The sequence below is a fragment of the Oryza sativa genome, chromosome 1 (genome assembly GCF_034140825.1).
Source record: "Oryza sativa Japonica Group chromosome 1, ASM3414082v1".
NCBI classification, from domain to species: Eukaryota; Viridiplantae; Streptophyta; class Magnoliopsida; order Poales; family Poaceae; genus Oryza; species Oryza sativa.
Window position 1 is genome coordinate 23,391,802 of NC_089035.1, and position 70,456 is coordinate 23,462,257.

Below are 70,456 nucleotides of genomic sequence, written 5' to 3' on the forward strand. Positions count from 1 at the left end.
TGGCACCTACACCTCCCTTCAGCAGATTATAGGCACATTTTGATCGTGCATTTGTGGTTATGGTGGTAGGTTTTGGTAGTAATTATATAGGTTTCAAATTCTTTTTTATTTTTTTTCTGAAAAAAAACATACATTATACACAGTGTTAAGAATCAACTGAGCGCCTTGTTTGTATCATAATTTGGCTTTTAGTTAGTCCATTTATGCAAGCCAAATTATTTAGAAAAGTGTTGAGTGGTTTGCTCGAGAGTCAGTTAAATAAATATATATGTGCAGAGAAGAGAAGTATCGGTTATTTGCAAGTTACTAGCAAAGAACTATAGCATGCAGTTCGGTATATTTCTGTATCTGATCAGATTTTGGGCTAAGTGCTGTAAAAGGTGCAGATGGTACAGCTGATGAGATTATCGTGTTCTTTGATGGTTTTGGATGGACAACATCAAGGAGGCACAGTGAATAGCTTGACAACATGAAGACATGATATGGATTCTTGTATTTTTCATTGCTGTCAAAGCCTTATGGTGTTAATCTAGAAAAAAGCATAAGCAGGAGCCAGGTCTGTGCTGGTGTTAAGGGAGGTGACCGAGATGAATTTGGATTGTATCTCGTCTATACATACTGATTGGTCACGTGAAGTGAGATTTGGTGTTGGTTTGCATGTGCTGAGGACGATTAGCGCATGCAGTGGCCAGCCAGCTGAGGATTGAGATATATTTTTATCACTTTGTTTCCTTCTAAGATCAGAGAATAGCATTATACGCATACATATCCATGGTACTACTTTATGTGCCATATCCTGCTATGGATATTAAGCACTATTATTAGTACAATATATGGGCTGTTGCACTTGCCCTTTGGCTCTGTTTGTGCATGTCTTGTTTTTTATTCCTCTATGATACAAGAGATTCTCTTTTTATTGGGTGTTTTATTTTTTAAGTGGTTTATTTATACTTCATGAAGGGTTAAATTGAACCATATTATCTAAAAAAATCCTCACTAGAGCATTAATCATTGGAATAATCAATAAATTACTTGAGCCACAATTGATGGATAAAATATTCTTAACCACTACTTCTTGCTATTGCCCAAAATTTGATATTGGCAAAGAACAAAACAGATCCTACATCTGTGAACTGAGCAACCGGGGTGGCATCACTAGCACGTTGCGCACGTACTTACACTTGCACAGTTTTATCTTCCACAACAAGAGTGAATAGCCAATGCGGTCTCTTAATTTTTTTTATGTTAGTTTAATCCCTGATTTTATATTGTCCAAACTCCAAATAAACCTCTTAATTTATCATGTGACTTGATATAGTCTCTAATCCACCGAAACCGTTATACAGACATGCCACGTCATCCTAGCATACATAGTTAAAATCAAAATATTCATTCTACCTTGTATATACCATAGAAAATAAGAAAGAAGAAAGGAAACGACAAAACATAATGATTATCATATCTTTGTGTCTTTATTTACTACATTTTTATTTGTCCTTTTTCTCTCCTTTCCTCTTTATTTCTCTTTTTCTTAAAAAAAATGGCATAGGTGAGGATAAAATCAAAGTTGGATGGAAGTAAGTCAATGGATCTCAATCCGAGGAAGGCACATAATCTCATTTTGTTATAACGTCACACAAATATAACTTTGGATAAAAGCATATCTAACACCCTAACCTAAACGCTTCAACTTACTACATAATATTGTTCATATAACTTCTAAGGTTGTTTTGAACATGCTGATTTCCGTATACAGATACTAAATAAGGTTTTGGTTAACAAAGATGACAAATTTCAGGACTAATCCTCGATTATTGTGATTGTATCGATCCTCAGTTATTGGTGTAAAAAAGAGTGCATGGGAGAATTTGACATATATCTTGAATATATCTACTCCTCAGTCCGAAGATAACTTCATTTCTAACATGAACAGTTTATTCTAAAATAAGTTCATTTCTAGCCTATTATAAATTGTATTTCTTTTATACCTTTTATTCTAAAACACTCGTAATACTATTTCTTTATGAAAAATAAGTTCACTTTTATCCTGTTATAAGTTTTATTCCTTCAATACCTTTATCTATCTACCTACTCATCAATACTATTTTAAGGATTATTCCTTCAATGTCCTTTATCTATCTATCCATTCATCAGAATGGAATGCTATTTTTTTTTTCTTTTGATAAGGAGACTTTGGTCTTTTCTCTCAACCTTAGTTTGAAGTTTGAACACCAAAGACTAAAAATAGAGTTATTTTTGAATAGCGGGAGTGTGGCGTCACTAAAATCATCTATTGTACATGTAAAATTAGATAAAACCGAATAAAATAATTAGATAAAAAGCACTTTAGCGGTTATACGAACAGTATTATGAAGTTGATAGAGTTGGTTATCCGACTTCAAAGTATGAGGTGTTAGATGGACTTTTACTGAGGGTATATTGACTTCTCCCTATATAGTAATTTAGTAACACCAAGCAAACTACATTAAGAGACCATGGAGCAACAGCATCACTCTTGTTCTACACACTTTCACTGCAGCAACACCACAAATTAAACCTGAATACATCAGAGTTGCTACTGCTCCCTAATTCAGTCTGTTATTTTGGTGTTCGCGTTACAGAAAAAGGCTCAACTTGTGTCCACAGAACCTGCACCTTTCTCCTCAAGCTTATCCATGGCTGATGCCAAATAGTTGTCACAGTAACCAGGTGGCTCATAGATAAAGCAAGAGATCACGTCTCGCAGTGTCACGACACCAACAACCTCGAAGTCACCGTCCACGACGTATATCCGGTGGGTTATTCTTGATGCAATGCTGTCAATCACGCTGCCAAGAGAAGCGTCAGGCGAACAGGTGAGAGGTGGCTTCACCAGGCCGTTCCCTGAATCAGAAACGGTGGAACCTATGGTCTTCATGAACTCCATGACAGTAAGTTGCCTGTATGGAAGATTTATCATTAGGAACATGGAAATGCAAAATTTTGAAAATGACTCACGCGGTAACAAATAGCCGGATGGTTTGATACCTGAAATTCGAAAACAAGTCAGGCCTAAGTAACAAAAAGCGAATATCCCTTATGCTCACACTGCCAACAAGTTTTTTGTTGGGACCTTCTACTACAGGCACACCACCAATTTTGTTGTCCTTCATGCACTTAAAAGCTTCCAAGATTAGATCACCACTGTTAACAGTGATAACCTGAAGAAAGCACAAAATTGTTCAACTACCAGTTTATTGCAAAGTGAAGAGAAAAAAAATTACATTGTAGCATGTTTCAGCTTGAGATATAACTTTTATCTTGATAATGTAGGCAGACATGATTTCTCATTAGTAAAGAATTGGATTAGGGAGACACAATTACCTCATCAAGTGACATAAATGGAAGTCCCAAGTCCGAGAGAGGGAGCGCTGAAATATAATCAAACCAATCCCTTCCTTTGCACTGCTGAAGTCCTTTAACAACACCAGTCTGAGTAATGAAGTTCTTAATAATTGGCTTATCAGGCTCAATCACTGGGACATTCCTTAACCTGTACTTGGATAGCAACAGTAATACAGTAAGCATTGAAGTGTCCAGTGTAATGGGGACAAAAGGAGACCAGCGGTAGGATTCTACAATTGATCGAACCTATAATAATGAGAAAAAAATATGAAGGTTAGCAGGATTTACATCAGAAGATCATCATGCAATATTCAAATGAGGCAAAGAGGACAGATATCCAAACTATTATTAGCAACAATAAGTTGCAGCTAAGAAATCACAGGAAGTTTTCAATCACGCCAAGCTGCGGCATATATTGTAACTAGGATAGCCAAACTTCGGTGTAGCCACACAGCAGAACAGTGGTTCAAGGTAAAATATATACCAAATAATTTGAGACTGACTGGACTCTATAAATGATCGACATTTAACAAAAAGGAAAAAAAAATCCAAATATGCATAATAATTCATCATAGAGTAAAATGCATACTGTAGTTGATTTGAAAGGTTCTTGCTGAAGCAGAACTTTGTAGAAATCTTCTCCTAAATGATCAGCAGCAGTTAGTCCATCCTTTGCCACACCCTTTTCTGCTGTTAACCCACCAGCAACAGCAGCCCCTACTGCAGCGGCAGTCAAGCCAGCAACAGCTGCAGGACCAGTTGCACCCAATGCTGCCACTCCCACTGCACCGACAGCACCCATTCCAACTCCTGCTGCGGTTGCTGACCCAGCTGATAGAGCAACGGCGGCAATCTCAGCATTTTCTAGAACCCAGAGGATGATAGCCGAGTAATCAATGATGCCAAGGTACCTCCCTTTCCAATCAGCCGGAGCTCCACATTCCGGATTTAGCACTGGCGCTGCCCTAATGTTGTGTTTGGAGAGAATTCTCACAGCGTCAAGAACGGAAGTGTCTCCTGGAATTTCAATCACTGCAATGCAATGTGAGGGATCAAAAAAATACATGGCGCGGACAACTAGTTAGTTAATTTTGTCTTGCAGACGTGTGTACCTCGGCCATTAGGAACATCAGGAAAAGACGAGACAGGAATCTGAGCAAAGGCAGCAGTGAGCGATTCTTGCAAAGAGAGGGGCAGCTTCTTCTTGGACTGTATAGTGTCAAAATACGCATCACAGCTTGGGAATTTCACGGTTTCATCAGGTCGATCCATTTCTACACAAAAAACAAAAAAAACAAAACTCACTCAAACATTAATCCCAGTAGATGGCAGCAATCTGGACACGCATCTAATCTAATCATGGCACAGTAGATACTCATAACTAACCCAATCACGACAAGCCACTTTGGCATATATTAGCAAAGTTCATCACAAGTTCAACGGAGGTACACTATTAATCTACTCCTGTCAACTAATCAGGGGCTAACACTCCCAATCCAATCCTAACAAACTGCTACTCTTACTCTGGTTAGGTCCAATTCAAGAAAATTGCTTGCGGATCTGGAAGAGAAGCTAAGGCTAACGAAATCCGAGAAGAAAAAAGAAAAGGGGGTTAGGCGTAGTGGGTAGTAAAGACCGCAAAGAGAGATGAGGAAGAGGATGAGCGTGAGTACGGATGCTTCACCGGGCGAAGTGGCGGAAGCAGCTGGGACTTCCGCCGGCGTCGGTTGCTCGCGGGAGGGGAAGGGGATCGATCGGGGCGCTGCTCCGCTCGGCGGCGGCGGCGCGAACCGCGGCGATTGCTGGAAACCGTGGGCGGCGGCGGCAATCCAGGAGGAGGAGGAGGAGGGAGATGGATTCGATTGCTAGCTAGTACTAGTACTACGGTGCCTCGCGGCCATGGGGGCGCGGTGCCACGTATGCGCTTGGGTGGGGCCACGTCGCGCGAGGGGTGGCGTTTTCGTTATTATATTATATTATATTACTATCTCCGTTTTTTAATAGATGACGCCGTTAACTTTTTATTACACGTTTGACCATTCGTCTTATTCAAAAAATTTACGTAATTATAATTTATTTTGTTGTGAGTTGTTTTATCACTCAAAGTATTTTAAGCATGATTTATATCTATACATTTACATAAAATTTTTTGAATAAGATGATGATCAAACGTACATTTAAAAATCAAAGGCGTCATCTATTAAAAAACAGAGAGAGTATATAATTTTATTCTTTTTTACTAGGCCGCCTACATAATATGGCCCACGGTTGAAATAGTCCGCCACATATACCAGGACACATATAAAAGTGGAATATATTTATTGGAGTTCCCTTAACTTTACACCAAATCTGATTTTCATCCTTAAACCAAAAACTAGATATCATCGGTCCCTGAACGGTCAAAACTGGTACAAACGAGGTCCCTCGGCGGTTTTGGCTGACGTGGCTGGTTTGACTTGATCTTCGTCTCATGTGGCATTTGACGTGGCGCTTACGTGGCAATTTTATCCCAAAAAATAATAAAAGCCAGGCCCCACATGTTAGCTACACACAAAAAATAATTAAAAATAGTGGGGCCCCCACGGGTCCCACATGTCAGCCTCACCTCCCTTCTTCCCTCTCTCTTCTTTCTCATCCTCACTCCTTTTCTTCTCTCTCCCTCTCTTCTTTCCTCTCCCCTCTCTTCATCTTCTCTTCCCGCGGGCGAGCCAGGCAGGCAGCGGGCGGCGACCTCGGCGAGACGGTGCCCTCGGCGACCTTGGCGAGGTGACGACCTCGCGTGCCACTATTGCACTCCACCTCCAAGCCACCGCCTTCCTCTCCCCTCCTCCCCCCGCCCTCGCCGCCACCGATCCCGGGGGTTCAAGGGTAAACGTGTGAGAAATGAACGAGTAAACGTGTTTTTATGCGGGTAGTGAGATAGGCCACTTACATCACTACATAAAAGTAGGTCAACCGCTTTGCAGTGTAAAATACATCAGAGCTTCAGAAAAAAAATGATGAAAGGCTAAAGTTTGCAAATTTAACTTAACAAATTTAACCAATTCAACATAATTTGTTTAACCTAGTTACAAATAATAAATTGAATTTACATAAGAAGTTGAGCCAATCTGCTCATCTGGATTCGAGTCTAAGACTTAAAAAAACAAACAAACAAATGGAATGTCGTTATTCTTGTATGTCAATGTCAGCAATTGGAATTTGGATCAAAACTAAGGACTGGTATGATTTGTGACCTAAATTGGTCTTACCAATTTTTAAAATGCCAAATTTTGGTAAGTTTTGACATGACTAATTTTGGGAAGGTAAAGTTGTGTTTGGATTAAAGGTAAAATAGTCTAAGTTAACTATTGAAATGACATATTTTCTTAGGCATGCCAAAATTTGGTTTCAAACCAAATAGACACTAAACACTATTGAAATTGTCAAATATTGGTAAGCCAAATTTAACCCACGAACCAAACCAGCCCTAAAAATTTTTTTGTTGTTTACCACCTGTGCATTAGTGGTAGATAATTTGTATATTTATGGATGCTAGTACAGGGTGTTTGTCACTCGTCAGCATGGAGGAGCCAAGTTGAAGAGCTCTCCGGCACCCTTCCCACCGGCAACGCGCGCGCTCTGCTCACGGTCACGGACGTAGCTCGCGACGGCGGCCGCCACCGTCGCCTGGAACTTGGGGTCCCAGATCGCCTTCGCCACGACATCTGCCTGAATAGGGTAGTTTCTCTGGCTCCATGACGACTGCGCCGCCGGCATCGCGCGCTGAAGCTCCGACCACGTCGAAGACGACGAGGAGGAGGCGAGCATGGCTACCGCCGCCGATGAGGAGGACGACGACGACGGAGGGAGCGCGGCGGCGTAGGGCGTGATGGGGTGGTTGTGGACGCCATCGTAGGTGGTGACGAGGACGGAGGTGTCGTGGTTGCAGCGCTGCACCTGCTTCTTCACGGGGCACCCCGGCGCGCCGGTGCACCGGTAGTAGCCCCGCGGCCACGGGTTGCCCTTCGCCGTCTTCTGCCCGTACTTGCGCCATTGACAACCGTCCTTCACCTGTGAGATAAAATTCAAAAATAAATCAGCTCATCTATACCATTGTACTCCCTCCTTCTCTAAATGTCTGACGCCGTTGACTTTTTTAAACATATTTGACCGTTCGTCTTATTCAAAAACTTTTATGAAATGTGTAAAACTATATGTATACATAAAAATATATTTAAGAATAAATCAAATGATAGGAAAAAAATAATAATTACTTAAAATTTTTGAATAAGACGAACGGTCAAACATTTTTAAAAAAGTCAACGGCGTCAAACATTTTGGGATGGAGGGAGTATTTGCATAATTTTTTTTACATAAGGCTGTATATTATGTCTCAAGTTAATGGTGACGTATGTATTTCTTTTTTTAAAAAAAAGAGGGAATATACAATAATGAAGCGTGCATATATGTCTCAACTTATACAATACTTCTTTCATTTTATATTATAAGTCGTTTGATTTTTTTCTTAGTCAAAGTTCTTTAAGTTTGACTAAGTTTATAGAAAAATATATTAACATTTTCAATACAAAATAAGAATATCATCAAAATATATGCAATGTTAAATTTAATGAAACTAACTTGGTGTTGTAAATTTTACTAATTTTCTCTATAAATTTAATTTGTTCAAACAGAAAAACTTTGACTGAGAAAACTTATAATATGAAATATATTAATTGGTCACTATCTATATGCGTGTGCTACGTGCGTACCGTGGGTGCGCTGCATCGTGTTCTGAGTACGACCCGGCCAGGCCGATTCGCCGTCGACGCAGCCGTGATCATGCAAGACCGGTCGTCGTCGTCGTGGCCCGCCGGCACGGCGGCGGCGGCGGCGCCGCCCCCGTATTCGCCGCAGATGCTGCTGCTACTGCTGCTGTTGGTGGTGGCCCTCTGCCTCTTGGGATGCACCATTGGCTCGCCGGCGGCGGGGGCGCAACGCAGCGCGAGGGCGAGGTACCCGTCGCCGCCGCCGTTGCCGGCGTCCGCTTCGTCTTTCTTGCTGGCGTGGCACTGGCACGCATCAGGAGACGATCCGAGGCTAAGCCCAAGTGACAGGAATAACCCGGCCTCGTCGTCGTTCGCGTGATGCCGATGAACCTACAGCAAAATCAGCAATCGATTAACCTCCAGAGATGTTTAAAGCTACTAAACAGCATGTAACTGTAATAGGTTGACATAATTATCATCATATCATGCATGCATATGGGCGTTCTCTCGGTCTTAAATCCACCAAATCAATGTAAGTATGTAACTGATGCTTTTCAGAATAGTTTGTTCATTAGTTTCTGGTATATATTGATTACAGAGATCTTTGTCAAGGTAACATTCAAACATTCATGCATGCTACCAATTAAATGTAAAATACACATGTAAGAGCATAAACAAAATTTCACAAAAAGATGTTCTTCTAATAATTATTGGTCAAATTAATCTGAAACTATAGGGGGCATATCCTGTGAAAATATGGCGAACAGTAATAGCTCATTATCTTTTATCCTTCAAAACTCGTTGTTGGAGTTTGATCTTCAGACAATACATAGACAGTAAAAGTGTACGATATATGCCTTTCCGGCAACATGTTGAAAATGGAATTTGCACAAGAAGTGCAGAGGTGTGTCACAGAGTCACTGGACATGTTAATCTCCCTAGTAGCAACCGATTTGCAGTAAAACATGTAGTCCCAACAAAAGAATTATATCATCTTAATTTCTGAAGCTCTGAAGCATAGAAAAAATCATCTCTGAATCAATGAAATAATTACTGCATATATATACCTTCTCTGAAGCTTTCTGCACCTCATCCCTGAAAAGTGTAAAAGTGTTCATCTCGATCAATCTCTGAATTCAGACAGAATCCAAAACCCTTTCTTTCTCCCACTCCCTAGTTTTTGCTCCTTTCTGCAATAAGCCAATAACTAAGCATATCCCTGCAGCGAGTTCTATCTGAATATATAGAGGGAGCAGCACCTGAAAATGTCAAAAGCTGACCAAAATATCCAACGAACTGCCGAATTCAATCTCTGACAGAGCCGCCAAGATGCCGAGGGCAAGCAACACATGCGTCAAAAACGAGAATAAACTCGGTTGAATTTCGTTTAGAATTCGAGACGTGACCGCTTTGGTCATTTCAATTTGACGGTTTCTCGCTTTGCCGCACATCCACTCCCACGCCGGAAAGATGTAAATTCGATCTAATCCTCGTGAATTCCATGTGCACGTGCGTGTCCGGCCGTGGTCTCGTCAAAATTCGGTCAGAATTCTGAACTAAATTAAACTGGTTGGTCGGGTGTTTTTTCTTAGCCACAAGCTGGGAGGATTATCCCTCGTGATGGCTACTTGTTAACGATAAATCCCGTGTGATTATTTTGTAGTTTTATCTTTTATATGCTGGTTTGGTTAGAAAAGGAGACAAATTTGAGACATTTCGAAGAAGAGTATTCGCTGTACCGTGTTCAAAGGGAGGAAGTAGGTTTGAGAATAATTCTCGGATTGTTGTGACATCAGTCAGCTGCACGCGTAATTAAGGGCTTTTGTTTAGAGGCTTTCACGTTATCAACTCATCATCGTCTGACATAAAGACGGCATAGAAAACTCTTCGGAAGGCACGAGACAGACGGAACAGCATAGAAAGAGTTTTCTACTAGTATGAATTAATTCAGATTGACTAGGCCCATATACAAATACAAAGGATTATTAGTTCGACAAGACTATTGAGTCTTGTTTTTTTCGCACCATGGTTATCTCCATTGAGAGAAGACAGGTTGTTTTTTTTTCTTTTTCTATATATCCTCTATATCATGAGAGGCATGTCGTGGTGCTAATAAAGATAATATATACTCTTTACATATAAGTCGTTTTGATTTTTTAGTCAATATTGTTTAAGTTTGACTAAATTTATAAAAAAAATAGTAACATCTAAAATACCAAATTAGTTTTATTGAATATATTTTGATAATATGTTTATTTTGTGTTGAAAATATTACTATATTTTTTTCTATAAACTTGATCAAACTTAAAGCGTTTTTTCTTTTTGCGGGGAAACTTAAAAGAAGTTTGACTAGAAAAAAGTCAAAACAATTTATAATATAAAATGGAGGGAATATCTATCTATCTATCTATCTATCTATCTGTGTGTATATCTATCAATTTAGCAATCTTCTATACTAACTGGGTACTTTGATGGACCTCCTATGTTAAAGAAAAATATAGATGTTGATTAGATCGAGTGCACAATTATGTTGTACCGCAGATTGTATTTAGAATGTGTCAATTTAAACATAAAACTATTGTGGACTCTTCAAATTTACTTAACATATTAGATAAAACCAGACTTTCTATCTATTACAAAATAATAATTATTAATTATGTAATTATTATAACATATAAAAGACTAATTATATATCATATAAAGTCTAAACGTAGTACAACTTTATTTAATAAGAGCGGATTGTATTTTTGGGCTCCATTTTATAAATTTTACTTTGGACCACCATTTAGCTAATATTTTCAATTGAATAAATTGTGCTTTGAGTTATTTTTTATTATCAAAGTATCACTTTTAGATCACCCTTTATCTTATCCTTTTACTTTGGACTAAATAATTGTCTTTGTTGCAATTTAAACCACCCCCAAACCTTCTTTTTTTTTCAAGTATACCACTGCAGGGGAAGTCCCTACAGCATCACCCCAGACCATTTTCTTCAGTACATAAAAAACCTTGAGCACATTGACTACAACTCACCGATAAACTCCCTCATCCATACGCAAGATATATCTTTGTTGGAGGAGCGGTTAGTCATAGCTGGAGAAAATACTTGGGGTTGATCCAAAGTGCAAAAAAAAAAGAGTAAAGTTAACTAGTCCTAAGTGAAAAAGAAAAATATAGTCAAAAGGTAGTCTAAAGTGAAACCTTGATAATAAAAGGTTAGCCTAAAGCACAATTCACTCTTCCACTTAACTTGGTTATTTTGCTTATGTTGCACTTTGGAACATCCCAACTCTCTGCTCGAGCACATCAATTACTTCATGCACATCGGTGCCCACACATTAGGGATCTTCCCCACTTGCGTGTATGCCACCCTTTGTTGGAGGAGAGGCTAATGTGGCTAAAAAAGAGAGTTATAATGGTCTACAACAAATGCAAATTTGCGTAGTCCAAAGTGAAAAAATTAAATAAAATATGGTCCAAAGTGAAACTTAGATAATAAAACATGACGTAGATTGCAATTCATTCAAAAATAAATAAATTTGCTATGAACATGACCTAAGTTATGAAGCATACTAAATTTAAACTTTAACACAAATACAATTAAACACTAATTAATTCAAAAATATTTAAATAAAACATAAAACAATAGAAGATACATTAGGTTGGATTTCGAATTCAGTATTTTATTCAATTCTAAAAATTTAAAATTAATAATTAGCAAGTAATAATTGATGTGAACTATTATTTTAATCTAATCATCTATAATTTGAAAATTTTAATTATTGTATTCGACATATGATTAAATTTTAATATTGATATTACTAACACTAATATATAACTCATGCAGCACATTAGTTGACAATCACTTATTGTATAGGCCTATTGTATATACCCTAAGAAAGACACATAAGAGCATGTGTAGTGCGGAACACCAACCCGTCTCCCCAGAACCTGCCGTCCTATCGCCGTGAGTTTTTCCTTAGGAGGGAGAGATATAAAGTTCTTTTTTCTATTTCTATGGCCATTATTTGGTCCAACATTATAGTGTTGAAGCTTGTTTCATTTTGCCAATCTATAATGTTCAATTTTTCATAAAAGCAACCATCCAGTTATTTCTCAAGCTAACATTTATTTTAACATCAAAGTGAATGAAATGGTTGACTTCAAGCAATTGAAGGATGCACGTGCATATTTGTGATAAACTGGCTGAGTAATGAACCCTGTGACATGAGAGTACTCTTGGTTTCTATTTGTTACCTTTAATAAGTTGACAAATGTAGAATGAACCAGAGAACAGAGGGGCTGGATTGATTAGCATTTAATTAAGCTAGGGATTTGTTTGCTATAAACAAAACAAATGATAATTTGGTATCGACCACGTGAAAATTGCATCATTGGTCCATTGGACATATACATGAATGGCTGGTCCTTTTCGCAAGGTAGCAGTAGTGTATTAGAAAAACATACTATAGATAATGCGCATTCAATTTAAACTGTTTAGTCACCAAGCTTTGGCCCTTCCTTAAAATAAAATCAAACCAGAACTGTTTCGATATATGAGATGACACATCTGCAACGGTAGCTTGCGTACACTCAACTATATAGTAATAGAGTAAATTAAATGTCAAAAAAGTCGTCTGGTATTAGTTCTCTCGGTGCAAAGACACATATAATATTCTTTGATGCGTACCTTTATGTGTTCCTGTTGGTTATCTCTCACCTTGAAGGAATTAATTTATTGAATCTTGTAGACCATGGATTTTTTTCCTTAATTAATTTATACATAGTATATATGTTTTATATTGTACTAGCTGAAAACACATTGTAACATCCTCAAATTTTAAACTAAAATTTGACTGCATCATGCTGGCTTTTGATTAAATTTGTTTGGTTCAAAAATCTATTTGATTTTTATTTAAAATTGGTTCAAGTATTAGAGCCCAACCAATTTACTCTAACTTATTCCCTTTATTCTAAACCCTAGTGAATTTGAGCAAATTCTCTCAAATTCAAACCATAGATTATTTCTTTAGCTTATTCTAATATTAGTGGAGATTTGCTATACTCTAAACCCTAGTAAAACCTTTCCAAACTCCTAGTTTGAATTCAAATCTTTTCTAGGGAAATATTCAAAAATTTTGATTTTTCCTGTTCATTGCACACAAGCTGCTCGATAAAATGCTTAGCCCAACTAGAGCAGCCCACCTTCAACTTAATCTTGCACAAAGTCTAGGTTTGGTCCTAGGGGACCACATCCCACTCAAAACCGTGGCTTTCTTTGCCTCTTACTCCCCTTCATGCGCGCCGCCCGGGCATCCAACTTTGCCGCGCGCCGTGTCGCTGCGCGTCGGCCTCGGGGCCTCTTGCGCATGCCCGACCGCCTTGGCGCGCCATCACCCGTCCGACGCCCTCCGCCCACCGCCGCCGCACCAATCTCGACGACGACAAAGCCGGGACGACGACCGCCGCACGAAATCACCGCTCGACGCCGTGCGCTCCCATCCAAGCCACCGCCGAATGTGATTTTGCTTCTACCCGGGGTGAATCGCGCCAATTCTTGCCGCACGGTTGGATTGAAGATAGACGGTGGTATCCCCTCTCACAATTCAAACCATTCACCCCCTAGCCGGCCGTTTTCACCCTCGCCGCCGCCGCGCGTCGCGCCCAGATTGGCGCCAACACGTCGCCAGCCGATTCCAACCGCGGTCAAGTCAATCCTTCGCCGGTAAGTATTCGAACGTGGCCTCCCGCCACTCAAATAGATCTTGCCCGCCCTCTCTCAGCCTCTGCCACCTTTGCCTCATCCAAATCTCGAGCTCCTCCATGGCGATGACGGTGCCCGAGCTCATCCGCTCCTCCTAGCCCTATAAATAGGACCCCAATCCCTTCCTTGTCCATCATCGATCATCAACAACCATAGCCCCACAACCCCGAAGCTCTGCTTCACCAATCCATCTCATCAACCACCCTCGCCTGTCGGTCGAACACCTTGTGCGCGATCGACTCCACCCCTCTCCATCCATCTTCCGCCCTAAATAACCCTTAGAACACCTATATTCTACCATGTTCTAGCGTATTAGGCCCTAACCGAAGCTCTGCGTCGAGTTTTACCTCGCCGCACCAAGCCAAGCACCGCCGCCCCTGCGCTACTCTGTTCTTCTCCGCCGCGAAGTTTTTCCGGCCGCAATCCGTCGTTTCAATCGATCTCGGTGAGTTCTTCCGTTTCAACCATCTACATACTACCTAGAGTCCATTTTTGCAATCGGTTTGCACTATCTTGCCACCCTCTGAGCTGCCGACGTGAGCACGGCCGCCGCCTATGGAGGCGCTAGTCGGCAACTATGCTCCGCGCCTTGCCAAAGGTTGGCAAGCTGCCGGAATCCCTCTAGACACCTCGTAGATGCTCTAGAACCCCTCCCCTAGCCATGTCTAACTCTCATCACTCTGGTCGCCATCACAGCCTAACCGTGCCACCGCCGCTCTAGCCGCTAGGCCGTCCACACACCAAATTAGTTCCATCGCCGCCGCTCGCCGTCGCCGGAGATCCCTAGCTCCCTCCCCTCCTCGGCCGCAACCACTTTCTCCCTCTAGTGCCGCCGCAATCCTAAACCCTAGCGCCGCCGGCCCGATTTGGGGAACGGCCGGAGGTAGAAGAAGAAAAGAGAGAGAGAGACTGACAGGTGGGACCCACATAGTGCCATTTCACATTTATTTGATTTTCAAACTTTAGAAGACCATATCTTTTAAAATATAGATCCAATTTCATTAAAACTTGGACCAATATTCTTCTAAAATCATCCTCTATCTACTAGACCCCTTTTTGCTATTTTTACATTTTATTTTATTTACTCTATTTTTCTTATTTTTGGATTTTATTTAAACTCCTTTTTGAATTTGAATTTTATATGTCTAACCCTAGGTCTTGAGGATTCCTCTGACACTCTAGATAATATCAATCAATCTCAGGACATCGAGCAAGGCAAGTTACCATATACATGTTGATCATTTCAGCCTATATTTTACAAATTATTTATTTATAGCCTTCTATTCAATATTCTATTTTCTATGCATAAATTAATCATAGAAACCCAGATAATTTAGTATTGCTTATTTTGTTTACAATCTGGTTAAAATACCCTATACTTAGATTGGGACAATACGTAAGATTTGGATGATTTCCGGGTGGCTAGTATTGTCTCAATCGATATAAGTTTTACCAGGTACTTATGTCGAATGAACGAGTACGACCGCAGTTTCTAGAATGGGGATAGACCTAGTTATTAGGTTAATTGGCAATATGGCACCTCTGTATAGTGGTTCTTATTTTTAAGTCCTCGCGCAGGAGGCAACTATAGCCGCGAAGGGCAACTTTAACCATTACCATGTACAGGTAAATGGCTTGTGATACTCGAGTATAAACTATATGGTATATTTATAAACCCTGATCGAGATGACGTGGTGTCATACGATCAGTTCCCCTTAAATACCTCGGGAACGCCAGAACTCCTCTTGCTGCTGTTAACATTATGTTCAGAGCATATGAGGATATAAGTTCATGGAACAGGTGCCATAATTGTTAATGACTTAATGTTGGGCTATGACTAAAGCCGATAATTATCAGCAAGTCGTGGACTGCGGGTAAAGCGTACATCTGCTGCAGTAGAATATCTTTGAAACTATTCGAATAGCTGTACTCGTGGAGTTGAGTACCGGGACTCATATGGTACCCTGGTTAGAAATCTAAAGTTTATATGTTTTATAAATTCTGCTATAACTTTTCCAGATTGTCTAATACTGCTTTTTGCAAAGAACCCTATTATATGTCAATGCATAACATATTTTCATTATAACTTGCTGAGTATTGTGAATACTCATCCTTGCTCTTATAACCCCTTTTTCAGATCTGGGTCAAGAGGAGGACCCATATGACTATTACTACGAAGACCCCGATAACTTAGAAAATCCCTGAGGGTTTTACCTCACTAGTCAGAATGTATAGAAACTTCCGCTGTGTACTAATTAGATAGGTGAGTACCTATTATTGTAAAACCCTTAGTATTGTAAGACTTTAACATATGCAATGAAAAACCAGTTATATTGTATGTATCAATTTTTAATGATCCAGGGATTGATACATTAATCTCAGTCGGATCCAAGTTATTAGTTTTGGGCTCCGACACACATGTATGATGTGACAAACACTACAAGAAAATTGGTGCTCTAATGAAGGTAAGTCTTAAATTTGCTGTTCATATAGGCCGTCTGAAAATGAATTGTTTTATTGATCTGTACGTGCTGCCTTTCTATATATACAGCTGCCTACTAGTTTATTTTGAGCAATTTTACGGTCCTTAAGTAGATACCAGGAGGTAAAAAAAAATTAGTATAAAATTTAGGTATACCTCGTAGTAACTAGATACTAAGAGGTACCAATTTTACAATAGAAAAAGTTATATCTTATATTATCTCCTCAAGAAACCGTAAAATTGCTCGCTTACCTTGTGTAGTCCTAACAAATTAATATATGTATTATCTATCTATCCATATATCTGTCTACTAGTAGTGTATCTATTAGCTAGTTTTATGTGTTCTACACTTTTATGTAGTCTTAAAATCAAAAATATGTATTATCTATCTATATATGTATTTGCATGTTAGTTTATCTATTATTAGTCAGTGTACATACTTTATATAGTATTAATAAAATTAAATATATGTATCGTCTACCTTACTATATGTCTACTGGTGTATCTATTACTAGTTTATGTGTTTTACACTTTTTTGTACTCTTAGAAAGCATATGTGTTTTATCTATCTATATATCTGCCTGTTAGTTTGTCTATTAGCTACTGTACACGTCCTACACTTTTATGTACGTAGTCTTATTTTTTTAGATACCTACTATCTTTTTTTTTAGATAATGACATACCTACTATCTATCTCTATATCTTTCTTGAATATCTATTAGCTAAGTATAGATACATGTATTACAATTTTCGGTAGTAAAAAAGATCTTGCCAATTATATGTTTGCTCTCCTTATGGTGCATGCTCCGATCATCCGTCTTTCTCTGGCACGAGCGCTGCATGAAGGCCTCTCATAATGAGAAAAATTGGGAGGCCAAACAAAATGAACAAAACCCTTCGAGGTTACTCTATAAACACTTATACGTTCAAACATGCACAATAATCTCACCAACTCAAAAGGTGGGACCACCTCTAGTCTAAATTCTTTGTTGGTAAGGAATCAAATACTGGATAATTCATTTCAAATAGATACTCAAATGGAAAATTTCGATACCAAAGTAGATGCTACTCCCTCGTTGGATATTTAGCAAAAGCCCAATTTTGTATAGGATTAGGGTATCTTATTAGTAACCAATTTGGACCTATTTATCATATTTGGATATTCTTGATTGGTTTGGTGGTTATTACATTTTTTTTTGCGAGTGACATACTTGTAGAGATAAGAATATCATAATTTTGGTAGAGATGTTGAGGGCGCTCACAATGCGTCACCAATTTTTGCCGTTCCTCATATACCACATAGACGAATAACCTCATAAGCTTCATACTCCACGGTGCAAGTACCAGTAGTGGGTCCCACTAATACATCTTTTCACTTTTCATCTCCCAATCTCTCACCTTCGTTTCTTTTCTCACCCAGTACTCTCTCTCAAGTACTAGTAGTGGAGCGACCGGCGGGGCGGCCCGAGCGGCGACGACCGGCGGGGTGGTCGAGCAGCGGCTCGAGCTGCGCGGCACCAGGCGGCGAAGCGGTCAAGAGGACGGCGTGGCGGGAGCAACGGAAGGAATCGGCGCACGAGCTGGGGAAGGCGATCGAGGTCGGCGGCGGGGGCCGACTAGGTCGGCAACATGGACTTGGCGCGGGAGTGAGGACGGCGAGGTCAGGAGCGACGGCCTCTGGTAGCGGGAGCGAAGGAGGGCGAGCTCAGCGGCGTGGAATCGGCCCGGGAGAGAGGGACAGCGGGCGGTGCGGATCTGGCGCAGGAGCAGCCGGGGCCGCGACCTGCCCCACGACAGCGCCGGTCCTCTGCCCCCGTCGGTGGCTCTCCCCTCTCCCTTCTCCGGCATCGTCGGGCGAAGGAAGCCGGCAAGCTTCTTCAGCCCCACCACCTTCCCCATCGACCCAGCGAGCATCCAGCGGCCCTCCTCCCCTGGCCGACGAGCTCGGCGGGCGTGGAGCGCAACGATGGACAACGAGGTCTCTCTCCTCCCTCTCCCATCCTTGACGTGACGGTGCGGAGCACGAGCGTGGGTCCCACCTGCGACGAGGAACCCGTGGCCAAGGTTTCCTACGTGTTCTTGAGGAGGCCGCGCGGATAGAGGACATGACAACGAATATTCGCCTTTTTGGTTGAGGCCGAACGCCACGAAGACGCACTGTGAATGGCCTGAGAATATGCGTTTTTGCAGGGGGCATAGATAGGAGAGGCGAGCGGTGGTTTAGCCTCCCCCATGTCTTGAATTTTTCACTAGCTAAAGTTACTGTCACTTTAGCAAAATTTGAAAAAATTAACATTATTGATCCCCTCAATTATAAACTTTTTAAGTTCTAGCTCCACGGCTGCTTTTTTTTTTTGTGTCAATCTTTTCGAGGAACACTTCTACGTCATCGCCAACGTCGAATTTTTGCTTCTATACATGCATAGTATGCACCACTGGGCACGCATCAGGCAGTTTCAATTCGCCTCTAGGCTTGACTTGTCACAAATGAACCCAAAAAAAAAAGAAAGATTGAGCATAATCTTCAGGTGTCAGAGCTGACGAGACGACAGAAGGAAGTTTTCAAAGAAAGAGTGGAAGACCAAACGATTGAAATGCTTAGCTAGCAGATGCAGTGCTTCTATCTTCTGGTTCTGCCCTTCTCCTGCAGTAAAACATGGATGCTTTCGTGCTGCTAAATGATAAATTATTGGTCAAGGTAGTATTTGGATTCTTGATTGCCACGAAATTAACTATGACTTCGTCTGACGGTCAGGATTTCTTCCAGGGATCTATTCTACGGATATGTATTCTAGTATTCTACGGTTGTATAGAAGAGAAGAATCTTTTTTGCAGAATAGCATGTATCTTGGTATAGAGGTTTTACTGGTCAATTTTATTGATCATTTTACTGTTTCAATTCAGAGTCCACAATTTGGAGATTTCCTTTCGGTCTTTATTTACCCTTTGAAATCAGTTACACAGATTTAAGAATCTTAAATCGTATAATTTATTATATTACCAAGAGGTCGAAAGGGACTTAAATAGATTGGATGGTGGGTCTAAATTATAACGGTCGCGTAGATCAGTTGAATAGTTGATATAATTATAATGGATGTGAGGTCGAAAATATATGTTTGAATCAAAACATTCACTTGAAAAACTAACATAGGAAAAAAATAGAGTTGTCGATAAACAGGACACATAGTTTCACCACAAAAGATTATTCAAGGAAAAAAAATAATGCTTGGTACACAAATCTTGCTAGCTTCTTAACTCACATCCTTTGATCACTCTCCCTATCTCTTTCTACGACTATGCATATCTCTATACCAGGCAAAGAATATCCAAATTTCTGATGGAAGATTTGCATGCCCTCAACATAAAAAGGGGATCAAGTCATTGTACTTGGCTTCACAAGCACAGCGTTCATATTGAAAGTGCAACGTTCTTTTCTCAACCAATCAGATAGTTCATCAGTAATCCGCCTGCTTACTCCACCTACGGTTAAAAAAAAGTCACACAAATTAGCAACTAACATTTAGTGTTCAAATATTACATAAACTTAGCTAATACAAAGAATTTGGTTGTGTATCTTATGGCAGATATCGGGGGTATAAAATATTTATAATGCCAAAATAACTAGTAATAAATAGAACAAATTGGAAAATTTTAGAGCTTACGTGGCGAAGGACACACTCCATAGTATGAGCAGTCCCTTCCTTCAACTGAGGAATATGGTGGGCCCATGACATCAAGCACTGCACAAGCAGTTTCTGCAGTGAAGCAATGAAGGTTTCCTCCACTCTCTGGGTATAGAACCGTTGTCTTAGATGAATCATCGTAGATGGTGTTAGTTCTCACCTTAGCAAAATGAGCACCTGTATTTTAGAAGACTGGATATTAGAAAAAAAAACTTGTGAAAAAATGTGGTGTAAATGGGAACATGTGAGAGAGAAAAAAGAGTGAATATGTTAGCGAGAAAAGCACTCAAACTAACCATCTATTTCCCTGCAGATACGATTTTTACCATTGGGAGTTTTAACCCAGTCATACGACTTTATGTGCATTGAGCCATGAAGAATCTTGCTAAAGACAGTCATCCCTAGATGGTCATGGAGTGGAATGACAGCCGATTGTGGTAGACAAAACACACCAAACTACAAAAAAATGTGTAAAATGTGTCATCTAAGTGGAGTTTACACTAAATAGACACATTTTCCATGATTCAATGTCAACAAAATGTGAAGTACTAAATTACCGAGAAGTTAAGACTATCATCACCAAAGTGCACATATGTTACTTTAGGATGCCCTTGAGGATCAGCTCTAAAATACGGCATGCTTGCATCAAGCCCAAAATCCTCTAGCTTCAAGGTATCTGCATCAATGGTTTAATGTGTTGATTTGTGTGAATACCACAAGTGCATGTAGCTAAAAATTATGAATTGGATTTCTTGAAAACAATTATCAATTGGAAGCAAAACGTTTCCATTACATTCCCAACAAATTCTCATATTTATGCAGCATCCACAAGAACAAAAAATATATATGTAACTTCCTATATCAGATCACATAATTAGATACACTTTTAGCTAGCATATTTCAATATGTGCGATGAAAACATTGCATAGTAGGCAATTACAACAACCATTGCTATCGCAGGAAAATGTCCATATGAAAAGAGACGCAGTGGACAATGCAACCACCAATAAAAGATCATGCCTGAGATTTATGGATTAAAATCTTGTAAGAATACGTGTATGAAATAAAAACCACTAAATCAAACTAACCTCCATAAAAGCTCAGAGTATAGTCATGCTCATGCAAAGCTCAAAGTGACGGGCATTTCTAGATATAAGATGGTATGCGCATGATATAGATGCAAAGACAAGAAGATGACTGCTAACCGAGCAACTTGGTGAGGTTTGCCTCGGCTAACGATGATGGAACAAAGCCTGGCGTGGCTGCAAAGAACACATCCCTAGCGATGTCATGCACTTCTTGGATCTTGTTCATCGCCGAGTTTGGCAGTTCTAGTTCTTCAAGAGAGGAAGTAGGCGGTTTCTTCTGACGGCGGGTGGTCTTCTTGGATGATGAGAAGGATGACTCCAAAACACCCTTGCTCCCTGCCCGTTTCATCGCGTAACAGACCTAGAAAAAAATTAAATCCTACAATTCCAATATAGAAATGACCTTTTCAATCACCAAAACTATAAACAAAATCACCAAAAGAATCAACAAGAACATGAATACGATTAATTAAAACCTACCCCAAAAGGAACCCAATGATTGAGATTGTATAAGCGGCGAGGAAATGAGGCAATTAGAGTAGGCACAAAGGTGAGGAACGGCCGATTGGGTATATATGAGCGAAGGGTCGCATATGGTGGGTTTGGAGGAAGGAGAAAACTAGGGGCGGGCTGTATAGGGGACAAAGGCGAGATTGCCTTGCTTCCTCTAGAAGATTCCATTTTCTGTGGGCTATAAGAACTTGGAATCCAAACCGCTGGTTTTTGTAAACTTACAATTAACCATTCAACTATATCAACATTTTAGGGAAATGACCTACTTAAGCATTAATCAATAAACTCCAATATGTCACATCAAGGTAAATCCCAAACCTCACTTAACACTACCCCGAAGTATCACAAATTTCTAGTTCACGGCCGATTTGCAAAGGTAGCCCTTCCTCACCATACTCTGGTTGTTATTCATTTGAGAATTTCATTATTCAATTAATTTCACAACACTACATACTTTGACAAAATTATCACCAAAACTGTAAATTTAAATCATCATATCACAAAACCACACATTTAATGTCAAACCTACCTCAAAACTATAGGTTGAAGGCATAAAACTATAAAATTTAGCATATGATTTATCTACTATAGTAAAAAAACGGAGTCCATCCGCCCACGCAATGGGTAACCCACTACTACATAAAAACCATCCCTAGAGAAAAAAAAAGAATTTGATCCAATCCTACATGAAAACGAACTCAGAAGCAAATCAACCCTTCACATCCACATGTAACCAACTAGGCTAGAGTTACTTATAAAGGTGTGTAAATTTTGGATTTTTGTTTCAAGGAATGACCAATTAACTAGGATGGAGCTTTTAAAATTCATAGTTCTGTGATAAAAACTAACACTAAATCTGTAATTTTACGACTCTATGACTTAAATATATAGTTTCTTGGTAAGTTCAGCACCAAGTTTGTAGTTTTGTGATGCAATGGGTTAAATATGATACGGCTTAAATATGCAATATTGTGGTAGTTTTATCAAAGTATCCATAGTTTTTCTAAATTTTACTCTTCAACTTTATTGGACTGAATTTTGGACAAAAAATATTGGACTAATAGTTGGTGGAAACAAAGTGGTGGATCTACAGTAATACCACTGGTGTCAGGCGACACCGACGACTTTTGGCAAAAGCTATGCTTAAACTGACTATCCATATATTATAACACTATATTCTAAATGTAATTAGCATGCTATGACACCGATAAACACGTTATGACACCAACGAACTAAATTTCTGGATCCGCCAGTAAAACAAACACTTCCGGTAGTGAACACAGGAAGCAACTCCAAGTTCGTAACAAGTGCAGCAAATCAGGAAACACTTGCTATAGTTGAGTCTCATGTACATTGTTAGGTCCATGATTAGCTTACATATTTGACGTTCTAGATAAGAATAGCAGCATTTGAGGTGGTCAGTGGTAGCGGTGGTAGTGCATGTAATGACTACTGCTAACAGCATCAAATGGAGGAAAGGTTCATGTTTTGTATGTTATTTTTTTGTGCGTGTGTGTGGGATCAAGGAGGCCGACTAGAGGGGGGTGACTAGGCGGTTTTTCAAACTTTTGGCTAAAACCGAGTTTTGTATGTGGAAGCGTAAATCAAAATGGTTTTGCACAATTCAAAACCTAAATCAACTAGTCTCAAGTAAGTGCACAAAGAAGCTAGCCTATGTTGAGGTTTGCAAGCCTAGGGTGATAATAGCACAAATAAACTCTAGTATGTAAACTTGCTCAAAGTAAATTTGCACAAAATAAAGGAGACAAGAGACAAGGAATTTTCACCGAGGTTCGGAAACTCGCCGGTTTCCTAATCCCCGTTGAGGCGAGCCCAACTCCACCGCTCAACCACGAAGCCACCGCACGGCCCCTTCGTCAAGGGGTGGGCAAGGCGGGAGCCGGCCCACGGAGAGGACTACCAAAGCCTCGATCACTGGGAAAGTTCTATCTTCACTCCGAAGGTGGTGAACTCAAAACCACTCTCAACTGGCGCCGGGCCTCCTCCACAATCTCCTCGGAGAGGTCACCGGGCAACACCTCCACAAGCCGTCTAGGAGGCAGCAACCTTCAAGAGTAACAAGTCTAGGATGCTTGCCAAGGATGATCAAGTGCCACACTAGCTATAACAATGAAGCAATGCACTTGGATTGGCTTAACTCACTCTCTAACACCTCACTAGATAAACTAAGTGCACAAGGGTGTGAGAGCTCTTGCAAGGGTTCAAGATAATGCAATGGAGTGCCAAAACCTTGCCCTTGCTGCTGGGGAGTGGGTATATATACCCCCAACCACCAAAACTAGCCGTTGGAGTCGAAATCCCCAACTCTATGCTCTGCCGGTCAGACCGCCATAGAGTGGCCGGTCAGACCGGACTACTTTGTAACGGCTAGAAAACTAGTAGTTACAGGGCAATCATTGAGCCCACTCAACCTGGCCGGTCTGACCGCAGTGAAGCGGCCGGTCAGACCGTCCACGGCTCGGTCTGACCGGTTGGGCTCTGGTGGCTCTGTATCGCCACCAAAAACCAGACCAGTGCAACAGACCAGTAGGACCGGTCAGATCGGCCTTACCATGCCGGTCAGACCGGCCAACAGCCCCGGTCAGACCGACCTAAGGCCCACGGTCAGACCGCTGGTCACTTTTCAACACAACTAACCGTTAGTAAGACGGCGATATCTCTTGACTCGGATCTCGGAATTTGGCGTTCTCTGACTCTATGGAAAGCTTATTCAAAGGGCTATCCAACCCATGAACAATCCATCCAAGAAACACAACTTTTCTCAGGGAGAAATGGCTCACACTCCAAAGGATACTCCACCGGACATAACCACGTGAGGCTACCCAAACCTATAGGATGTGCCCACTTCTCTCTTTGTTTGGGACTTGATAAAACTCACCACACTTGGCTAGACAAGCCCACAAAATGCATCTATATGCATATGAACTAATATGGCACAAAATCATCCGCATGCTCGCTTCATAGACCCCTCTTGATAGTACGGCACCTATCTAGTAAATCCGGTCTACACCAAACACCAAGACCGGCAAAAAGACTAAGAAAATATTCTTAGCTCCATTATACCTTTGCCTTGTGCCATCCAACTTGGGGTCAATGCTTGAGCCAACATCAACACTTGTGACCATTCGGTTGAACCATGTTTATGCCGAGGTCTTTGCCATCCTTTGTCAAGACTTAATTCTCATCACAAGCTTGACTTCATTCTTGCCAACATGACGATGTCCTTGGCTTGGTGACCATTAACCCATGGTGTCATTCATTAGCCTCATCGCAATTAGATCTATTCCTTTGCACGGCTCAAAGGAAAACGTTAGTCCCAACAAATCGGTTGGCATCCTCCACTTGGTGACCAACCGGTTGCATATGAAAGATATGGATATGTTTGTTGAGTATTCATTAACATCATAAGTGTCATATACTCGTATGCAAGCTCAAGTGCAAAGATCCGATATATATAATAGGTGAACAACATGGATCTAAAACATGAACAATAAATGTATAGGATTTGCTCCCCTAAGTATATGCATACAAAGAAATATACAAGAGAGACAAGTGTATGCATAAGTAAAGAAGAACCAATGGGGGTTTATCCTATACACATAGAGAAGGCATATGTAGTAATGATGAAGATAAACAAAAAAAACACATACCTTCATGATCTCCATGTTCTCAATGCAAAGGAGACTAAATAAGATAAGACTCAAGTAAACATTAGTCTCACACTTATATAACAATAACATGGAAATCATATATATGAACCTATCAAAAAGTAGGAGATAAGAAGTGATACATATCGCTTTATCTCCATGAATTTCATCCTTGTCATGATTAATGTCCATCACCAAAGAATGCATATCTACCACATCTCATTATCGGGAAATAACCTTGTTGAAAACTTATGTAAAAGAGAGGTTAATCCCATAAACATAGGTTTATCATCTATCACCAAAGTAACAATTACACAAATTGTTTAATCCAAGATCTTTCAATCTTTTCTCTCTTTTGTGATAGATAATAATCCGATATAAACAATACAAAGAGATGAGATGAAAGATAATTTCAAATCAAGGTTGAGATCTTATAATGAACAAAATATAGAATAAGCTCCACCTTAAGATGTGCATACATATGGATATGAAGGAATGCATATGCACATAATCAATCAAGATCAATGAGGGAGCTCACACTGTATTTTGGATCCACAAGAGAGACCAAGTTAGAATATGTGAAGTTTAATACATACCTCCCATCATTTTTACTTTCATATCCAAATAAGACTAGTCAAAGAAAGGCTCATAAAAACGTTAGTCTCATATAATTAGATTTGTCATTAATCACCGAAACCAAATTAAGGCACTTGAACTTACAATCTCCCCCTTTTTGGTGATCGATGACAAATCCATTAATAATAACCACATTTGGATATGAAGGATATAAACCAACATTATATTGAAGCTTGACAATTGAATTATATCCATACATGTCAATGAGTAAATAGAAGTGAAATATATGCCAATGACATGCTTATGCATATGATGCATATGTAATGGTATGATGTGGGATCCTAGAATATTTCCCCCTTTTGTAGCTATGATCATAAGGAGATCATAAATATTCTCTCCCTTTAAGATCAAATGTGGGATCCTCAAATATTCTCCCCCTTTTGGCATTAATCACCCAAAAATGAAAAGGGCTAGAAAATAGGCAATTACAAAAGCCCAAAAAGGAATAAAGACTAACAAGGCCAAATAATATTTTTGTGCAAGCACAAAGCAACAAGTTTAGAAATGACCCATTTAGGAAAACTCCCCCTTACTCATAGAGTCTTGTCTTTGAATATGGAATTTGGAATAGATTTCATATGTAGAAGGGGTTAGTTTGAGCACTTGAACTTTCACTTGAGATATTCTCATCAAAGGTTTTCTCAAGAATGTCAAAAATTGAGAAGAGCTTGGTCAAGGCTATTTGGAAGAATTTTACAAGTGCACAATATCGGCAAAGAATGAAAATGATGAGATAGTGCCGTGTTCAAGATGATCAAGATAAACTACCATTTATTTAGAGACCACTTGTGTATAGGAATTCGAATTCTCTATGTGTATAGGAATTCGAATTTGGGATCAAGGAACGGTATTTGGCTTTAGTAGCAAGGATTAACTTGTATTTTGGTGGAAATGATTGGAATTTGGAGTCTATCCTTGGAGGCTTGGTTTTGAAAAGTCCAAAAATAACTTTTGAGTTTAGGTGGTTTCATATATCATGGGCATTTCAAAAACCAAAAGAGTTCAAATAAGGAACATATCCAAAAGAGCTCAAGGATCATGAAGTTTTCAAAATAACAAAGAGCTCATTACTTGAAACTTCTTATATTTCACCACCATGCTCAAATAATCAACAAGTGATATGCACTTTGAAATCCATGTTTAGCTGAAAAAGCACATAGCAATGGTGGCATCTTTTAGCAATAGAAACTTGTGGAACCAAGATCGGAAAAATAATCCATAAATCCTGGAGATAGTTCATGTAAAAATGCAAAAATTTCATTTTGGGGTCCTTTCCCAGCTCTCAACCGAATTGAAGAAACAAATCTCACAAGCTTTCAGCCAACTGAAAATTTCAGACTTTTTCAGATTTTTGGAGACTGAAAATGAGGTTGAAAAGACATACAAATGACCACTTAAAATTCTGAGTAAATTTGGAAGTAAACTTCAACTATTGAGGATCAAAATTCATATTGTGATCTTCTTCAAATTTGCAACCCATTTGGAGATACAAAAATCACAAATCAGCCCAAAAACATGGTTGTTCTGAAAATTTCAGCAAGCTGAGCAAAACGAGAAAAAGTCAAAATCTTTGCAAATCAAATAGAAATGAGTTGAAACCTTGCAGATTTGATCTTTATACTTGTGAGGAACTTTTCCAAAAAGAATTTCTTAAAAATCATTTTTCTATCAAAAGATAAGACAAAAAGAGCATTGTAGGCCTTTAGGGTGAGTAAATTTGAGTTGAGAGCTCAAATCACATTCAAATTTGAAATCGATGGATTTTGACATTTGTAAAGCCTTAGGAGGGTTATAGATACACTTCCAAGCCAAGATTCACAAAGAACTTTGGCTCTAAAGGCTTAACACACCATAAGCAAGTTTAGGCGAAAACGGTCAAGTCAAGATTTTTGCTGAAATTCAAATGGTTGTAGAGTTTGAATGGTTGGTATTTTGGAAAAACTTTGAACTAGAGAAATGTTTGAAATGACTAACTCTAAAAGTTTTGTATAGAAAGATTTTCCAAAAACTCAATAGATTTTGATTGAGAAATAAAACATTTTCAACAAAAACAAGATCCTAAAAGATCCTATTGAGACCAATTTTGCTATTTTGCTTCACAAATAAAAATTTTTACACCAAAAGCCTTGCAAAACATTTGAAATACATATTAGGATACTTTTGAAAGGATTTTCACAAATTTGGGCCATTTAAATAAGAATTTTGACTTTTGACCAAAATAGGCTCTTTTGAAAGGCTATAAATGTAATCTTTTGGAAAATTCATGTTTAGGAGCAAAGGGAATATGGGTTTGATTCAGATTGCTCCCCCTTGATGCAACTCTCCTTTTTGCTTCATGAATTCAAGATTTGATACTAAAGGCCAAGTTTGAGAAAAAGGCTACACAAGCTCTCTTTTCAAATACATTCCTTCAAAAGTGCAAAAGGAAGCAAATGAGATGATATTTGAGAGAAACTAATATGCATGAAGTTCAAATATGATTTTGAGCCAAAAAGATGCAATTATTCAGGTTTAAGAAATAAACTCAACCAAGTGCTAGAAAGTGACCATATATGGTCTAGTTAAAATTTTTGGGAGTTTTGACATCAAATTTCTTTTAATAGATTGGTCTTTTGGATAAGGTTCAAAAACCAAAAACATTTGAAATCACCAACTCTATCTAACTTGTTTTGGGCTCTTTTTCAAATTCCCTTTAGAAATCCTTGTAGAGAGAAAAATAGTTTTGCTCCAAAATAAGATCCTAGAAACTAGAATTTTGGCCAAAAATGCATTTTCACTTTACAAATACTTTTTCTTGCAAACTAAAGTTTGGAAAACATATTAGAGACCTTTTGAAACATTTTCCAAGTAATAGTTTTCAAGAATTATAGTTTTTTTCTCAAAAAATTGACTTTTGGTCAAAATGGGCCTTTTGAAAACCTTTCTACCACTTGGATTACTTTGTTCACATTCTAAGGGTTGTAGTGCATACGTAAGAAATGCAATACTTTCCCTTAATGTGATATTCCCTTCAACCCAACAAAGATAAGCAAATAGACACAAGATCCAATAAATATCAAATAAGATTGACAATAAGCACAAGATGATAAATATGTTGCATTAATATGATCGAGCCTATAGCTTCATATGCCACTACTCATTATGCTCAACATGCATTTATGATGACTTTCATAAGAGAAGGAAATTTAATTTTGGAACTATGAGTATGCAATGCAACATACACAAGGCTATATAAAAAAAATTACAAACCAAAAGCATGTTACCGAGATGGCATTGGTCCTTGATGTGAATTCTCCATCCTCATTATTGGCTCCAATTCTTGAACTTGGTGAGAATCACATTTTCTCGCATAGGCCAAAACTCTAATGCCTCTCATGTACTTATATTCTCATTTTGGTGCATTTTGGTCCCCAACAAAATTGGGTCCATCAATGTTAGTTACCAAAATACGAGGCACCCAAATGGTCCTCCTTCTAGATGCAAGTCTAGGTAAACCAACATATCTAGCAAACACATTGCCTTGCCTATTTTTTCTAAGCACATAATCATCAAAAATAATATTAGGCTTAGGAGTATTACCTATGGGACAATTTTTACCAATATGTCCCTTTTTGCAGCAATTGTAGCAAGTTAGGTTTTGGCCTCTATGACTTGTCTTTTTGTCTTGCTTCTTGCCGGTTTGCCTCAATTTGAAGTTGCACTTCTCATCCTTCATGTTTGTGCACACGGAGACAAAGTGTCCCTTCTCATGACAACCAAAACATGTAATGTGAGGATGGTTCTTACTTACATTTTTCTTTCCATCCTTTCTTAAGTATGCATGCTTCCTTGCATATTTAGGCATGTGCCTTGTCTTCTTAGCATTCTCCTTGCGATGAAAGCTAAGTCCACACTTGTCATTTGAGCTCTTTTGCTTGCTTAGGATTTCGTCAAGTGAGTTCTTCCCTTTGTAGCTTCTATCCAAGTCTTCTTTTAAATCTTTGACTTGGGCTTGTGATTGCTTGTTTTCCTCTACAAGGTTAGCAACAACATACATAGAGGAGGAAGAACAAGAATTTTCATCTATGTTTGAGCTACAAGGTACATCTAACAAGTCATCACAAGAGGTGGACACACTAGCCTTAGATGTACTACATGAGCTAGCTACACATGGCATATCATCATCAATTAAATTACATGTGATGCCTATGTCCACCTTTAGCTTACTAAATGCATTGCCAATGAGAAGAGACTCATAAGCTTCTTTTATCTTCTTATAAGAATCACAAAGTTCCTTATAAGAATTTATTAGCTCCACATTTGAGTCTTTCAAAGAGAGAAGAGTTTTCTCTAAAATTTGATTTTTCTTCTTCTCTTTGGCAATGTATTTACTAGCCTCCCTAAGCATGTCAAAAAGATCATCATATGAAGGTTCATCATCATCACCATCATCATCAACAACACAAGTATTTTCAATAGTACTATCGAGAGAATCATTGTTTACCTCATTCTTACCATTTGTCATTAAGCAATGAGGTGATGTGGATGGTGTTGGGAGCTCCTCATTATCACTTGAGGAGGTGGAGTCTTCACCTGACATCCATTCTTGTGTGCAACCATTCTCAACAAGTGTGGACACTTCATATTTTTCTTTAAGCTTTACCCACATAGCATGTGCACTCTTGAGATTGCATACTTCATTAAACATGTCATCACTCAAAACACAAAATAAAGCATTAGTAGCTTGAGCATCGAGATATAGGCATTTCTCTTGCCCACTTGTTGGAGCACGGTCATCCAAAGCATGAGAAAAGCCCACATCTACAATTCACCATATTTTTGGGCTCATGGCCCTAAAATGAGAAATCATGTGGATGTTCCATTGTGCATAATTTGTGCCATCAAATATAGGAGGGTCACCACCCATGTGTACTATATCTCTAGAAGCCATCCTTTTCTCTCGGAACGGTTAAGTCCACAAAATGAGAGACCAAGCTCTGATACCACTTGTAGGATCAAGAAGGCCGACTAGAGGGGGGTGAATAGGCGGTTTTTCAAACTTTTGGCTAAAACCGAGTTTTCTATGCAGAAGCGTAAATCAAAATGGTTTTGCACAATTCAAAACCTAAATCAACTAGTCTCAAGTAAGTGCACAAAGAAGCTAGCCTATGTTGAGGTTTGCAAGCCTAGGGTGATAATAGCACAAATAAACTCTAGTATGTAAACTTGCTCAAAGTAAATTTGCACAAAATAAAGGAGACAACAGACAAGGAATTTTCACCGAGGTTCGGAAACTCGCCGTGACGGAGCGTGGGGCTCCTCACCGGGAGACCGCGCAAGCCCCCCTTTGCCGGTTCGGCCGGGGGCCCTGGGTGAGATTCTAAGCTCCTAATCTGTGTGTGGAAGGTTCGCTAGAGTGGAAACACACAAGACACGGGCGATGTATACAGGTTCGGGCCGCTGAGAAGCGTAATACCCTACTCCTGTGTTTTGGTGGATCTGTGTATGAAGAAGCTACAAAGTGCGAGCCAGCCCCCGATCGTTCTGGGATTGTTTTTCTCCTAAAAATCATCCATCCCCTTTCTAAGTGGGCAAGGTCCTCCTTTTATACCTCAAGGGGATACCACATGCCCCATCTCTCTCTTTTTTGTGGGGACTTATCCTCTCTTCCCTCCAACTTGACTTCTCTTCATTAATGGACGGAGATCTGTATGGTTGCCGTCCGAATGACCTTCTGATGGGACGGCCCATACCTACCTCCACTTCCACCGGAAGCAGGCGCGACGTGGGAACATGGCTGTCTGCTGACGACATGACCATTGTCAGACCGGTCACAAATCGGTCATTCTTGTCCACCACGTGTCAGTTTAACAATCTGCATGTTCGCCCTTCTTCATACAATATCTTGCCTGTAATGGTTAGGATGAAGCCTAGCGTATATCTAACCGGAACCAACGTGCCATCTCCAGGAGCTAACACGCCGGCTCCGGCTAGGGACGAGTGCTTGGAGGCTCTCGTCCTGACGGGATGGGGCGAGGCGTGCGTCAGACCGCCTGTCGCCACCTAACCCACGATTTGACCGGTCTGTGACTAATCACAGACCGGATGAACGAGCGCGCTGCACTGCGTTACATGCGGCGTGACGCGCTCGTCCAAACCGCAATAAATGCGGTTAGGTGAGCACCGCTGCGCTCACCTAACCCATACACGCGGCGCAAAATCCACAAGGGGTCGGGGCACCCCAGCCCTCGGGGCCGAAACGGGAGCGGTCCGACCCCTCGGGGAGACAAAGAGAAGGGCGGCCGTATCACCCTCGGGCCCGACCCCCCCCCCCCCGAGGGGGTTAGGCCACGTGGGTGATCGTGTCTGCCTCAAGTCTCTAAGTCATGATACTCCCGGTCCCATGTCACCGACACGCCGGTTTCCTAATCCCCATTGAGGCGAGCCCAACTCCACCGCTCAATCACGAAGCCACCGCACGCCCCCTTCGTCAAGGGGTGGGCTAGGCGGGAGCCGGCCCACGGAGAGGACTACCAAAGCCTCAATCACTGGGGTAGTTCTTCCTTCACTCCGAAGGTGGTGAACTCCAAACCACTCACAACTGGCGCCGGGCCTCCTCCAAAATCTCCTCGGAGAGGTCACCGGGCAACACCTACACAAGCCGTCTAGGAGGCGGCAACCTCCAAGAGTAACAAGTCTAGGATGTTTGCCGAGGATGATCAAGTGCCACACTAGCTATAACAATGAAGCAATGCACTTGGATTGGCTTAACTCACTCTCTAACACCTCACTAGATAAACTAAGTGCACAAGGGTGTGAGAGCTCTTGCAAGGGTTCAAGATAATGCAATGGAGTGCCAAAACCTTGCCCTTGCTGCTGGGGAGTGGGTATATATACCCCCAACCACCAAAACTAGCCGTTGGAGTCGAAATCCCCAACTCTGTGCTCTGCCAGTCAGACCGCCATAGAGTGGACGGTCAGACCGGACTACTTTGTAACGGCTAGAAAACTAGCAGTTACAGGGCAATCATTGAGCCCACTCAACCTGGCCGGTCTGATCGCAGTGAAGCGGCCGGTCAGACCGTCCACGGCTGGGTCAGACCGCCATCGGCTCGGTCTGACCGGTTGCGGCTCTGGCGGCTCTGTATCGCCACCAAAAACCAGACCAGTGCAACAGACCAGTAGGGCCAGTCAGACCGGCCTTACCACGCCGGTCAGACCGGCTAACAGCCCCGGTCAGACCGACCTAAGGCCCACGGTCAGACCGCAGGTCACTTTTCAACACAACCAACCGTTAGTAAAACGGCGATATCTCTTGACTCGGATCTCGGAATTTGGCGTTCTCGGACTCTATGGAAAGCTTATTCAAAGGGCTATCCAACCCATTAACAATCCATCCAAGAAACACAACTTTTCTCAGGGAGAAATGACTCACACTCCAAAGGATACTCCACCAGACATAACCACATGTGGCTTCCCAAACCTATAGGATGTGCCCACTTCTCTCTTTGTTTGGGACTTGATAAAACTCACCACACTTGGCTAGACAAGCCCACAAAATGCACCTATATGCATATGAACTAATATGGCACAAAATCATCCGCATGCTCGCTTCATAGACCCCTCTTGATAGTACGGCACCTATCTAGTAAATCCGGTCTACACCAAACACCAAGACCGGGAAAAAGACTAAGAAAACATTCTTAGCTCCATTATACCTTTGCCTTGTGCGATCCAACTTGGGGTTAATGCTTGAGCCAACATCAACACTTGTGACCATTCGGTTGAACCATGTTTATGCCAAGGTCTTTGTCATCCTTTGTCAAGACTTTATTCTCATCACAAGCTTGACTTCATTCTTGCCAACATGACGATGTCCTTGGCTTGCTGACCATTAACCCATGGTGTCATTCATTAGCCTCATCGCAATTAGATCTATTCCTTTGCACGGCTCAAAGGAAAACATTAGTCCCAACAAATCAGTTGGCATCCTCCACTTGGTGACCAACCGGTTGCATATGAAAGATATGTATATGTTTGTTGAGTATTCATTAACATCATAAGTGTCATATACTCGTATGCAAGCTCAAGTGCAAAGATCCGATATATATAATAGGTGAACAACATGGATCTAAAACATGCACAATAAATGTATAGGATTTGCTCCCCTAAGTATATGCATACAAAGAAATATACAAGAGAGACAAGTGTATGCATAAGTAAAGAAGAACCAATGGGGGTTTATCCTATACATATAGAGAAGGCATATGTAGTAATGATGAAGATAAACAAAAAAAACACATATCTTCATGATCTCCATGTTCTCAATGCAAAGGAGACTAAATAAGATAAGACTCAAGTAAACATTAGTCTCACACTTATATAACAATAACATGGAAATCATATATATATGAACCTATCAAAAAGTAGGAGATAAGAAGTGATACATATCGCTTTATCTCCATGAATTTCATCCTTGTCATGATTAATGTCCATCACCAAAGAATGCATATCTACCACATCTCATTATCGGGAAATAACCTTGTTGAAAACTTATGTAAAAGAGAGGTTAATCCCATAAACATCGGTTTATCATCTATCACCAAAGTAACAATTACACAAATTGTTTAATCCAAGATCTTTCAATCTTTTCTCTCTTTTGTGATAGATAATAATCCGATATAAACAATACAAAGAGATGAGATGAAAAATAATTTCAAATCAAGGTAGAGATCTTATAATGAACAAAATATAGAATAAGCTCCCCCTCAAGATGTGCATACATATGGATATGAAGGAATGCATATGCACATAATCAATCAAGATCAATGAGGGAGCTCACGCTGTATTTTGGATCCTCAAGAGAGACCAAGTTAGAATATGTGAAGTTTAATACATACCTCCCATCATTTTTACTTTCATATCCAAATAAGACTAGTCAAAGAAAGGCTCATAAAAATGTTAGTCTTATATAATTAGATTTGTCATTAATCATCGAAACCAAATTAAGGCAGTTAAACTTACAGTGTGTTCATCATGCAAATAGCTTATTTCCTTGTCATGGTAGAATATAGCCTCCTTATTTGGACCAACCTTTTCACCTGAGAAATTTTATGATCCTTTGGAAGGTACGGTACTGATGAGAAATACCACATTTTGCAATCTAGAATATTTTTTTAGTCTAAAAATATGTCAAATTTTTCGTTAGAAAATATGTTACCTCTCAAAACCTTCTCAAGTATCGTGAAATTATTCTATCCACAATTATCTTCTTGTTGCTCCTAAAGTGTTGACCATAGTAGTCGTAGCCCAAGTATATATTGATATGTAAAAGACTTACATATCCCACCAATTTAAATTTTGAGGAGGTTCGATCAAACCCAAATGTGTGACATCAGGGTCTTTTATGCATTTAACACTAGTATTTGGCCAAGCTTATGTACACCAATTAAAATTTGGAGGTAGTGTGATTAGACCCAAATGTGTTTTACTGATTTGATTTTTTTTGTCCCATTCGACTGCCACATAGACAAAAACAACTCTATTTTAGACCAAGAGGGGATAAATTAAACGGTTTTGATGGTATACCAAATTTGTAAGATGGGTGATGTTTTTGGACGAACATATTAATAGTTGAGGGGGCAATATATATAGAAGTATTCCCTATAATAAATGAGTGACTTATCATTAATTGCTAGTAGTAAATACATAAATGAAATATGAAGAATTAAATATACAATATTAACTAGTAAAAGATATAGTGAATAATATCTAGAAGATTTAGATTAAAGGTGTAGTTGTTGAGTACTGAAGATTGATTTAATGAGTACTAGAGATAGAGATAGATTTGGATTTAATGAGGGCATGTACAACGGTATTTATTAGTGGTCTCTTCCTATTACCATGCAAGTAAATTTGATGACATGGAAAAAAGAGAAAGGAGAAAAGAGAAATATGGTTATTATGTATGACAACGGCTCCTCTTAACATTTATTAGAGTAAATTTTGTTGCATGGTGGTGCAAGAAAGAAAAGAAGAGTACAAAAAATATTGATACATTAATGGTTAGATAACTCTATATCTGTACATGCCCTGGGTAGTTGATAACAGAAATTAATATTGAGTTGCATTTGTATACATGGTTTTTATTCCTTTTAGGAGTAATACATCATATCCCATGATTAGGACATGTAAATTGTTGTATATTTGTTAGTAAATATGCATCATAAGTGCACCTGAAACTTGACGATATGTTGTATGTATCAGTTTAATTAGGCGATTGCCGCATTTGAACTAATAGGACAACTTGATTGACCAGTACGTAGCCAATACAATCACCGAATTTGAAACATCTAAAAATGTTCCGGCATATTTCCTAGGGTTAGCCGGAGAGAATGAGTGCGATCCTTCCCGCAATTTGGTTGTCTTGTAAACGAGATCAGAATAAAATTGCATGAGGAAGCATGAGTGGTACGTAACTATGGTAGAGTTGTAGGTGATCTATGACTTCATCCATTATACGATTGAATCTTAGGCTGTGTTCCCTAGCATGCAAAACGAAGCAGCGTTTAGCGTATGATTAATTAAGTTTTAGCTAAAATAAAATTGAAAAATAGATTAATATGATTTTTTAAAGTAACTTTTATATAGAAATTTTTTATAAAAAACGCACCGTTGAGCAATTTGAAAAACGTACGCGCGGAAAACGAGAGAGATGAGTTGGGAAAGTAGAGATAAGATATCAGCCTTAGTGTATCTATGAATTTTACGCACATGTAGCTGCATTTTCAATAAGGATGCACTGTGGTTGGGGATTTGCCGCTAGGCTCCATCAGTTTGTGTATGTTACACTGTTACACTCAGCAGGTGTGTGGCCGTGTATGACAGTATGAGTAACTGTATATGGCGCGCGCCTTCGTAGTTCCAAGAAGGAAATGAACAAAATTGCACAGAACTTCCAGCCGGGTATCACACAAATTTTGACAATTTAACCCTTTGAAAAATCTAATTTTACAAATTAACCGCCGCCAAAACTTATTTCAAAAATGATTCTTTTGTTCAGCGTCAAATCGTGTGGCGCTAAACTTAGACACCTCAGTGACAAATAGCACGGCGCTAAATGTCCGTTGGCACGCTGACTCAGCCTTCCATCCGCGGTGGCACGGTATTCAGCGCTAGTTGACGTGGCGCTGAGGTGTCTAAGTTCAACGCCACACGATTTGACGCGGTCATTTTTGAAATAAGTTTTGGCAACAGTTTATTTATAAAATTAGTTTTTTCAAATGGTCAAATTGTCAAAATTTGTACGGTATCATGATTGGCATACAGTGCTTTTGCGCTACATTATTTTGATTTATTTTTCAACTACGAGAACTTTTGCTAAACTGCTATTGGAAAGTTTCAGGGTTAAGAAAACCTTAATAACTGCTTCTCCATCCTAAAATATAAGGTACAAATCTAGATAAATTGATTGATGGTCTCATAAGAGAGTTGGGAGTCTCCTTTCCAAAAAACAAAAAAGAAGAGAGAGTTGGGAGTTTCTTCAAATCAATATTGAAAGCTCGGAGGAAATCAAATGCAATGTGGGCCAGGAGCTCACGACATGTTAAGCCACTCCCAAAAACTTTGGACTCGATAATGGTGAGTTAAAACCAAAACATGACCATCTTCCCGGAGGCAACTCAAGAGCGTACCAAAATGTCAAAAAAGAGAAACATTCTCTCTTTATACTCCGTCAGGTTACATAAGTAGAAAATTAGAACAGAACCTGATGCACCAAAACAGAGTTGGGCGCAATTTGGATGTTGGCAATAAGCCAACAAACTGTTCCATGTTCACTAGATATTGATAGTTACAGCCTCCCAAAATAGACAGGATTTATTCAATTTACCACAAGATAATCAAGCCTTTATTTTACTACAAAAAGTAAAACAATAGTACATTCACTCATGGTCTTGCTTTCGAGCAGAGCAGAAAGAGAAATGAATGGGGCATAATAAGTCATGTGCTTATAATTATCGCAGCCGATTGTGCCATCATCAAACCTGGCATTTTGTACAACCATCCGTGGAGTGGCAGGAGCAGGTCAAAAGATGAACACAACGCTGTCGTGGACCCTGTTCTTCTGATTCTGCGCAACACACTCTGATATCCACATCAAGTTCCTAATCTCCTGCTCCCGTAGCCTTATGTAAGCAAAGAAAACAGCATAGTGGAACTGCGCAAACAAGATATGGAGTCAAAGATCCCAGCATGAGAATCCGCAATAGTGGCATAATGCTCACAAGTTTGTTATCCCCTCATATTGGACTAGGGATAAAATAAACAGAACTAGATGAGTGCACTCAAGCATGTATGCAGGCTTCAGTGCCACATGCATTCTTTTAGCAAGAGAAACTAGCTCTTTGCGGAGTGCTTATTATTACTCCCTACGGTTCCATAAGTCCCGTCGTTTTGGACAAGGTTGAGGTCAAACTATTAGAGCTTTGACTATCAATAACTTCAAAAATATTTAGTTTGAAGGCACTAGAACATGTATATTTATTTATCGTATATTGTATAGTAGGAGATCATAGTCAAAGATATGTTTTGGAGACTGTCGTTGTCCAAAATGACAACTATGGAACTGAGGGAGTAAACTCGTAAGTGGAACTAGAAGATCCCTTGAAGAAAGTTGGTATATTAAAGTCCAAAATGAGAATGCAGATGCACCCCCACCATGGAGGTCCTAAGGTAACTAATATAAAACAATGAAAATCATACCTGCTGTTCAAATGACAAGCACAGCCTCCGCACTTCCTCCTCATAGAAGGCCTTATCCAACATTTGGCTTTCCCCATACGAAATTTTGGCAAAAATAGCCTGGTATGGAGGGTACTTCTCCATTACACCACGGACCTACATGATGTGAAAAGGAAAAAGGTGTTATGGAAGTCCAAAAAAAGAAGGATCAATGTAATGGTGATGATGATGCAAAAAAAGAAGAATCAAGGTAATGTGATGATGATGCATATAGTGTAACTAACATATTTTACAGGAATTCTTTATGTATGCTAATGGTGCACCACACTCTTTTTTCATCTACCTATACAACAAACTTAACAAAAAGAACAGCGTCAAGCCAGAACAAAACTATGGTTATACTAGTAAGCATGGTAGACCAAAGGGCAATAACTAAAACTACCTATTGCTACTAATGACGGGCACAATAGAAGAGAAGACAAAACATATAATAGCTAAAGCAGCTTTCCAATCTGCTCCAGATGAAAGGCACAGAAAAAATAGTTTGGCACACATTGATCAAAGCATAAAACATGTGTAAGACCATGCGCTCCCATGTAATAATATGCCCATTCCATTACTCAAGGAAGGTTCCAACACAGAATTTTCAAAACAAATAAATGTAATACCAGTATACAAAAAAAAAATCATTGTGTCTTGGCTGAACCAACTACTCCACAGACGTTGATATAGAGCAGTCAGAAAACCAAGTTCGATGTATGCCCATCACACGTGATACGTGTGCCACAAAAACATCTCCCGTGGAATACCACGCTTCTCCATTTCTTGTGGAGGAAGCGCTCGGCCTAGGGCATGATTTTTGTTCAATAGGACTACCAATAAATCTATTTAGTATGATGAGTGGTCCTTTTGCTAAACATGTTGGTAACACTCCAATAGTGTTCATTTTTCATATTAGCAGTTTAAGTTGGCCAATGTAAGCAAATATGAGAAGCAAGATGTGATTAAACAATTGAAGATGTATGTATACTAAAACGTGCTAGAACTGAACTATGAGCATAAATGAAGACAAACCTGATCAACATCTTCACAAACAGCCAGTTCTTCATGACCATATGGATACCTGGAGGTCGAAAAAAAGTATTACAAACATATCTTGGCAAAAGGTACTATCAAGCTGGTTCTAATAGAAACCTACAATAAACCAAAGTTGGAGTACAGCTTCCGACGGTCATCTCTAGTCAACTCTGTACCAATACTAGAAAACATGACAGAGAGATGTCAGTATCACATGATTGTGCACATAACAACAAACAAGGAAGTATGTAACAAAATTATACGGTTTGAAGTGGAAAACAGAAAAAACTTGGCAACCTACCTGTTTATTGTAATGTTCACAGCTCTTCTGTCTGCTTCAAATGACAGAAGATCGCACATAATCTCAGCAGTTGCACCACCAAGTTTCTGTATAACACAAAAAGTCAATATGAACACTAGATGAAATTGGAGGATACAGTTGAAGCCACTATATTTGTGTAGTTCATACTTCACAGAATTTGTAAAAGTCCTCAAGGTATGCTTTGTAAAGAGTGTTCCTCATAATCTCGATATTCATGTCATCCAAATCCTGTAAAATTCAGGCAACTCTCATTATCAAGTTAGCCTTGGTGTTCAAATTATTAAATGGATTGTAATTTATTGGACACCACAAAAGGTTACAGCTATTTACCTCAGATGTAATGCATTCTGAGAAGTATGGGGCTAACGGTGTGTCAACCAAAACCAATCTGTAAAGCTCGCGCATATTTTGAGCAACTGCAAGAGATGCAATGCTATTGCATGGCAAAAAGAACACTTAGTATCATAAGAAGACCTCCACTCAACAGATTCGATAAAGAAATCACCAGAATACCTGTCAAACATTCCCAATGGATGGCATTTCTCCAATAGTTCATTAACATCTCTCTCATGCAATGTTCCGGTAACAATAAGTACAACATTGTCGATCATGTGGCCATACCTGCAAATGTTATCTCATCAGACCAAACTATGCTGCATTACTAAAGTTGGGCACATTGACATGTGCAGACAAAACAGAAGTGAAAGGGCATATCCTAGCAATATTGTTGCTTACGTTATATACTGTAAGAATGTGGATAGTGGTTCAGTCGCCTGGCACATCATGTGTTTGTACTCATCAACCAGTTTAAGAGTGCACTTCTCCACAATTGTAGTTGTGTGCAGGGGTGAAGGTTCTGCAGTTAATCAGAAATAAGTTCATAGTACAGATGTATCACATTAGCGTGTAACAAGCATGCACTGATGCACTGCAATTATATCACGACAAGCATCAACGCAAACAGTATTCCATATAAGAATAGGGACATGTGGATTCTAGGAACTATAGCAATTATTCCTAAGGAAAATAACTAAATCCTCAGTGGTTTACCGGAATTCGATCAAAATATACCCTTCCGAGTGGTCTCTAGTAAAAGCTAAGTTGCGACCCTCTACATGTATAGGGCAAATCGTATCCTTTAACTGCTGCACTCCTACAGAATGCGAAACCTATGATACTCTAGACCAAGCTAAACAACATATCAGAACAATCTGTTAAAGCGATCCATTGACTTTGGTTTCTTGCAAGCATAGGGCATCGTGGGCTTAATCAACTACTTGAAAATTTCAGGCAAAGAGCAACCAAATTAGGGCAACCCCCAAATCCCCAAATTGGCATCGCAATTCGCGCGGACCGGATCGGGGATCGCCGATCGATCAGGACAGTCATGGCGGCGCTACCCAATCCGATCCGATCCCCCCAAAAAAGGAGATCAGAGGGCGGCGGCGGCGAGAGAGGGAGGTCGTACCGTTCTGGAGGTAGGGGCCGTACTCGGTGGCGGTGAGGTGCATCTTGACGTCGTCGAGGTTCTCGCACTGGCAGAGGTTGTTGTAGTCGGCGGCGGTGAGGAGGCCCGACCGGTTCCCCCGCACGATGGCCTCCAGGAAGCCGTCGTGGATGTTGAACGAGAGCATCTCCCACCCGTACATCCTGTCTCTCTCGCCGGCCGGCGGCGGCGGCGGTGGCGGTGGCGGCGGCGGGAGGGGTGGATCGGGAGGAGGGGGGGAGGGAAGCCGCGGCGGTGGCAGATCCGGGTGCGGATGCGGGCGGGGTTTGTATGAGACGAGACGAGATCGGTCGTGCTCTGCTCGCGTGAGCGTGTGGGATCCAGGATTGGCACGTCGGCAGTGGGCCCCGTGCCCGCGTCAGTGCTCGGGGACCTTCCAGGCCGGGCCGGGGCGGGTCAGGCTTAGTGGGCTGGGTATTTTGGTTGCGGGTCTAAAGCGGAAACGCTAATACGCGCGCGCGTTTCGGGCCTAGAAGACCCAGCGCCGCTGTGCCAGCGCGCGCGCCTCCTTGCTCTTTTTTCCTTTTTTTACCATTTTTTTCCTTTTCTTTCCCACTTTTTTCTGATTTTTTTTATCTTTAGCATGTTTTGAGTTTGAAAGTTTATAAATTTTGATTTGAAAATTTTAAAATCTGAACTTGAAAGCTTTTAAATCTCAACTTGAAAGTTTTTGAATCTCGATTTGAAAATTTTCAAATCTTGATTTGAAATTTTTTGAATCTCGAGTTAAAAGTTTTCAAATCTCAAATTGAAAGTTTTCAAAATTTTCAATCTGAACTTGAAAGTTTTCGAATCTCGATTCTCGAGTTGAAAGTTTTCTAATCTCGATTCTCAAGTTGAAAGTTTTCGAATCTGAGTTGAAGTTTTTAAAATTTGACTTTAAAATTTAAAACTTAAATCAAAAGTTTTCAAATCTAACATAAAATATTTTCAATCTATTAGTAAAAAAATCTCCAGAATCTTTCCTAATTACTATCATTAGTGTTAAGTATATTAACTAATACTAGCAAAATGCCCGTGCGTTGCACCGGGTAGTAGTGGGATGAGTACTGTTTGATCTTAAAAAAAATATCGAAGCAACTAAGCCTGATCATAAGCATCAATGATGTGTTCTATGACCACAAAAGCAAATTTGTTCTTGGACAATTAGTCTACTCTACATGTGTGGCATGTAAATGATGCTTATAACATGTGGGCCCGATGATTGTAGCATGGGAATAATGGATGGGCGAAAAATACTGTTGCCTTTGCACATAAGGCGACAGACGAAAATTTGCGTGACAAACAAATAAACTGATATTTGTAAGCCTAACGAGTGTAAATTGGAACCACAACACTTTGTAAGGGGTATTACACACTCTCTTTATAGGTTGAGGTCATTTATTATCTTGTATTATATTTTCTTTTATGAAAGTTTTATATTTTTTTCGCATTCGATGCTTTTTATCTCGATAAATATTTAAATTGAAGAGCATAAGATTTTTATCTTAGCGAATTAAAATAATAGTAAGATGACACTTATCCTCTAGCTCTCTCGTTTTTCTCTCTCCCTCGCTTCTTCTCACCACTGCTCCTATCCGTTGTCACAGGCCAAATCAACTACTGACCCCATTCCATCGTCGTTGGTCTTCTTTTTCCTCTCGGCATGTGCTCAAATCAACCAAGGAGACGTGATCAGTGAGTTTGGTGCCACCGAATAAGGTCGATTATGATGGGTGCCTCTTTCTCATCCTACTGTCACCGTATCTAGATTCCCTAAGTTTAGACCATGTTTGAGAAGAGGGAAAAGAAGAAAATTAAGAAGATATGTAAAACGAGGTGAGTCATTAATGCATAACTAATTAAGTATTAATTATTTTAAATTTAAAAAATAAAATAATATGCATAGGAGGAGCGGAAGATGGAGAAAAATCGAGCATGGGAGACGGTCCACCTAAGATGTACATTAGCTAACACACGGGTGGTCGACCATGGATGAAGCATCGTGTGCGCGTCGAGTCATGGTTCTGGGGTAGTGTTGCGCTTCTCTTTAGCGACTTCGAGCTCCTCGTCTATGCTATTGTAGCCTCCGGGCACTGGCGGCATGGAAAGCTCATGTCCGCATGCGATCAACACTCAGAATGCGACGATTTAGCTTAGTTTAGGGCACATGACCAAAAATATGCAACGTTTTCTTCTGTCTCACTATCCCGATCTGATGCTATGAGCGGAGGATGATTGTTGGATGCTTGGAGTGAAAAGAATCCCGATCCGATGTGATAAGCGGAGGACGATTGTTGGATGCTTGGAATGAAAAGAATCCAGGAAATGCACATTACTACAACAAAAACATTTTTACATATGGTCAAAACTGATTTTTTTTTCGTGTGATTTGACCAACTGTCTGCCCTGAAAGGTGTACGGAAATATTGATTTTTCCATGCGGGTGACGCATCCACATGCGAAATTTTGATTTTCGCATGTGGGCGCCTAAGTCGTCCTCACGCGAAAATGAAAAACGCAAAGAAATTCCAAAAATCAAAACTGGAACCATAACCCTAGCCAGCCGCCAACGCCATCATCCGCCCTTCCCGTCGCCGCCATCGGCGGAGAGGCGGCGGGATCCGGGCAGGAGGGGGAGGGGACGCGTGGAGGCCGGATCAGCCCCTCCCGTCGCCACCGTCGGCGGACCGCGCGCGTGGAGGCCGGATCCACCCCTCCCGTCATTGTCGCTGGAGCCCATCGCCCTCACCCCCCACAACCACGGCCCACGGTGCCCTCGTACAGTGCCTCCTCCCTAGCTGACAACACCCTTATCCCGATGAGCAACGCCCTCGCACATCACCCTCCCCCAGCCAGCGGTGCCCTCTCAGCGGCATCACCCTATTCTCCGGCACAATGGTGGCAACCTCTTCACGGTAGTGCCTTGGCAACAGCACCCTACTTGCGGTGCACAACGGCATGCCCACCAAGCTTCCACAGCCTCGGGACGGCGGCGTGCTTGGCCTCCATTGATCAGTGGTGCCGGTGTTTTAGTTTTTATGATTTAATTTTCTGGAATGATTTTGATTTATTGTTGTTGGATTTTTTATTTTATGATTTAGTGGATATGTGATTTTGTGATTCAGCGGGGTGAAGGACGAAAAATCACCACGAAAAATCCGAATATTTATATTAGTTATAGTTTATAGATAGGTAGTTATTAAGACTAAAGGGGAGGGGGAACAGTCCCCAGTCTAAAGGCGTACATGTCCCAACCTTTTACTTTATTATTTTTCATTCGCACGTTTTCCTAATTGGTGTGTGTGTTTTAAAAAATATATATACAGCAAAGTTGTTTAAAAAAAATTGTATTAATATTTTTATAACTTTTTTTTAGAATTACACAGTACAACGCAAACACACATAACGCACGCGCACTCACTCCTATGAACACATGCAAGTAAACCCTACCCCTATAAGCATCTTCGAAGACTGGACCAGCAAATACTGGAGAGATTGACTATGAGCATCTTCGAAGACTGGGCCGGCAAATCCTGGAGAGATTGACGAAGTCACCACAGGTGCCTCATCTTCGAAGACTGGGCCGGCAAACCCTAGAGAGATTGACGAAGTCACCACAGGTGCCTTGCTGTCGACGGGTACGTCGCCTACCACTGAAAGCACAACGCCGTTAACGCACTCACTCCTATGAACACATGCAAGTAAACCCTACCCCTATAAGCATCTTCGAAGACTGGACCAGCAAATACTGGAGAGATTGACTATGAGCATCTTCGAAGACTGGGCCGGCAAATCCTGGAGAGATTGACGAAGTCACCACAGGTGCCTCATCTTCGAAGACTGGGCCGGCAAACCCTAGAGAGATTGACGAAGTCACCACAGGTGCCTTGCTGTCGACGGGTACGTCGCCTACCACTGAAAGCACAACGCCGTTAAAATCCTGGAAAATTCACTCCCATAGGGAGTCGAACCCAGGACCTCAAGTGTTACTGAGGCTCTTGTAACCACTAGGCTACAGGACCTTTCACTAATATTTTTATAACTTAATTAAACATGTATGTCGTTTTGCGTACGTGGGAGAGAAGTTTACAACCTTTCCTCCCGAACTAAGGGGTGCCTTTGATTTGTAAGAAAAAACATAGAAAATTAGATGATTTCAATCCTATATGAAAAATTCCTATGAAGGCATTTGAATTAAATGATTGAATCATATCCTTTCCTTTGGAATCTATTATATTATTAAAACAGTCTTGAAAAAAGGCACCACGTTCGCTGTGGAGGCTAGAAATTCCCACATTAATCGGTGAAAAAGAAAAGGAGAGTCCAACTAGAAATACAATTTAAAATAGTTGAAATTCGGAATTAAAAATAAACACTATTGAAAGAAGAGCCCATATAAGAACCCAATACGAAATTCATTAATATTCAGAATAAAAAATAAAATAAAATCCGAAAGTAGAAAAAAAAGAAAGAAGAGTTCGAGTAGAAATATAATTTAAAAATAACTAAAATTCAGAATTAAAATTAAGCAATATTGGAAGAAGAGTCCATATAAAAACCCAATATGAGATTAATTAAAATTCGAAATAAAAAAAATAAAAAATCGAAATTAGAAAAAACAAAAAGAAAAATTCAACTAGGAATACGATTTAAAGTTAGCTGAAATTCAAAATTAAATATAAGCAATATTGAAATAAGAGTACATATAAGAACCCAATACGAGATTAAAAAGAGAGTTCAAATAGGAATGCAATTTTGAAACGACTAAAATTGAAAATAAATAATAAAATATTAAAAGAACACAATACATTATTAGTTAAAATTCGAAATAAAAAAAATAAACCCTAAAATTAGAAAAAGAAAAATAAGATTTCAACTAGAAATACAATTTATAAATAACTAAAATTGGTGATAAAAAATAAAGACTATTGGAAGAAAAGACTATCTAAAACACATGACGAGATTAATTAAGTAATAGACCTATAAAAGAGTAGAGTGGTGGCGGTTAATGGGACATCTAAAAATTATTAATAAAACACCAAATAGAATGATGGCGGGTAGGTCGTGAAGCAACCGATCAAGGCTGTTGGCGGGACTTCTAGAAAGTAAAAAAAAAATAAGCCCCAATGATAATCATATTTGATTTGTAAAATCTCAATGACAATAAAAATAAGAGGCAGCGGACAGGTTGTACGGGAGTACAATGGCAAAGCTGCCGATGGTTTGGGGAACTTCTAGAAAGTAAAAGAATGAATTCCAACGATAGTTATGTTCGATTTTTAGAATCCCAATGACAATAAAGAATAGATAGCGGACGGTCGTAGAGGAGTATAGTGGCAGCGCTTGACGGGATTTCTAAAAAATATAAAAAATGAAATCCAATGAGACAATAAATTATAAAAACTATAAGGTCCAATTTTAAAAGGTTCGGGCTTCTGAAAAGTAAAAAAATAAACCCCAATCATGATCATGTTTGATTTTAAAATCTTAATGAAAATAAAGAAGGGAGGCAGCGGGCGAGCCGTATTGGAGTACAGTGACAAAGTCGCTGACGTTTTGACGAAACTTCTAGAAACTAAAAAAAATGAACCTAAACGATAATTATGTTTGATTTTTAAAATACCAATGACAATAAAGAGATGAGGCAGTGGACAGGCCGTAGAGGAGTATAATGGCAGCGTTTGACAGGAATTCTAGAAATTATAAAAACGAAACCCAACGAGACGATAAACTCTAAAAATTATAAGATCCAATTTTAAAAGGCTCCAAAGAGAATGAATAGAAACAATGATAGATCAAGCAAGCAAATAAAGAAGGATATGACAGAAGTAACGGGTAGCAACTGGTGTAAAATTATAAAATTAGAAGCACGAGAATGATAAGGTTTGGTCTTTCAAACCTTATCATATAAAAATATATAATTTTGTATGGGTGCTAGCCGCGCAATTGCGCGGTAACAATCCTATAGAGATTTTGGAGAAAAAATGGCAAGAGATCCAACCTCTTGAAAAATTTCCTATTGGTCAATCTCTCTCATTTGATTCATGTATTTTTTTCTACTGCATAATCAAATGATTATTCATGTATTTTGTATTCCTATATTTTACACTTGCATTCCTATCAAAATCTTTTTTTCCTATTTCTTCGTTTTCTCAATCATGTGTTTCAAAGGGCCTTAAAGCCTGTGTTCGGGAGTGAGGGTTGGGAACTTTCACTCCCTAGCACACAAAACGAAGCACTGTTTAGCGCGTGATTAATTAAGTATTAGCTAAAATAAATTTGAAAAATAGATTAATATGACTTTTTAAAGTAACTTTCATATAGAAATTTTTTTTAGAACACACACCGTTTAGCAATTTAAAAAGCGTGCGCGCGGAAAACGAGGGAGATGAGTTGGGAAAGTAGAGATAAAAACTTAGCCAAGTATCTCTGTAGTTTTGTTTTTCATGGCAGTGATTCCCCTGTTGAAGCTGGTATAAAGGAGTTGGATACTTTGGGTAGTCATTTTGCTCGGTAATGTGAGCAACAATATCTTACAGCGAAATATCACGAATGCGGAATCTATTTTGCCGTGGCTGGCTTTCTTTCAACAAAGATATTGCAAGGGGAAAAAGAAAAAGCTTTGTTCCAATGGAATGAGGTTCCTATCATGCTTTCTATAAAAGAGTGGTATTTCCCTACATGCATTTGTGTAAGTGTGTAACAAGTGATTCCTTGAAACATGGCAATCACTTTCTGAATATCCTACCACCAATGTGATACATAGGTCAGATTATTCCCTAGTGGACAATTGTGAACACATTACACTAATGGAATATTTGTCTTTCCCTTGATGAATTTATGCGATACTTTATCCAAAGATCGTGATCTTCATACATGGTCTTACGACTTTGCTGAGGCCTGTGTTTTTGGGTAAACAGTCACCTCCGCCTGGTCACTCCGCCTGGTCACTGTGACCCTCTTTTGCGAGGGGGCACCCCTTCTCCAAGATCACGATTGAAGAAAAATTCTTCAAATTTAGTCAAAAACGTTGGTGTGAAATTCAGAGAACACTAATTTATAACACAGTGTGTCTTATTAACCCAATCTAGACCAATAAGATTTTCACCATTGTGCCGTAATTGCAATGCTTTTGGTTTAGCATAAAAGGGAAACCCAACCCCTGTACGAGGAAGCAAAAGCCTAGTGATCTTCTATTGTTTGACAATTGGAGAAGAAAATGGATGATTGGCTTATGGGTGGTGACTTAATGGCTGGCTCATTATTTGGAGATAAGAAACTAGTGGAAGCTTGGAGCATAGATTGTTTCCTGAAAGATCATGTTGTCATGTTGATGCCATCCTTTAGTAGATGTTTGACATTTGGAGAAAATCACACTTGGGAGTTGGGACTGTACTTAGAGAAGGCTACTGCAACTGCAATTCAAAGGGTGTAGTTCACATCAATCAATGGCCTTTAGCACATGAAGTTCTGATGCTTATGATTCGCATCCTAAATTCCTAATATCTGAACATTGTAGATATAGTTTCAGACTTCTGCTAGTTTGCTTTTGGAACCTTGTGGGCTGTTCTGTTTGACTACTTCCATAACTGATGAAGTTTGATGCTAACTGAGGAAGATGAAGAAAGCTTGATGTAACTGTTATGTTCTTTTAAAAAAAATAAAGAAGAAGTCTGATACTAATTGCTATCATGATAATGACGGGATGGTAAAGGTCCACTTTGCCTTGGGTGCCTCAGCCATGAGTCATCTGATATTCTTTCCCTCAAACACCATCCAAAAACACTGAACAGGTAGTACTGATGCCCTGCTACTGAAGAGCCTCTCTGAAGTATTTCTAGAATCCTAAATAGTACTACTCTTTGGTGAAAAATACTTTCTTTTTTGGGGGCAAAACTCTACAAAATTGAAGGCACAAAATTGGTTTATATTTGTAAATGAGCAATTTTACGGTCCTTGAGAAGATACCATGAGGTACTAAAAATTTAGTATAAAATTTGGTACCTCATAAAATCTAGATATTAAGAGGTATAAAATTTACAATAAAAAAAGTGGTACCTTATAGTATCTTATCAAGAACTGTAAAATTGTTCATTTGTGAATATACCCAAAAAAATGTGAATTCATTCACTCCAATGCCCCCGGTATGATTAATGCCATGAATAATCTAGCAACACAATTACACCAAGGTATACCTGTGTGATACATGCAAACCACACCTTTTATTTTGCAAGATTATGCGAAATTACATAGGTAAATGCAAACCATATTTCTGACCTGTGTAATTTATTACTACTATATGTAACTTCCTTATAGAATGAAATTGTGTGTTAGAAGTAGATTGTTCATTTCAAGTATGCTTATGGTATCCGTTATTCTGACTTGTCAAAATGGCATCATCTCCTTAGAGAAAAGCTTATTTCCTTTGTTAAAGGTTAACATCAAAGCGGTTCTATCATATGGTCCATGGCTTATTCCTCATGCATTTATGCATCAACGAAATCACCAAAGTTTTCATGATATCATAAAGGTCAAGTGAAGTCCATGCACTCAAGTGACCAGAAATTTTTGGACCTGCCTAAGATCAGCAAATCTAGTGAAGCCATGCTGTTGACATGTGAGATTAAGGTCACTCTCCAAAGTCCATTCTACTCCTTTTCTTCCTTTCTTGACACAACCATTAATCTCGTGCTCTGCTTTTGTCCATGGCTTGTTGTGTTCCTAACTTATTGTTCTTGGCCACTTGGTTCCATTCAGAGAGGAGTAGTTTGCACTCACAAAGTGAAGTGACAATCTTCTTTGAAGGGTTAGGACATGATCACCTGTTAAGTGAGATTCTGTCTTGACTTGTGAGCAGAGCAAAGCAGCAGGAGCAGAGCTTCACTTGATTTGCCTCCTCTCTGGTGAAGCAGAGATGAACTCCCCAAATTATCATTTCAAAAGTGGCAAATCACCACTTCAACTATATATATAATAATGTTCAAATTGTGGTGTATACATGCTTATGAATAAAGTCGAATTTTCTTCTTTATTTTTCTTCTATCCACCGATTTTCTCCCTATATCGCACGCTCGTTATTACACCAGAACGAAAACCGATTGAGCTCAGAGCATCCTGTCGGAGAGGCTGGGCAGCCGCCGGAAGAAGTTGACGGCCGCCGGCGGCATGGGGTCCCGGAACATCGGGTGGCGGAGGTAGTAGAACCCGCCGGCGACGGCCACCATCTTGGACGGCATGGCGTACAGCGCGACGGCGACGGCGAGGCAGACGCCGACGAAGATCCGGCTGGCGCGCGGGTCCCTCCAGCTCACCAGCGCCTGCACCCTCTCCCCCTGCGCCGCGACGTCGCCCATGACGCGCTGCACCCGCCCCGCCAGCGTCCGCAGCCTCTCGTAGCGCGCCCGGAGCACCTCCGGCGGCGGCACGGCGTCGAACTCCTCCTCCAGGTCGTCGGCCTCCACCGTGTCGGCCTGCGACAGCCGCGCGTCCATGCCGGCGGGGCCGCGCGGCCGGAACCGGTAGTACCAGACGCCGATGAGGAAGACGTAGAGCGACGCCGTGGGCACGGCCAGCTCCGGGTACCAGACGAGGACGAGGTAGAGGACGTGAACGAGCACGGTGGTGGGCGGGCTGCGCCACCGCTGCACGCTGTCGAGCCACCGCGCGAGCCCGACGGCCCAGGCGAGCACCCCCATGATGCGGAACCAGTTCGCCTTGGCGCGCCGCACGCTCCACGTGTGCGCGTCCACGTCGAGCATGTGGCGCACCACCTCCCGCCCCAGCGGCGGCTCGGACCGCTCCAGCCACGCGGCGACGACGCGCACGGCGGCGGCGCGCAGCGCCTCCTGCTGCGCGACGCCGATCGGGCGGAGGTAGTGCATCCGCGGCAGCAGCGGCGAGGTGTAGGTGGCCCAGGTGTCCGGCAGGTGCGCCGGCGACGTGAACCGCACGGCGAGCTGCACCTCCCCCATCTTCTTGAGCCCCGACCGGAGCAGCACGAGCAGCGGGTACGACGCCGTGTACGCCCGGTTGCTCTCCAGCGTGGACACGCGCACCCGCACCTTCCCGATCCGGTAGTCCTGCCGCTGCTCGTCCCCGGCGCCGGCGAAGGCGAACATCCGCCAGTTGTCGAACACCGCCACCGTGAGCACCGTGCACGGGTCGTACACCTGCCACGTGTACTGCTCGTTCCACCGCGGGTTGAGGCTGTCCGTGACGGTGCGCGTCCGCACCCACTTCTTGCCGTACTTGGCCACGCAGTAGGCGTCCGTCGACCCCTTGGCGCCGCCCTTCGTCTTCATCGGCAGCAGCCCGCACGCCCCGATGATGCCCAGCTCCAGCACGCCCACCGGCGGCCTCCACAGCTGCTTCGCCGTCGGCCGGTAGTCGCTGCACACGTGCGCCGCCTCGTCGAGCACGTGGTACCCTCCTTCCAGGCACAGACGGAGGTGAAGCCGGCCGGAGTAGAACCCCGGCGGGCCGCCGCCGGGACCAATGCCGATGTCGGAGGTGCCACCCTCGAGGCTGAACCACCTCGACGCGACGAGTTGCCGCTCGTGGAGACGCTGCTCGACGGAGTTGACGGGGATGGTGGCGTGTCCGAGCAGCGCCGGCTCCTTGATCATGGAGCGGTCCTCGACGAGGACGACGAGGCTCTCGTCGAGCGGCTCGGACACGACGAACATGAGGTCCTCCTCCCACGCGAACGCCGAGCCGCTGCTCCTGCTCGCCACCGACCGCCGCGTCCTCGCCGACTGGAACCCGACCTGGATCTTGACGCGCACGTCGAACGGCAGCCCCGGCGGCGGCGCCGGCACGCGCAGGTCCTGCGCCTCGATCACCGACGCGCGCAGGTACCAGAGCTTGGGCGACTGGTACACCTTGGAGCGCGTGTACGCGGCGTACGGCGCGTCGGTGTTCCACGCCTCCGGGAACGCCTCGTCGGCCTGCGTGCCGATCCACACCGCCACCATGATGTCGCCGGTCACCATGCCGGGCTCGCCGCCCTCGAGCCGGTACCACTGCGGCGCCAGCGGGCCGTCCGGCTGGTCGCGGACCGGCACGTCGGAGAGGTCGAAGCAGACGCCACCGAGGAAGGCCTCGATCGGGGACGGCGCGCCGCCGTCCCAGACGGATATCTCCAGCGTCGGCTCCGGCTTGGCGTGGTTGATGGCGAACACCTGGTTCCACTCCGGGTTGCCGGTGCCGGAGACGTCGCGGCCGGGGCGCGACCGGAGCGTGTGCGGGCCGGCCTGGATCTTCACGTACGGCCCCTCGCAGGCGCGGATGCCGCGCACCTTCACGACGCGGACGAACAGGTAGCGCATCGGCTCCACCAGGTCGTACGACGACTGCACCGGCTCGACGGCGTCGCCGGTGGACACGAACCGCCCGGAGATGACGCGCGGCGAGGTGGCGTAGTACTCCGGCCCCAACCCGCCGCTCAGGTGGCGCGCGATGCGGACGCGCTCCGTGGCCATCCGCGTCTTGCGCACCTCGGGCGGGTACCCCGCCTCGCCGCCGTCCGGCTCCGGTTCAGGCTCCGGCTCCGGCTGCGGCTGCGGATGCTGATGCTGATGCATCGGCGGCGCCATTGGCCCGTGCGGCCCGTGCACCGCCGGCGGCATCATCGGGCCGTGCGGGCCGTGCATCGGCGGCATCATCGGGTGATGCATCGGCGGCGGCGCCTCTTCCACGATGATGACAGGGGGATGCACCGGCGGCTGCTGCACCTCGACGGCGGCCTCGGTCGGCGCGGGGATGTCCGGGAGGTCCCTGGGCGCCTCAGGCGGGACCTCAGGCGGCGGCGCGTTGTCACCACCACCACCCTCCGGCGGCCTATCCTCCGGCGGCGGCGGCGCCTCGTCGTAGTAGTAAATCTTGAGGCCAACCTCGCCGCGGATCCAGCTGAGCAAGCTCCGCTTCTCGAGCGGGAAGTACACGATCCCCTCCTCCCCTCGCCGCGAGAACTGCGACCCGTAGATGCGCACGCGGCCGAGGAAGTGGTTCTTCCCGCCACCGCCGCCGCCGCCGCCGGAAGGGTTGAAGCGGCGGTCGTGGTAGAGCGAGACGTCGAGCGCCTCGGCGTGCATGGCGGCCGGGTCGTGCACGGCGAACTCGAGCCGCTCGTGCCACTGCGGGCTGAGGTCGCGCGGCACGGTGCGCGTCCGCTTCCGCTGCCCGTCGAAGTCCACGACGGCGAAGGCACTCGACGTGCCGAGCCCGTCCTTGGGCACCAGGTCCCGCGCGTCCACCACCTCCACCGCCAGCCTCCGCGCCACCCGCATCGCCCCCGGCGGCCCCGGCGGCGGCGGCCCAGACTCCGGCGGGGGCGCACCGGCCGCCATGGAAACAGAGTGGAGGTGGGAAAGGAGGTAAGCGAACGAGAGAGAGGGGAGAGAGTGGCGAATGGAATAGGGTTCGCTTATGATGTGAGGCTCATGGATTGGATGCTTTTTTTGCTTTTGGACGCTGCGGCGGCAGCTGCTACTATCATACTATGGTAGCTAGAGTGCGTGCTTTTGGAGGGAGAATCTGGGCAAAGAGTGAGAGGAGGAGGAAGATGGATGGCGGCTTTCTTGGCCTGGAAGCTCACGATCGCTTTGGTGCTCGATCGATGGCGCAGAATCTGATCTGCTTGCTTGCTTTTTTTCTTTCGAGTATGTGTGCAGGTGATGCCGGTGTGATCTGAATTGTCGCCGACTCGTCGTCTTGCTGCTGCTGCCGCTGCTTCTTCTTCCCGCCTTTTTTCACCTGCGTTCCCAACAGAGGCGGTTAAATAACTTCCACCAACCGCGCGCGGCGCCGGAAAGGAAAAAAAGAAGAGATTTTACACGTGTCATCTCTCATCTGTCCTGTGTTGTATCCTTCTCGGAGGATTTTGATAGTATTTTCCTTAGAAGTTCTAACTTTTCTGTTAAATCAAATGTTTGAACGTATACATAAAACATAAAATATGAAAAAAAAAACCAATTATACAGTTTACATGTAAAGTGCGTGACGAATCTTTTGAGACTAATTACATCATGATTTGATAATGTGGTAATAACGGATTAATTAGTCTTAATATATTTGTCTCGCAGTTTACAGGTAGAATTTATAATTTATTTTGCTATTAGTTTACATTTAATACTTGAAATATGTGTTCGTATACTTTAATTTTTTTTAAATGGAACTAACACGGCCCTTGTGCTTTGCTGCACGCTGCACGGGGAATGCCCGACCTTTTCAGGTTCTCGCCTCTTTGGGGTAAACGTATCTGTTTCTTCCAAGAGAGTTAAGAGTATATATATATATGAGTATATATATATATATACTACTATGCCCCGTTCCCTAATTTTTTTTCCAAAAACATCACATCGAATCTTTGGACACATGTATAAAGCATTAAATATAGATAAATGAAAAAACTAATTGCACAGTTAGGGAAAAATAACGAGACGAATCTTTTGAGCCTAATTAGTCTATGATTAGCCATAAGTGCTACAGTAACCTAGTGCTAATGCCAGATTAATTAGGCTCAAAAGATTCATCTCGTGGTTTCTATGCGAGTTATGAAATTATTTTTTTCATTCGTGTCCGAAAAGTCCTTCCGACATCCGATCAAACATCCGATGTGATATCTAAAAATTTTCTTTCCGCGAACTAAACAGACCCTGTGTACACAGTACACGTTGCAGGGGTGCAGAGTTCTCTGCTTTTCTTGTAGATTCAGTGAGATCTATGCGTCGTCTTTGGGCAGGATTACCGATTACACATTTACACCCAATCGTCAAATGGCCACGTGCACCAAACTAGAAGAAGTAGAAGAAGAACTCTGTTTCTTTTGCTCAAAATTGCGCAACATCCTCAAGATGTTGTTCGACGAGACGACGGCGAGCTTAAATCACGAGATAGCTGAGTATCTCCAGTTCTCCACGTCGCAGAGCAAAATTAGACCCATCCCCAACAAAACACGTGCGTATCATCCAGGTATACACGGTGTATACTTAGCGTGGCACTCAGGCTATCTATGTGGAATGTGGTGCCCTGTTCGGTACTCCACGTGGCTTGCTTATACTGGTGCCACGTAAGCACTGAATGAGAAAGGCGTTATTTTTTTTCCTGATTCCTACTTATGCATTTTCTTTCTTTCAAAATAAAATCACTTTGCTTATTTCATTTCCCGCATATAATTCCCTAATATTTTAGCCTTTTTTAAGTCGTTGGTTAAATTTTACTCTTATCCCGATTGTTCACATTTGTTCCGTCTTAATGAATATCTTCCTACATTCGCCCCGAGATCTAGACAAGAAATTATTGAGCACATGAGCCACTGGCCCACCGCCCAAGATCTTTCTACGGGTAGTCTAACCACCACCTCACATGTGTTCCTCTACCCTCTATTCTCCAGTGGTTTCGCCCTTAACCATTCTATCATAGTCATAGTTATTTTTTTCTTCTCAAATATTTCCATGTGGGCACACCGTGTGCTTCTGCTCCTCGGTTGCTTGTCGTCTCCTGATACATTTATACTTTGTTTCTTTTTCCTCTTTCCCTCTGTCACTTTTGTCTCGAATGCCTCATGATCATTTAGACCTTACAACCCTTATTGTCACTAACGTGCATAGAGGTTTTAATAGCCTTACCATTATTGTCTTGCCACCTTTGTCACTCATGCCTAGGCTACCTTTATCCCAACCTCCTTAAGGATACTAATGATGTCAACTATGTTGACTAATTTCTCTTTTTATTACTTAAAAGTGTAGTCATTCATCTTCCCCTTCCCTCCCTCACTTCGTGTGCAGTGCATACTGCATACTCTCGCATAAAAAATAGAAAATTCCCCAGATAAATAGTTGTTAGTTAAAAAAATTCCCATTCTTTAGGCTAGATCCATTCCCAGTGATATAGCCAAAAGTATCAGAATTTAGGTATTGCTAAAACTATAGAAGACAAAAGATGAAGCATAGTCAACCCTACATACAACGAATCAAAATGTTAAGGGTTCGACCCATTTTCTCGAAGAAACCTTGGAATGAACCGCAATGTCGATTGCTTAGCTCATTTTCTCTAGAAAATCTTTTTTTTTTGAAAAAGAAAAGTTGCCTATCCATTTCTACTCATTGAAACGGGGGAAAATATGTAGTGCAAACCATATATACAGTGGAAACTACCGTTGAATCGAAAAATAGACGTCCGAGATTCGTCCACGTCACCATGAGTTAAAATTTAACTCGCAGATTCACTCATGAGTTAAAATTTTACTAGGAGTTAAATTTTAACTCATGATGACGTGGACGAATCTCGGACGTCCATTTCTCGATCCAACGGTAGTTTCCAAGTTTTCACTACATATGTGGTTTGCACTACATATTTTTCCTTGAAACGGCTTACATAAAGTTCTTAAAACCCAGAAAATCACATGATGTACAGTGATGATACACAATGGTTCTCAACTTTTTCTTTTTCTGTTCCAAACTAGGCTAGCCCACGACGGTCAACGTAATGCACAATACCCGGAGATGCTCGATCGTCTAGGAAGGGAGGCATACGTATCCTGGTGTTCGATCTTGAGATTGCTACGACCGCTGGTGGTGAAAGGCAGAATTTATTCTATCTGCGTCACAAAAGTCACAGGCCAGCTATGCCGACGGCGTCCTCCTCCTCATGCTCCTGTAGAGTCATAGAATGATTAGATTGGATAGATTGTGGGCGAGTAAGGCCTGTTTAAGTTTCCAAAAACTTTTTTCAAAAACATCACATTAAATCTTTGACACATATATAAAGCATTAAATATAGATAAAAAAAATTAATTGCATAGTTTGCATGTAAATCGCGAAACGAATCTTTTGAGCCTAATTAGGCCATGATTAGCCATTAGTACTACAGTAACATATGTGCTAATGCTGGATTAATTAGGCTCAAAAGATTCATCTCGCGGTTTCCAGGTGAGTTATGAAATTAGTTTTTTCATTCGTGTCCGAAAACCCCTTCCAACATCCGGTCAAACGTCCGATGTGATACCCAAAAATTTTCATTTCACCAACTAAACAGGCCCTAAAACAGTACTCTAGAACGGAGATGATGATATCTACTACTCCCTCCGTCCCATAATATAAGAGATTTTAACATTTTGCTTTTATTGTTTGATCACTCGTCTTATTAAAAAAATTTGTGTAAATATAAAAAAATAAAAAATTGTGCTTAAAGTACTTTAGATAATAAAGAAAGTCACAAATAAAATTAATAATAATTCCAAATATTTTTTGGAATAAGATGAATGGTCAAATAGTGTGTCGGAGAATGAACTCCTCCACCAGGGAACCGTGAGGCCCCCCTTTGTGAGTTCGGCCGGGGCAGCGGGTGAGATTCGAGGATTTGGTGAGCGAAACTGTGTGGTCTTGAGGGGGTTAGCCCCCTCCAAGACGATCAGATCAAAGAGGTTTATACAAGTTCGGGCCGCTATGAAGCGTAATACCCTACTCCTGTACATGATTGATTGAATGTAGAACACAAGTGCTTGAGGTTGTGAGACCCAAGCGCCAGTTCGCCCCCTCGTCCCCCCTCCACCACTAGGCCTGGACCTCCTTTTATACCTCAAGGGGTTACCACATGGGCCCAACAACCTAACCTAGCTCTGGTGGAGAAGTATTATAATCTTTGCATTAAATGCATGTCTTGTCTCTTGACTTGGGAAGCCAAGCACGCGTCGTCTTGATGATGGGGCCTGTCAAATCTTGCCGCCTGACACGGGGGGTGCCCCTGTCAGTCACCATTTAATGGATAAAGACTTCTGGGCTCCTATTAACCGGGAAACGGGAGCCTTGCTTTGACCAGAGCGGAAGGACCGACTCCGGCTGGGATAAGAGGATGAGAACCTCTCACCATCACTATTAGATGGGACATGTCAGGCTGCACGCCGCCTGACACCCGAGCAGCGCACAGGCGCACTAGCCAGTCCCATCGGTCATTCGACCGGTCACAGACCGGTTGAGTGCACTGCACGCCGTATTGGCGCGACCGCTCGGGACGCCATAAATGCGGGTAGGTGGGCACCTGGAGGTGGACACCTAACCCACCGTACGTGGTGACCTAGAGAGGGGGTCGGGGGAGCCCGACCCCTAGTTACGGGAGGGGGCGGCTGCCGCCTGACCTCAGGCCCGCTCCCCCCTCGGGGGGGAGCCATGAGGCGCCTGGGGCGGCCTTCTCCCTCTAGTCTCGGCCAGGGAGTGGCAGCCGCCCTACCTCGGACCCGACCCCTCTCGGGGAAGGGCCACGTAGCATTGGAGGGCAGCCTCCTCCATCCAGTCTCTGGGAAGGAGTGGCCGCCGTCCTACCTCGGGCCTGACTCCCCTCGGGGAAGGGCCACATGGCATCGGGGGACAGCCTCCTCCGACTAGTCTTTGGGGAAGGAGTGGCCGCCACCCCACCTCGGGCCTGACTCCCCTCGGGGGAGGGCCACGTGGCATCGGGGGGCAGCCTCCTCCCTCTAAACCTGATACCCCCGGATCCATATCACCGACATAGTGCAAGAAAAAAATCAAAATCCTTATATTTTATATCATGAGACGGAGGGAGTAGTAGCTTGCAACGAACTAAAGCAGTGACGTGGCCACGCTCCTGTACCGCTGACTATGCTCAACCTTGGCAACGCCGTCGACAAACAGCTGGGTTTATGTGACGACGCAGACGTCACGCCAAGATAATTGTGCGATATTGAGCCACCGTGCCGCCACTACTTGAAAAAAGTTATTTGCAGGCAAGCCAAATCCATCTTTACGTACGGGTATTCTGTCTGTAAGGAAACGCCTATGAAGATAGATAAATAATTTTTTAGACGGTAGATTCACCCGACTACGAAAATATTTTCAGTGAAAAAAAAATGCCGCTGCCGGCGTGTGACACCCTGAAAATTTCAAATCTAGATTACGGGAACAAAATTCAGGATTATCAAAAAACTTTTCTAAAATCCGTCACGCTGGATTTTATCTCCCATTTTCTGTTGCACTTGGACCACAAGGACAAAAATCTACGGACAAAATCTATTTTAGATTCAAATATTATTTATTAAAAGAACCATGATTATGAAATGTATTAATTAAGAAAATATTTGTAAATACAATTATCTTTCTGAAATCCCTTTTCTATGAATTAGAACCTATTTGATGTATTTGTTTTATAAATAAAAACAAATACTAGATATTAGAAAACATCATTGTAAGGGATAATTCCCTGGAAAACTATTTTTACAATGAAGGCTAATGTTAACTAACCTCTGAAAATCTAGAAGTTAACTATTTTGGAGTTGTTTTACAAATAAAAACTAGAGGAAATTTACTAGTGAAACCCTATTTGCGAACTAAAATTTTTAAAGAATTCATTTCAAAAGATTCACGGAAAAGTCTAGTTTTTCCTCCTTGAAAGGCCTAGCCCAACACGCATAATGAGATTTGTGTTAATTGTGTGCATTTATATGTTTGTGCCAAAGATCTCCGTTAATCCATTCTTGTGAATCCCAATCCTTGTTGGGATTCCTCCAGATTCGAATTCCACAGTTCGATCCTCCTCCTAAGTTAATACCCTCCTCGAGCAAATTATTCGGGCATCTGCAAATACTCGAACCCAGTGATTTTCTGGAAACGCCTCTCAGTGTAATATCCGTTCTCTGTTCCTCCTCAACTCCACTAGACGGTTACAGTACCCCGTCTTTTCCTTGAACCGTCAGAATAACACAGATAAATCGATCCACCTAAAGAGTGTTCCCCCAAACCGACATCCTTCCTTACCCTCTCTTTCCCCCGTTTGTCTTGTCAAGCACTTCGATGTTAAACTGATCGAAGTCCCAAAATTCTTTCATTTGCCACAATACCATTTCTTTCCCCGAACCCTTGGAACCTTGCGATCGAATCAAAACCCGCTTCATCTTTTCGACTCAGCCTCCCTCAGATTCCCTTCTTTCCTATTTTCCCTCTACTCGAAATCCCCGAGTTCGGTCTTTCGCTTGAAACCACTAAAGTTGCTCGGCAGATCTAATTGTCGTGCGTCGACCCGTATATTCTCAATTCTATTTCTACCTTTGAACCCCACCATGACGAATGGATTTGTATGCCATAAACCGCTCCTAAACCCATAGTCGATATTGTCCCTACCTTTGAAACACTACCGCGTCCGATGGATTTGCATGCCCAAGCGTCGCTTCTAAAAATCCCATCATATCGTCGTCAATTTATTCAAGTGGTCGCAAAGAAACCCTAAGTCAAATACTTGGGCGACTAAATGGCCGAATCACTTCCAATCCAAACCCCAGTTACAATTTCAGCTCAAAGTCAAAAGTCCAGTTATACAGTCCATTTATAAGGCGCCCAGTTATACATACAAAAGTCCAGTTATAGAGTCCCGCCTTATATATGTTTGTGGAGTGATGCACCGCATTGATATATCTTGTTATTTTTTTAGTGAATTTTAAAAACATGAAAAAACGAGATATGTGCCCTCAAGAGACAAATAGACTTTCTGTATTTAACTTGTTTAAAACCTAACAACCTGAAATTAAACGTTTCATTTATTTCCCTTTAATTCGAAGTTTCCAACATTCTCTAAGCCTTAGATATACACCCTCCATCCTAAAAAGATTAGCTTCTGATCCTTAGAAGTTGATTTTTTCCTTTTTACGGAACATTACACATCAATGCCTCATCAAATTTAGCCTTACATATTTATAAAGTAATCTATCCCATATTAATGGACGTGACTACACAGCTAGTGGTAGCTGGTTTGTCTAAATCATCTACCACTTCATCTATAAGAGATACTATCCACCTATACTTCAAATACAATTTTCTCTTAAACTACTCATCCAATCTACGATCCGATTACACCGTTGTGTTCGTAATAATTAAATCTTTACAACAAGATCTCACATGATTATATTTTGATGAAAAATCACAAATTACTTTTATGATATGTCTAAATTATTTTTAGATTTCACTAAGTTACTTCTTAGAAATACAAAAGTAAATTCAGTAAAGCTTAAAAGTAATTTACATATGAAGTAACTTATAAAAAAAGTAACTTTAATTAATACATTTTTTCATTGAACAAATTATCATATATATATAAGTTACTTTTAGATTTGATTAAAATACTTCCTATACATTTATAATGCTCTGAGGTGATTACTTTTATTATTGTTTTTAGTTAATTCCATAATTTGTGCTGATTAATTTAATTTCTAGATAGAGTCATGTTTTTATCTCTACAACGGATTTACTTCAAATGGCATGCCAAAGTTACCTTCGTTTTGTTCTAAGTTACTTCTATAATATATGTAAATTACTTTTAAGCTTTACTGAATTTACTTTTATATGTCTAAGAAGTAACTTAGTGAAATATAAAAGTAATTTAGACATATCATAAAAGTAATTTGTGATTTTTCATCAAATATAATCATGTGAGATCTTGTTGTAAAGATTTAATTGTTGCGAACACAATGGTGTAATCGGATCGTAGATCGGATGAATAGTTTAAGAGAAAATTTCATAAGAAGAAAAAAATGCACAACCTAATAGAAAAACTACTTGCATGCATGTCTGTAACGCTACTGGTACTTCTCACGTAATTGTCTGCGTCGCTCGTTAAGTCTAAATCAAGATGCCTCTCGAAATAGATTTTGCGTATATTAATATATTTTATTTTTAAATTTGTCATAAGCTACTCCAACTCCAAGTAGCTTATGTGTGAGAAGAGCCCGTTGACAGCCCTACCATGAACAACCTCGGCATCGGGGGAAAGTTGACGTCGACGAGCCCCTCCAGGGCCTTCACCACCATCCCCATGGTCGGCCTCGCGCTCTCCGCGTCCTGCACGCACCAGCACGCCACCTTGCACGCCCTCTCCACCTCTCCCATGTCGACCTCCCCGCCCAGATTGCCGTCCACCGCGTCCCTGAGGTCGCCGTCGCCGTCGAACAGCATCCTCACCGCCGTCAACGGGAAGAAGTCCGCCTCCACCGTGCCGCCGGCGCCGCTGTCGTACTCGTCGTCGTCGGCCGCCTCCGCCTGCCGCCGCCGCTGCTCCACGTTCCTCCTCCCGGATACGATCTCGAACAGCATCATCCCGTAGCTGTACACGTCCGCCTTCGCCGTGACCGCCGTGCCGGCGATCCACTCCGGCGCCAGGTACCCCACGGTCCCGCGCGTCGTCGTCAGCACGCGGCTGGAGTCGTCGCGGCCCATGAGCTTGGCGAGCCCCAAGTCGGCGACCTTGGCGGCGAACGCGCCGTCGAGGAGGATGTTCTCCGGCTTGACGTCGCAGTGGATGATGCGGTCCCTGCACTTGTCGTGCAGGTAGTGCAGCCCTCTCGCGACGCCCAGGGCGATCTGGTACCTCGTCTTCCAGCTCAGGACGCCGCCGCCATGGCCGGAGCCGGAGCCGAAGAGGTGCCTGTCCAGCGAGCCGTTGGGCATGTGCTCGTACACGAGCAGCCTCCGTGTTCGGTCGGTGCAGAAGCCGAGCAGCCTGATCAGGTTGACGTGCTGGATCATGCCGATGGTGCTCACCTCCGCGCGGAACTGCTTCTCGCCCTGACCAACGCCCTCGAGCTTCTTCACCGCCACCGGCGTCGCGTCCCCCGGCAGCGCGCCCTTGAACACCGACCCGAAGGCGCCGCCGCCGATCTTGTCGGAGAAGTTGTTGGTCACGAGCTGCAGGTCACGGTACGTGAACACCGTCAAGAAGGAGGAGGAGTCCTCCAGTCTCCGCAACGCCTTCGCCCTTCTGCTTCTCATGACGAGCACCGCGACCAGAACGGCGAGGGTCACTGCGGCGGCGACAACTCCGGCGACGACGAGTCCGATGGTCATTTTCTTGGTGTTCCCGGTGCCGGACAAGTCGGACGCCACGCCGAGGCGGATCGAAATTCTGTAGCCGTCGGTGCCGGAGCCGTTCGCGCCCCGGAGGTTGATGAGGTCGCCGTACCAGAGCGTGCAGCTGCCGTTGTAGGAGTAGGCGGTGCAGGAGCAGTTGCCGAGGCACGCGAGCTCGCAGTCGTCGTGAGCGCTCGCGGTCGCGGACGGCGCGGCCACGCCGCCGGTGGGCAGACTGTTCGCCTTGGGCATCGTGAAGAACGTGTCGTCGCGCTTCGTCGTCTTGCCCGACGCCTGGCCGCCGCCGCCGCACGGCATCTGCAGGCCGGTGATCCGGGCGCAGCCAGCGGTTTGGTCGCCGTACAGCCACTGCCGCGGCTGCCGCTCCACGAATCCCTGGAGGCAGCCGCACTCCGGCACAGAGCCGTCGGTGCAGACGCTGAAGGAGCCGCAGAGCGAGTAGACGTCGCACAGCGTGGGCTCTGACCAGAAGAGCACCCAGGTGGCGGCGGACTCCACCCACCCCCACAGCATGATCTGCCCCGCCACTCCCACGACGATCCGCGACAACAGGGCCTCGTCCTTGACTTCGAAGACGACGTAGCTCTCGTTCTCGGCGTCGACGTAGAGGAAGGTGTACGGCGACTGACCTTCAGGTCCCGATTCCTCCGGCGCGGTCGTCCAGTTGCCGCCGCCGCCTCTCCAGTACTGGTGGCTGCCGTTCCAGGCGAGCCGCAGGTGCTGGCTCGCGCCGCCGCCGCCGGCGTCGAGCTCGAGGGAGAACATGCCCGGGGTCGGGTCGTTGGAACCTTTCCACGCGACCAGGCGTGTCGCCTCGCCGGTGAGCTTGTTCCGGCGGAGCTTGCTGCCGGGGAGCCACGTGTTGTCCAGGTGGTCGAAGCTCTGCCACAGCACGGCGGAGGTGTTGGACGCGTCGGCAAGGACAAGGTTGCCGGTGTTGAGGATGACACCGACCGTGGAGTTGGCGGCGGCGGCGATGCCGGTGATGTTGGTGGACCAGACCGGTGACCTGGTGGCGCGGTCGAGGAGGACCATGTTGCCGTCGCTCGAGATGGAGAGCTGCGACGATTCCGGGTCGGTGAGTGGGGCCTGCCTGTTGGCAACCCACAGCTTGGTGTGTTCTCGGGTTTTGTGGTACCAGATGCCCATGTACCAACGCTGCAAGGCGTTATCTGTTACGATTACGAACAAGGAAATGGTTAGGTGATACTTCTACCTAATAAATTAAGGGTTAATTAGATTTATGCCACATAAAATTCATGTGTTGTAATTATGCCTATGATCTTTTGCAAATTACTGTCCATTGATTTTTTTTATATATATATAGATTTGGAGCTTCAAATCTTACATATAGTTTTCAACTAATGGATACAGTCCGTTTTGAAGAAAATAACCGAAAAAGAGACAAATTAAACATGTCAAAATCATAAATCTAAAGAAAAAAACAGTTGCAAAATTTAATTTTGGTGCTCTATAACCAAGTGTAAGTACAAACTGAATCTACATGAATACAAATTTTTATGCAAAATCCTACTAACGAAAAATTGAAAGATAGGAGTAAAAAATCTCTCACAAGTGAAATAGCAAACTGCTTGTAAAAAATGATATTTATGCTTCTATGACCATTAATTTTGACCAAATTACCCCCTTTTTTTCATCTCCTCTACTACCCATTCTTTCCTGAGGTTTGCTCCGGTTCAACAAAAAGTACCTTGAGGTACCGGTACCTCGCAGTACCAAAACATTTTCGATCGTTGGATCTAGCTGTGCAGGATGGGCATTGTTAGATCCAACAATCGGAAATGATTTGGTACCGTGAGGTACTGGTACCTCGAGGTACTTTTTTGTTGGACCGGAGCAAACCACTTTTTTCAGCCTCGTCTCCATGAGTAGCCGCCTGTAGCGGTGTCTCATCACCCCTTCCCTGATACGCTTGTCCACGGGAAGCCGCCACCACAGACAACCCCAACAGCAATAAGGTAGGCATTTCTGGTTATGTACATGGATATTCCTCTCTCTAGGCTCATATTATTTTTTATGAAATAAAATTGAATCAATTATATTCGTATTCAAAAGTAGTTATGATTATGCTTTTATAACATAAGACATAAGTGATATCCTAATAGAATAATTGTCGGTCAAACTCTTACCCTGACAAAACAAAATATGCCATCTATTTTTCTATAGTGGAATTTATTTTGGCCTTTACTTCAACAAGCTATAGCCAATTAGTAAAGAGATTGAATAACGAACGACTACGAGTTGCAAAATCATAGTTTGATTAAAAACAAGAAAACTACTTTAAAATACCATCTCAAAGGCAGGGATTTTTTTTATCTATGGTTGGTGAGAATATGCATAACCATTATTTCTTCACAATGGTTTACATGTAGCATGTAGTTGTCTTTCTCAAATTCAAAAACAAAATCTCTGAAATCAGCAACCGGTCATTGTGTTGATCGAATTGTGCACACATCACTGCCGGCAGCTGACGTCGAACCAAAGTAAAAGATAACATCGGAGAATACTTAGCTATAAACAATGATTCACCCAATCTTCTCATCACCATATCCATCAAAGCCAATCCGACGAAAACTTAGCCACCTAGAATGCCAAACCACATAGAGTCTCTAATATGACGTATCTAAGAAGGTCATGACATGTAGGATGTCGTCATCACTATTTCGTCCATCTGGAACTAGGTTTTTACCGGTGGCGAATCTAGGAATTTTTTTAAGCCCAGGCAAACCTAATGATGAGTAAAAAGTACACTTAAATCCATATAACTATGTAGACTATTTAGTATACGCATATGTAAAATTTTCAATTGTCGAGTTCTAAATTAAGGAGAAGAAAACCAATGTACGAAATTATATTGATGAAATGATGGTCATGCATTGTTGATGGATTAGATTATAGTCTTGTATTATCTTAAAATGAAAAATATGATGATGAATGTTACAGTTAAGCTGATCCACTTATCTGACTTATATTTGAACTAGTAAATAAATTAAGAACGTAATTACCTACTACGCAACTGCATGCAGGTGAATGTCTGAACCCTGTGACTAAGCAAGATAACTATGTACTGCTTAGGGCATTTTCAATGGTAGAGACGAGTATGGTCTCTTAAACAATACAAGATTACTAAGAGACCATGTCTTTACAATAGTTGAGACGACAAAGGCTCTAATCATTAACTCAAAAAATATTCCTTTTATTAATATTCTTTCTATTTTTTTACCCTCATGCAACCATATTTCCATATTATAGTGATTAAGAGTCGTTGTTAAGCCGTTGTCATGCATAACAACGATGTTTTGTCTCTCCCCTTTCTCTTTCTTCCATGTCAACAAGTATTCCTAATTAGCAACGCTAAGAGACCACTATTGACAACCATTATACATGCCCTTATTGCACTATATATAGTGCACTGAATGCAGCAAAATGATGGTAACAAGTACTACTGATCACTTGATTCATGCAGCGAAGCCCAGGCAACTGCCCATGCTAGCCTGGCATTGGCTCTGCCGCTAGTTTTTACAGAGAGCTTATCCGACACGAAGTGAGGAAATGGAAGTCAACAACATCATCTTCTTTAGGAAGGAGTGTGGCACCCACAGGTGTCACAGATGTCGATACTCCTAGCGTTGATGACCCGGTCCTAGGTCTACGGTAATCTAATTAAGCTCGACCTTCTATGTCGTGGCTGGTGACAGGAGGAAAGGGGCGAGGCACATGCGCCAACAACATCTTGTCCTACCATCTTCATTGATTCGAAGAGGCTAACAATAGCGATGGTATATAGGGTGGAGGCCTCCTTCAGCCCAGATGGTTACTCTAGTAGTGTCTCAAGAAGACGTACTTGTTGTGGAGGCCAAATCTGGCTAGACCTTGCCACTGCCTTCCTCGAGAGCCATCGTCGCATTCTCGTCTAGGGCAAAAAAATAGGTAGGAAGTATATTATATATAAAAAGTTTAATGCTTGTGTCGGTGGGACACATGCATGCACGACAACTAGATACCCCATAAATTAAATGCCGCTCGAATTTATCAATTTTATGGCTGGACTATTATTTTGCAAAAAAAAAAAAGGATTTTGGGACCATATAATTGTCAATATCCAAATCCACATGAGAAAGTGTAGTTTAAACTTGAATAAAATCTGAAATCCAGATGTCTACCTTGTTACTTTTGTGACCGACGGTAATTTTCAAACTTGAATTAATAACCTGAAATGCAACAGGTCAAAGTGTGTAATATTACAAAATAATGCAAGTCAAACTAATCGGTCCACATGATTAAGAATTGAACATCGTGAAATTAATGAACACGCAGATGCAGCTACGAGTGACTGCAAAAGCGAAAAATTTGACTTCCGTTGTGAACTCTGAACTCTTCTTCCGTTGTGAACAAATTTTGAGTATTTGTTTGTAATTGTACGTCTTTGTCTTTGAATTTTTCAATACAATGGAACAAGACAAACTTTTATGGGTGAAACAGTTCGAGTGACCAACATTTCATTGTAGTCGGTGGAAAAAAAAGGCTCGGTGACTCGTTTTTTTTAAAAAAAAAAAGTTCTGAATGATCTTTTTTAAAGTGGAAATTATTTAATTTTGAATGAAAATTGTTTTCACTGCGGCTCGTTAATAAGAAAAATCTCAAATGACAGAGAAGAATATAATAAACTATATAAAAGTTCGAAAAAAGCTCAATAAAAATATGGCCAAACTTTTTTTTCCCAATCCAGTGCACTGTACAATGTGTACATACGTATATTTCATTGTATAATTAATTAGTCCAATCAATTGATGCAGCTTCGCCGATTAAGCTTTAATTTGTATCATTCGGAAAAATAAAACTGTAGATGTGGTGGTGAAGTAGTGGTGCGTGATTTCATCCATCAGGGTTTAAATTCTAATTCTTACGAATATTACGCATATATATGTGCAAGTAATTTTTTAACAGAAATTTAGTAAGATTAAAAATGTACAGCTACTAATAAACTTTTACCTCTTTGAGTATGTGTTAGGACATTTTCGTAGGTGTGTGAGCATGGGGTTGCGTATGTAGTGATGGTGTGTGCGTACATCTACCATGTAAATAGTTCGAATAAAAAAAGTAGGTTAAACTGTTAACTGACACTCCGCCCGATTGGCAACAACCAATCAGGCAAAAGAAACAAGTAAACAACACACGAACATAAGGGAGCTAGCAAAGCGTCGCTGACCGCGATCGAGACACGATCGATCAGGGGGTAACCGAACTGATGAAGTGATGATCAGGAGGCGAGGAAGAGGTAGCTTAGCTGCTATAGGTACCTGGCTGGAAGAAGCCTACCGCGAACCTGCCACCCTTGGACACCAGCCTCCGCCCGCCTGAAAGCGGCCGGCCGACGGCCAAGGTATCGGTGGCGGCGGCGCGCGACGGAGCCAGAGCCACCCCTTGGTGCGGCCACAGCAGCAGGCAGCTGCTGATGATCAGCGCCAGCTGAAGGAGCGGAGAGCAGCGGCAGGAGGACGACCACCACCACGGTCGTCGTCGTCGTCCACCCCGAGCCGCCATTGCTCCACCAAACACAAACCTCCACTAGCTAGCTAGCTACGACAGATATTAGCTTTGCGAGGAGGAGCGACAGATATTAATTAATATAAAAAGGAATCGAATCGATCGATGGGTATGGGTAAGTTGACGTTTGCCAGCGTCGGCCGGCTATCCGGGGTGTGAATTTTCTACACGTTAGGTGCAAGCTTATTGGTACCCATTATTTTCGTCTTATCTAAATATTCGTCGTAAAAATTACACCCTTTCTTTTGGTCAGTCAGCCTTTTGATATCTGTCTTTTTAGGCTCGTCCACCCAATCCCCTCTGCCCTTCCACTCCAGGGTTCAATCCCATTTGCCATTTGAAGTTGAATCCCATCCCCTTCATCTTGTGGAGTTTTTAAAAAGGAGTGCAAATAAAATCCAAAATTTGAAAATGAGTAAAATTCTAAAAACTACCTAGGAACATCCCGAAAATTCTGAAAAAAAATAAAGGACTGAAAATTACTGTAAAATTCAGTTGGTAATAAGTAAAATAGTTACAATGATCATAAAACATGACAAACTAATGATCTACTAGAAAACATGATAAACTTTTAAACGAGCAATTAGTGCATGCTGTCCACAACATTTGACTACTCAATTTAACTTCACAACCTTTGATCCATCATCATGACAATCAGGGTTGACATCAAACACTAAGTACATACACATTGTTCTATAAAAAAAGCCAAAGGATCACAGAAATTTGATTCGTCCAAAAGTTAAGAAATTCCTCTCATTTCATCTCCACATGATTACTCCATGAATGCCTGAGGAAAAAAGTAATAACGATTGAAGTGCGATGATGCAAGAATGATCTTATAAAGTCATGTTCATGCGTAGTTGAATGTATGACTATGCTACACTTCATTGTTTCCGATATGAATTTTTGACTTCCGACCAATATCGGTAGATTCCTTTCCGACGGTCCCGTTTCCAATATACCGATATTATCTATATGGTTACCGTTTATGGTATACCGTTCTGATTCCGTTTTCGAGAAAAAAATGAAAATGAAAATGGTAGAGGGTTTTTCCTACCGTTTTCATCCTAATCCTCCTGGTATCTTGGTAGTTGTACAAGGAGCGGAACTCCAGGGTTTTCGATTACTCTCTCTTCGGTTTCAGTTGCTTTGGACTCCATCCTACAGAAAGGTCGTCCGTGGTCGTTGGCGGTGCCGCTGTTTTTCGAGGCCTGTTGGGAATTGTTTTTCGAGTCCTGTTGGGAATATAGTGTGGTTCCTCCGTCACCGATCTCCTTCAATATTGGAGCAGCATTTCTTTTTCGCTATTTTAACCATAGCAGTCTTTTTTTTCTTCTAATATATTAACGTGTGATCCTTTTGCGCGTTCACGAAAAAAAACCCATAAATCCATAATAGAATAGCTAACGACCAGCCCAAACGAGTCTGAATTCTGAATTATGAACAGA

The 70,456-nt window shown here is 42.1% G+C and overlaps 8 protein-coding genes across 12 annotated transcripts in view; 1 reads left to right on the forward strand and 7 right to left on the reverse strand.

The window, feature by feature from the left end:
* The window catches only part of LOC107275597 (amino acid transporter AVT1I), a 3,130-nt gene extending 2,829 nt beyond the window's left edge, over window positions 1-301 (forward strand). Inside the window, exon 2 of the mRNA XM_015782964.3 lies at window positions 1-301. This exon is cut by the window's left edge and continues 485 nt beyond it. Within this exon, the coding sequence (XP_015638450.3) occupies window positions 1-43 (43 nt within the window). The 3' untranslated portion in view covers window positions 44-301.
* A 2,105-nt stretch (window positions 302-2,406) lies between these two features.
* Window positions 2,407-5,323, reverse strand: LOC4327659 (SNF1-related protein kinase regulatory subunit gamma-1-like). 2 transcript variants are annotated; one of them, XM_015755112.2, is made up of 6 exons: window positions 5,069-5,323; window positions 4,497-4,658; window positions 3,974-4,416; window positions 3,364-3,630; window positions 3,028-3,200; window positions 2,407-2,939 (listed from the first exon to the last, which is right to left on the reverse strand). In XM_015755112.2, the coding sequence occupies exons 2-6, from the start codon at window positions 4,654-4,656 to the stop codon at window positions 2,630-2,632; spliced, it is 1,353 nt and encodes a 450-aa protein (XP_015610598.1). In that variant the 5' UTR covers window positions 4,657-4,658; window positions 5,069-5,323; the 3' UTR covers window positions 2,407-2,629. The 2 variants fall into 2 exon arrangements, with proteins under 2 accessions (XP_015610598.1, XP_015611245.1); XM_015755759.2 differs by having other exon boundaries at window positions 5,058-5,323.
* A 1,096-nt stretch (window positions 5,324-6,419) lies between these two features.
* LOC107278717 (WRKY transcription factor 72B) lies at window positions 6,420-9,335 on the reverse strand. The gene is made up of 3 exons (XM_015786535.3): window positions 9,200-9,335; window positions 8,136-8,522; window positions 6,420-7,437 (listed from the first exon to the last, which is right to left on the reverse strand). The coding sequence occupies exons 1-3, from the start codon at window positions 9,248-9,250 to the stop codon at window positions 6,943-6,945; spliced, it is 933 nt and encodes a 310-aa protein (XP_015642021.1). The 5' UTR covers window positions 9,251-9,335; the 3' UTR covers window positions 6,420-6,942.
* Window positions 9,336-19,489: 10,154 nt separating this feature from the next.
* Window positions 19,490-21,760, reverse strand: LOC107281358 (plant cysteine oxidase 1). The gene is made up of 6 exons (XM_015787258.3): window positions 21,630-21,760; window positions 21,267-21,528; window positions 20,619-20,737; window positions 20,358-20,517; window positions 20,041-20,238; window positions 19,490-19,858 (listed from the first exon to the last, which is right to left on the reverse strand). Exons 2-6 carry the CDS (start codon window positions 21,496-21,498, stop codon window positions 19,752-19,754), a joined length of 816 nt encoding a protein of 271 aa, XP_015642744.1. The 5' UTR covers window positions 21,499-21,528; window positions 21,630-21,760; the 3' UTR covers window positions 19,490-19,751.
* Window positions 21,761-37,590: 15,830 nt separating this feature from the next.
* Window positions 37,591-41,874, reverse strand: LOC4327660 (probable V-type proton ATPase subunit d). The gene is made up of 10 exons (NM_001409231.1): window positions 41,554-41,874; window positions 40,821-40,941; window positions 40,599-40,706; window positions 40,416-40,518; window positions 40,233-40,313; window positions 40,065-40,150; window positions 39,885-39,944; window positions 39,761-39,809; window positions 38,708-38,842; window positions 37,591-38,162 (listed from the first exon to the last, which is right to left on the reverse strand). The coding sequence occupies exons 1-10, from the start codon at window positions 41,732-41,734 to the stop codon at window positions 38,031-38,033; spliced, it is 1,056 nt and encodes a 351-aa protein (NP_001396160.1). The 5' UTR covers window positions 41,735-41,874; the 3' UTR covers window positions 37,591-38,030.
* An 8,628-nt stretch (window positions 41,875-50,502) lies between these two features.
* On the reverse strand, window positions 50,503-54,317 carry LOC4327662 (protein QUIRKY). Its single transcript, XM_015756592.3, has one exon. It carries the CDS (start codon window positions 53,919-53,921, stop codon window positions 50,679-50,681), a length of 3,243 nt encoding a protein of 1,080 aa, XP_015612078.1. The 5' UTR covers window positions 53,922-54,317; the 3' UTR covers window positions 50,503-50,678.
* Window positions 54,318-62,000: 7,683 nt separating this feature from the next.
* LOC107275249 (G-type lectin S-receptor-like serine/threonine-protein kinase At2g19130) lies at window positions 62,001-69,087 on the reverse strand. Of its 2 annotated transcripts, XM_015763981.3 has the most exons (3): window positions 68,762-69,006; window positions 67,625-67,672; window positions 62,001-64,612 (listed from the first exon to the last, which is right to left on the reverse strand). In XM_015763981.3, exon 3 carries the CDS (start codon window positions 64,587-64,589, stop codon window positions 62,286-62,288), a length of 2,304 nt encoding a protein of 767 aa, XP_015619467.1. In that variant the 5' UTR covers window positions 64,590-64,612; window positions 67,625-67,672; window positions 68,762-69,006; the 3' UTR covers window positions 62,001-62,285. The 2 variants fall into 2 exon arrangements, with proteins under 2 accessions (XP_015619467.1, XP_015619410.1); XM_015763924.3 differs by lacking the exon at window positions 67,625-67,672 and having other exon boundaries at window positions 68,762-69,087.
* A 373-nt stretch (window positions 69,088-69,460) lies between these two features.
* Window positions 69,461-70,456, reverse strand: part of LOC4327663 (21.9 kDa heat shock protein-like) — an 8,986-nt gene continuing 7,990 nt past the window's right edge. For 2 of the 3 annotated variants that reach the window (XM_066306708.1, XM_066306709.1), the window contains exon 3: window positions 70,455-70,456. This exon is cut by the window's right edge and continues 764 nt beyond it. The gene's annotated coding sequence lies outside the window, so the exon portion shown is untranslated. Of the gene's footprint in view, window positions 69,796-70,454 lie in introns of those variants that run through there. The other variant, XR_010738752.1, reaches the window with a different exon arrangement.

Coding starts and splice junctions, on each gene's coding strand:
- LOC4327659 (XM_015755112.2), bottom strand. CDS start 4,656: ATGGATCGACCTGATGAAACCGTGAAATTCCCAAGCTGTGATGCGTAT. Junction 4,417..4,496: donor TGATGTTCCTAATGGCCGAG/GTACACACGTCT, acceptor ATTGCATTGCAG/TGATTGAAATTCCAGGAGAC. Junction 3,631..3,973: donor AACCTTTCAAATCAACTACA/GTATGCATTTTA, acceptor TCATTATTATAG/GTTCGATCAATTGTAGAATC.
- LOC107278717 (XM_015786535.3), bottom strand. CDS start 9,250: ATGAACACTTTTACACTTTTCAGGGATGAGGTGCAGAAAGCTTCAGAG. Junction 8,523..9,199: donor TGCAGAAAGCTTCAGAGAAG/GTATATATATGC, acceptor ATTTTGCTGTAG/GTTCATCGGCATCACGCGAA. Junction 7,438..8,135: donor CACGATGCAGCGCACCCACG/GTACGCACGTAG, acceptor TTTATCTCACAG/GTGAAGGACGGTTGTCAATG.
- LOC107281358 (XM_015787258.3), bottom strand. CDS start 21,498: ATGAAACGGGCAGGGAGCAAGGGTGTTTTGGAGTCATCCTTCTCATCA. Junction 20,239..20,357: donor TATCTGCAGGGAAATAGATG/GTTAGTTTGAGT, acceptor TCTAAAATACAG/GTGCTCATTTTGCTAAGGTG. Junction 19,859..20,040: donor TGGAGTGTGTCCTTCGCCAC/GTAAGCTCTAAA, acceptor TTTTAACCGTAG/GTGGAGTAAGCAGGCGGATT.
- LOC4327660 (NM_001409231.1), bottom strand. CDS start 41,734: ATGTACGGGTGGGAGATGCTCTCGTTCAACATCCACGACGGCTTCCTG. Junction 40,942..41,553: donor CGGCCCCTACCTCCAGAACG/GTACGACCTCCC, acceptor GATTAACTGCAG/AACCTTCACCCCTGCACACA. Junction 38,163..38,707: donor GCTTGTCATTTGAACAGCAG/GTATGATTTTCA, acceptor TTGTTTGCGCAG/TTCCACTATGCTGTTTTCTT.
- LOC4327662 (XM_015756592.3), bottom strand. CDS start 53,921: ATGGCGGCCGGTGCGCCCCCGCCGGAGTCTGGGCCGCCGCCGCCGGGG.
- LOC107275249 (XM_015763924.3), bottom strand. CDS start 69,005: ATGGCGGCTCGGGGTGGACGACGACGACGACCGTGGTGGTGGTCGTCC. Junction 64,613..68,761: donor GGTAGGCTTCTTCCAGCCAG/GTACCTATAGCA, acceptor TAATCGTAACAG/ATAACGCCTTGCAGCGTTGG.